The sequence below is a fragment of the Sorex fumeus genome, unplaced genomic scaffold, assembly GCF_029834395.1.
Source record: "Sorex fumeus unplaced genomic scaffold, SorFum_2.1 ptg000128l, whole genome shotgun sequence".
NCBI lineage: Eukaryota > Metazoa > Chordata > Mammalia > Eulipotyphla > Soricidae > Sorex > Sorex fumeus.
This window is the reverse complement of record NW_026606185.1, coordinates 34,188,465-34,253,297: the sequence shown is the minus strand read 5'-3', so window position 1 is coordinate 34,253,297 and position 64,833 is coordinate 34,188,465. Positions and strand designations below refer to the sequence as shown.

The following is a 64,833-nucleotide window of genomic DNA, read 5'->3' as shown; positions in this document are numbered from 1 at the left end:
TCAAGATTTATCTATGGGTCTCTGATATAAGGCCAATATATGGGCTTGTATAGCTAAGCAGGAGGTGGTTTGGGGGCATGGTTCCCACATACCTAACTTTTGGTCATTTAATTTCTTGATAAACTTGGTCCTAAGTTCTTGGAGTCAGGCCAAAGTCACAGCAGGAATTTTGGGCTGTCAAGAAGTCAGAAGGCACCATCAGGTTGCTGATGGACTCACCCTGCATGTACAGGTTGACCTGTTGGCAGCACCATACACCCAGGATGCACGTTTTTCATGTGCCCAACCCCATTTTTATCCCCCACACAAATGACTTCCCAGGAATCTCTGAATGGAGCCGCAGAGGCCTGGAACACAACTGGCCCAAATAGAAGCACATTCTCAATCCCTATATTCAGCCTTTGGCAAGTTTGGCAGAGAATTTCCAGGTTGGACAGTTGACCTTGTGCAATGCTTAAAAACCAGCCCACTCATTTCCCTCCTCCCCGCCCCCGAATGGTCATCCTCTTTTCCCACTACTGGAAAGTGGCTTTAATGGTTCAGCACATACAGGCATATTTGAAGAAGCCCTAAGTTCCATGCATATTACTCAGTGCCCTGAGTACCTCTTGAAACGCTAAGCTATACATGATCCCAGAAGCATTACCATCAGCAATACAGGAAATAGGTCCTGGCCATAGCCTTGATTCTGACAATCCAGTAGTGAACAGAAAGATGGTCACTTCCTGGGAACAGGGCAAACAGAAGCACTTTCAGAAATTGTGTGGGGCTGCAGTGACAAAATTAAAGATTTCATGTGCTTCTGCTTTGACCTTCAAGGAGAAACCAATGAACTAAACTCAAGCTGAGAAGCAAATAAGAATTTCCACAGTTTTATGGACATGAAACAAAGACCCACTAGGAGTTACAGTAAACTCACCAGACTCTTATTTAAGACCTAGAAAATAATCAGAGGTTCGACATTTTAGTGTTTGGTTTGTTTGATTTTTGTTTCTGGTCTCTACTCAGTAATGTTCATGGCTACTCCTTGTTCTATGCTCAGGGATCACTCCTGAGGGGGCTCAGAGGACAGTATGTGGTGCCGAGGGTCAAGCCTGGGTTGACGACATGCAAGGCAAGCACCCTATCCACTGTTCTTTTTTTTTTTATAATTTATTTATTTATTGAATCACTGTGGGAAAAGTTACAGAGCTTTCGGGTTTAGGTCTCAGTCATGTAAATATCAAACACATTTCCCTTTACCAATACTTATTTTTAACCCCGAACCCCAATAGACCCCCACCTCCCACCCCTCCCAATTCTTGTGAGGCAGATGAGTTCTAGTTAATACTCTATCTACTTTGACTAGATAGATTGTTTCGATAGAAGATGCACAATTATTGTTTAGAGTTTACGACCCACCCCCCACAATCAGATATGCTGAAACAGCGTTGTGAAATGATTTGCTTTCTACAACTTGGTTTAAGAATAAAATGATGTCGCGCGGCCGCTATCGCGGCCGCATGGTTTTGAATTTCTGCTATTTTACTTACTGACCCTGGAAGAATTTCTATTAAAAGTTAGATAGTTAAGAGATTGGTTTCTGTGCCCTGGAGTCGTGGCCGTGCCGGAGAGCCGCTCGTGGGGGGCAGCTGGCGACCTCGGTGGGGCATGGGGGACGGCCCACAAAGCCCCCCTTCCCATGAGGTCCCCGCCGCTCCCGCCGAGCCCGGCTCAAACCTGCTGTCCACAAGGCTCCTGTGCGGCCGCCATCTTTCTTTCCAGAGAGGAGCAGGCGGGCCGGTCAACACCCTTTCCCCTCCGGGCAGGCTTGGTGGCGCTGTTTAACACATAGTCCATTTGCTTTTCTGCTCCAAGCGGCTGGTTCTCTGTGCTAAGTCCTTGTGCCTCCGGGGCCGTGGCCGTGCCGGATAGCCGCTCGTGGGGGGCAGCTGGCGACCTCGGTGGGGCGTGGGGGACGGCCCACAAAGCCCCCCTTCCCATGAGGTCCCTGCCGCTCCTGCCGAGCCCGGCTCAAACCTGCTGTCCACAAGGCTCCCGTGCGGCCGCCATCTTTCTTTCCAGAGACCCTACCCACTGTTCTATTGCTTCAGTCTCAGGCTTTGACATTTTAAATAGGTTGATAAGAAAAGGTCTCATGAGCAGGAGATGAAGGAGTCAAAGTCTGAAGGAGTGGAAGGCGCAGGCAGCATGGACCTCTGCAGGTGCTCTCTATGCAGAGCTGTAGGAGGGTATAGGAGGTAGGACAAGTGTCTGATTGTGGAACCTGTGACTGTAAGGAGAAGGGAGCAAGCAGGGAGATTAGAGGGCAACTCAGTAAGGCCCTATGCACCTCTGAAAGTGCTTTGGATTTGGACTCAGAAAGACAAGAATTCTCTGGTTGAATATTTTTAAATCTTTCCTATTTTGCAATCATTCTATCGAACTTTGGATGGAGAAATGTCATGATCCAACATCAACTGCCAGAAATGATCTCACTATATTAAAATACTTAAGTGAGAAAATCAATAAAAGAAATAGCAATTAGCAATCAGCATGTTTGTGCGTGTATGCGTGCATGTGTGTATGTGTGTGTGCGTGCATGCGTGCATGTGTGTGTTTGAATAACAGATATAAGATGAGAATGAGGGGAAGGTTCTTGATAAGTGCTCTCATGGTCCAGATGCTACTTCCATGGATACACTGACAACTGGGATAATGGTTCAGTGCTTGGGCCAGCAGTGCTAGGGGTTCCCAGGGCAGCCTAGAGAGCACTCAAGTACCTCCAGGGCAATTTCCAGCCTCAGGGGGACCCATGCAGTGATGAAGAAGGACTTAAACTCAGGTCTCTACCCAGGCAAAGCAAATGTCTCTGAATACTACCTAACTATCCCTCAACCCAATCTTTGAGTTTCTGATTCAAATTCAGACAGACTGAATTTAGAGTATAAGTGTTGAAGATGAACCAAGGAAGTCTTCCTACACAATGGGAGAATAGAACATACCAATTACCGAAAGGGAAAAGACTATGAAGTAGGAATTTTTAATGGAGAAACTAGGAGCCCAGAAGTGAGAAAAATGATTTTGAACTGCCTTGAAGACATCAAGGTAAAGCTTTAAAATGGTTGGTGAGTAGAGTTCCAGGGCAAGATTGGGGTCATCAACATAGAGCATTCAAAGGTAGAATTCTGATTGAGAGCAACAAAGGAGTAAAGGTGGAATGAACTAGAATAAAGGTCCAACACCTCTGTCCTGTCACCCTCCACTACTAAGATAGTACTGATCATGATCTGAGAGTAAACGTCAACTTGAATAAAAGTTTATCTCTTTCCATTAGGAATGTTCAACCACGAGGATTTAGTAGCTCAGAAGGCAAACACTAGATTTAATCAGGTAGTAACTTTGACAAAAGACAGTTTTCTCATTTTTATATGCCACGCAAATGTAAATGAATATTTTATGACTTTAATATGGACATACCTGATTTCTTAAAATATATATGTTGTGCATTGAGATAATTAGATTGTAAAATGTTTGGTTAAACTCTTTTGTCTATGTACATGTGTGACAAGACTTCTAAAGGGGCGATAATTTGGCGAGGAAGATTTGACCTGATCAGAGGTAATTCGATAAAGAAGGGCAGAGAAAATGAAAGTGGATATCTATTGGAATAGTAGCAGTTAACCAGGCCAGAGAGACAGAAGAATGTTCCGGGCAAAGTAAAGAGCATGCACAAAGCACCTATGGTAGAAGGAGCCTCCCGAGTACAAAGGTCTGAAAAAACACAGATGTGTTTGTGTGCAGCAATATTTAGAAGCCAGGGTAGAGGGTGCCAGCCAATGAGAATGCACTCAGGGCCACTAAGGGAAGAAAGCAGGAGGTGTGGTTGTCAAAGAGCCAGGAGCAAATATGTTCCAGACGAGATTACCTCAGACAACAGTGAGTGTATTGTCTCCAGGTCCATTGAAGACAAGGGCAAATTTTCACAAACCATAAACATATTTAATAAATAATTTTTGGTAATTTTTTTATCTTTATAAAGTTATTTCGTTTCGTCTTTGAGATTAATCTTCTCTTTATTTTACAAAAGCGTCAGCATGGTGTTTAACTTCCTGGTGAAGAGTGCTTCTGTCCTATTCAGTTTTTATTTGCTCATTAGACAGTTTCCTTGAACATTTGCTTCTGTCTTGTTCGCCAAAGTATTCCCATGCCAGAAACAATGTCTGAGACCTAATAAGTGCTCAGTAAATGTTTTTTTAAATTAGCTAATGTGTAAAACAAATAACTGTCCATTTTTGTAGTTTTAATGATATAATTATTCAAAATGCTCTTGGGGGGCATGGTCAGTGGCACCTGTGAACTGTCTCTGGCATGTCCAGTACCATGAACTCAGAATTTATTATTTGGCTTAATGTTTATTTCGAGTCAATTAAGTGAAAAGTACTATATTAAGTAGATTTATACTTTTCCATATGCTACTTTTTACTTATATCAAAAGTTGCATTTAGAGGAAGGAAAGATAGTACAGGGATTGAGGTTCTTTGATGTTTTGCATGCAGCTGACACTAGTTTGATTCCTAGTACCATACAGTCCCTGGGAGCACAGCAAAAAGTACCTTTCAAGTCCAGGGTGACCAGGCTAATATTCCAGGCACGGCCAAGCCTGAGCAGCATTTTATCCTTGCAGCCTTGCATTAAACAACCTACTGGGTTAGCCACGGTACACTGGGAGAGGACCTCAGGCATCATGAACAAGACTTGGGAATCCCCACCAAAATTACATTTAAACATAAGGTTTAAATATAATGGAAATTGAATTTGACTAGTATATTACAGTTCATAAAGGCTAATTTTAAAAGAGAATCTCAAAAATATGCAGGTATCATTGTATTTCATTGAGTAATGTAATGTTTAAAATATTTCATTTAAAATATTTAAAATATTTCATTGAGTAATGTAATGTTTAAAAAAAATTGAGGTGAGCTGAAGGGATTTGCACTAAACTGGAGGGTATTCAGGGATCACTCATGGTGGTGCTTGGGGGACCATATGACGTGCCACAGATTAAACCAATGTTGGCATCATGCAAGGCAAGTACTTAACCCCTGTGTTACACTCAGGCCCCTAAAATTGTTTTCTCCAGTATTAAAGAAATGTTTTAAAGGTTGGTACAGTTTTTTAAAAAATGTATATAATTAAGATCAATTGTGGCATCTCATATTTTTGCTGAGTATTTAGGCATTTGAGTCAGACATGTCTGATATTACTGAGAGCATGAAATTGAAAGATGTGGGGGTAGTGAGTGAACTCACACTAGGGTGAAAGCACTAGATTAGGGCTTGAGAAGAGATACTAGAAAAAAAGGAATAGGAGGGCTGTCACAGGGATGGGGATGGGTGATTTGGTGAATGATAGACTTGTGGTAGCAGGGTGTAGGAGTGAGTAGGTGGGAAGGGAAGAAGGATGCCTAACCCAACATTTAAGGAACATATAAAGTGTTTAGCATTATTCTGAATTTGTTTGTTTTGGAACCACACTCAGCATTGTTCAGGGCTTTTTAACAGGGACCACTCCTGGCTGGCTTCGGGGACCATGTGAGATATTGGGGACCAAATTGTAGTCAGATGCATGCAAGAAAAATACCCTACCGATCGTATTATCTTTATGGCCCCTATTCTGAATTTTTTTTTCATGCATTATATCACTTAATTCTTGCAGTAGCACTGAGAGGTAAATACTCAATGTGTACTCAGTTATTTTACTGTAATTAGCAGATATTCCTCTCACCTGTAAAGTAGGTTGACAGTGTCCTTTCCTCTTAGGCCTTTGTCTTCCATTCCATTCTGTGTGATATGTCATACCAAGACAGTCATCCTGGAGGTGACAGGACCATGTGACTCTCTCCATAGACAGATACCATTCAACTTGAGAGGGTCATTTCTAGGTATTCATAAGTGAGTTTGTGAGATTTCTTTGTTGTTGTTGTCTCTAATATGCTTATTTTCTGAAATTAGAAAATTATAAAGTTAGGCTGCATAGGCTTGCCTATTGGAACCCGAATTGTGTTTTCTGTTCATCAAGAAATGAAACAATCGAATGTCACTCCCACACAAAATCAGCCATAATATAAAAAGTTCAATTTGAGTCTAGGGATGCACTATACGCCTAGACAGCTTCTAATCTCTTTCTTACTTAAGAGTTACTAGTCTTATCTTCCTTACCACATGGCAATTCTCTTTGGTGGTGGTGGTGGTGGTGGATTTTTGGGATCATATCTGCCAAAGCTAAGGGGTTACTCCAGCTCTGCACACAGGAATTACTCCTGGCGGTGCTCAGGGAACCATATGAGATGCTGGTGGTCAAACTTGGCTTGACACACAAAATAAACGCCCTACTCGTTGTACTACTGCAGCTCACTGTCCCCAACATATGGTAATTCTTAACAAAAGGCCTGAGGGGTTATTTGAGCAGCCCAAGCCTAAAGAGAAGTTGCTCATTACTTTTGACCCCTGTACTCTTTCCTGTAGTACAATGGGAAACCAGGTCATGTCAGCCTAATCATCTTCATAACTAAGACATTATTGGAAAGAAGATTCCTCTTACCACATTTCATTGTCTTTCTGGATCTGTGCCTGTCATTTCAAAACTATTTTAAAGAGAAAACAACTTCAGCAACTGTATAGTCTTAAGTAAATCAGGCCACTTATTCAGAGTACATGGTTCCATTTATATTTCATTGTTAAAAATATTTACAATAAACAAAAAAGAAATCATCATTTTAGTAGGCTCCGTCAGTTTCTAAGTATGAAAGATAAAAGTAAATATATAAGATGAATTCTTATCGAATTGTCTTTCCACCCTTTTCTGGAATGAGGAAAGACCTGAGCCACCCTTAAGCCATTCGAAGTGAGAGACAAAACCAGAGTGTGGGAACGCTCTATTGTCAAAGGCTATGATGATAGCCTGAGTGGATTTCTAGACTTGTATGAAACTAGCTTGTTTGGCTGTGCTCTGGAAAGCTACATGCTGCTGATCATGAAGTCATCATTAGTAGGATGAGGCGTGTTCATGAAATCATTGCTAGAAAAACATGAGGGCAAGAAAATATGGAAACAGAAGGATGGCAACTCTAGTCTCATGTTGATGATCCAGGCTTATTTTATGAGCAAAAGTTCAATGATAAATTGTATGGATATGAAGGCAAGAGAACAGCTCATTATGTGTCATTCACTAATAAAATGGAGTACGGGACTACAACATAGGATGTAAGGCATACACTGTCCGATGATACTTTAGGATTCTAGCATGTGCTCAATATTACAGTAACTTGGGCCCTGTCTGGGCATTGGGATGTTACATGTCTTTAAGAATGGAAATGGTGTCAATGTCCCAGGTTGGTTTTCAAACAGGTTTCTCCAAACATTCTGGAGACAAACCAATTGAAATGAAACAGACAAGTTTCTCCTTTGTGGTCAGACTTCCATGGCTTAAGCCAGTAATTGAAAAGAATGGCAGAAGAATGAGTCAGAATGCTCTGTCATTACTTTCTGACATGCTAAAGGCATAGTGCTTTTGTAGTTTAATCTTCCAGGTTAAGTGCTGCAATAACTCATCCAGTTTAAATACATTTCAAATCAAGTAAATTCTTTTCCTTTTCATTTCTCACCACCAACTCTGGTTTTGGCAGTTAGGAAGGAAGAGTGAACGCACCACTAGATACCCAAGCAACTGACTTAGAAAGAAAAAAACGAGAAAGATTTTTTTGAAAAAGTGAGGGAGGGCGGTTAAGAAGGCCAGTTGTTGTTTTGGGTGATGGGTGAGTTTGTTTTAAATCCGTGGCCCACATTTTCCCAAGCTCTAAGACCTCAAACGTTATCTTTCTTTTCAAAGTAACTTTCTCTTGATTTTTACATTTCTGCAATCCTTTGTGATCTTAATTAATCCTGGTCTTTAACCTCTGGTACTTTTTCCCGGAATCACCGTCACATTGGGCAAGAACTGTCTTAAAATAAAACCAAACCCCAACCAGCTTAATACCCCAAGGAACGTGTTGCTATCCTAGAAAGGTCGGTTTGAACAGCACTAGGAATGTGGGTAGTAAATTGGCTCCAGAAGAGCTGTAGAAATCTCTCCCGGGGGGAGTCAGCCCTTCAACAGGTGGGCTTTAGTCTTACAATTCAACTTCTCCAGCTCCCCTGGGGCCTCCGCTGATCAGCCGGTGACCCAGAGGCAGGCAGGCCCTGGAACGCGGGACAGGTCAGCGCGCAGGGCGGAGTCGCGGCCCGGAAACGCGCAGGGGCCCGCGAGCTGCAGGAGTGAGTCTCTGTACAGTCAGGGCTTCTGCTGGGCAGGGCCAGCGGCTAATCCTACAGGCGGACAGCGGGGCGGGGGACAGGGGCCTTATAGGTGGAGTCGACGGCTGCGAAACGCCGTGCGCAGGGGAGAGGGCGGCGGCCCAAGGAGTGCCCCCCTGGAGCGTTCTTAAAGAAACGGAGACCTAAGCGACCGGCGAGGAGGGGCCGCCCGCTGTTGGGGACGCGCCCGGAGCCCCACCCTCGGCCCGAGGAAAAGCCCCTTGGGTGAGAGGCGGAAGCTGCAGAGAAACGCAGAAGAAAAACGCTTCTGCCCGCGCTCCGGCTCCCGCGCGCCGCACTCCCGCAGCCCTTCGCCCCGCGCGCACACCTGCGGCGGCCCTTCGCCCCTCGCCCTTTCGCACCCTCGCCGGCCACCAGCTCCCCAATTCCTCCCATGGACGCCGCGCGCCCCCACTGCGCCCGGAGCCGAGCCCTCTGCTGGCCGCTGCTGCTGACGCTCGCGGTGAGTGACCGGGACCGCCGGGGGGCTGGGGGGGTGGGGGGGTCCGACGATCGGGGTGCAGGGGTGGGTGGGCACGGCTGGAAAGTGAGGGCTAGCGGGCACCGCGGGCAAGTTGGCGGTGGGGAGCGGAGTTGGAGCGGGGCGCGGGGTGGGGAGGGGGGATGGGGAGGGCGCACTGAAGGGGCCTGGCGACCCTGGCGCCGCGCTCCCTGGGCCAGGAGCAGGGCGGCTCTGCTCGACGTTGGCAGATGCCATCTGGCTGGCAGAGGAGACAGACGGAGGCGAGAGCCGCCGACGCCCTTGCAAAACCGTCGCCTCTGGGGAAGAGTGTGCGCGCCCGCGCCTTTCCACTAGCGCCGCTCGGGATTTCTGGGGTGCGTGGACCCCCGTGGGGGTGCGGACCGCTTTGGCAGCGCGAGTCTTTGGGGGTACAGGAAGGCACTTACTTAGGTGCCTTTCCAGGACTTGGGCTTTCTTTGCGTGTGAAGAGGAAGAGGGACCTTTGTATCCTTTCTCCTGTTTATTACTCTGGGTAAAGTCATTACTCTGTGTGTTAACCCTGGATCTTTGAGAAATGACCGTCCGGTTCTGCCTCTGGAGGCATCTGGTTTCTGCTCTCTGCCCTCCGACTCCAGGTCTTACCCTCGTCTTCTTATTTATTTTGGATGTGTGTGTTGAATACTTCATTTGCTTATTAAAATTTATTTGAGGCACCGTTTGCAAAGCCACAAAACCAGCCTTCTTGCCCATCTTTAAGAACCCAGTCGCGTCTCCATTCACTCCTTACAACAACCCAGAGCAGTAGGGGTGGCCTTATTTGGGCCTTGACAGATTTCCTCAGGAGCGAAGTTGGGTCTTCTTGGGAGACTACAGTATCCAGAGTGGGGAGCTGCTCCTGAGTAAATGAATTCTTCTGTGATTCTTAGGAAGGAGAAAAGTTCAGTAGATGTTGTGCAAAAGCACACTCTGACCCAGAGAAGTGACAGCTAGGTGATGTCACCCTGAGGGTCTGGGAACTTGCGAGTTGAAATAGTCAGATAACTACCTCTTCTTTGCTGTTCTAATTTTATAGTGGATTCCTTAACTTTTTAAAAAGGCAAGAGATTATAATTATTGCTATTATGAGAATGCCTTTTTTAAAAGGATTCAATGGACTTCAAGCCCTTAGCCAAATTCCTGGGGCACCTTAATCATAGAGAGTTGCTAAGTGCACAGTAATTAATATTTTACAATTGAGGAAATCAGGTGTATAGTAGGTAACGGTCACCAAGGAATGAGTCTCTGTTGGATATCTAATTATGTAGACCCTTTTGAAAGCCACTAGTTATTACCTTTTGAAGAGACCTTGTTATATGATGGAAATAATAGAAGAGTTCAATAAACATTGTTCCGTTTCCCTGCAAATGCCAATAGACAGACCTGTCTGGGCCATCTTAATGCTTTAGAAGAGAGCAAAATTAATAAATGGAAATTGGTTTGTCCTCATTTGTTCACCTTATATTTAGCTACGGGGCTTGATAGGCTGGAAGTGGGGCTGAGGGAACAGGAGGTCCCTCTCTGCCCTTGTCTCCTGTCACATTCTGGATGGAAGGCTTCCTGTGACTCCCTCCAGCTCTCAGCTCTTTTGCATGTCCCTGCAGAGCTCTGCCAGCCTCAAGTGGCTGCTCTGGTTGTGTGACTCAGTTGGGATAGATTTATAATGACTATTTGATTTGTGGATTTATAAAGATGATCTTAAATAGGAATACTTGGGGAGACAGCCTTTGTGTTTCCTGCTTCCCATAATTCCAAGTAATCCAACATTCCACAGAGCAGTCTTTCCTGACTTCCTGCTATTGCCTCATTTCAGGAGTCTTCAGTACTTTAACTCTGATTTCTTCCTCAGCCCCAGATAAAACACCCTCTCTGAGATGATCACGCTTCCCACTGTTAAATCTAATCACTCTTACACACTTTTATAGAATTCTGTCATATTGATTGTGCCCTTTTTTGTTTGTTTGTTTTGGGGCCATATCTAGTGATGCTCAGGGCTTACTCTTGACTTTGCACTCAGGAATTACTCATTACTCCTGATGGTGCTTGGAAGGCCATAGGGGATGCTGGAGGTCTAATCCAGGTTGGTCCCATGCAAGGCAAATGCACTATCCACAGTGCTAGCACTCCAGTCCCCAGACTGTGCTTTCATTCTCAAAATGTCACTTATTTTAACCTTCCTGACTACTTAGATAATTTTGTCCTCAATTTATATTCTATGTCATTTATATTCTCAAGTTATATTATTGCTCAATTATATTACTATTTGAGATCTATTAAACAAAAAGCTTTTTTGTCTGTCTTCCTATATGATGTGTGATACAGGTTTTCTTTTTTAATCTTCCCCAATAACATTACTTTTCTTTTAGTGTCCAATATGTCCTTTGTGACACTACATCTTATTCCTCAAGAAATCTGGGAGCTATTTTTCCTTCTTTACAGATGTCCTCTTATAATCTGTTAAATTCCATAAAATCCACACGTGGAAAAAACTCCTGGAGTCTTTGCTTCTGTCCTGCAACTGTGCTATTTCTTTTTGATATTACAAATAATATCACAGAGGTTGGAGCAGTAGTATAGGTGGTAAGGTGTTTACTTTGTGAGCAGCTGACCAGATTCACCGGATTTGATCCTAGGAACCCCAAACCATCCCTGAGTAAGGCTAGGAGTGACCCCTTAGTGTAGAACCAGGAGTAAGTCCCGAGTACTGCCAGGTGTGGCTGACAGACAAAAACAAGAAGTGCAAATAACATAACAATGAAAAATGGTGTGTGTCGTTTAATGTATGGACATGTATCAATAGAGTAGATGAGTAAATTGCTAGAAATAAGATTGTAATTTAAATATATCATGATCTTATAATTTTGGTACATATTGCCAGCCTCATCTCTTTTCCATGGAGAATGTATATGATTAGTCTCAAAGCTCTATTTTTGACTGCTTGATGTAGGCAATCATGAGACAAAAGACAAAAATGAATCTATATTTTATACAGAGCACTTAACTATAAATAAAAGATTTAAATTGACATATGATGCATGCCATTAATAAAAGAAAAGATGTTAAATTCCTATTTAAACTTGAACTTAAGACTTACTGATAGTTTAAATTTTAAAAAAATTTAACATTGAGAAAATTAATTATATAGAATTCACACACATATACTTCTCCATGACAAACAAAGAAAACAGCTGCTGGAGAGATAGTACAGTGGGGAAGGAACTTGTCTTACATGAAGCCAACCTGCTGACTCTAGCACCACATATGGCTTCCTGAGCACTACCAGGAGTGATCCCTGAGCATAGAGCCAAGAATAAGCCCTGAGCAACACCAGATGTGGCCCAAGAAGACATACAAACAAGCAAAGAAAAAACGTAACCAAATCACACTGAACATCATAAGCAAAGTAAAGACATAACTGATTTGCTGGAAAAATATTTGCATATGATATTTTAAAAGTTTAATATACTGAAATATAAAACGTTTATAAATCATGATAAAATCTAAATTGGAGATGAGTATGAAAAATTGTTATTGTTATAATTTATGACCTATAAAATATAAAAGCTAATATAAAATGTAACAGATTGGTTTAAAAACTATATTAAAGTGTCATTTTACATTTGGAAACATCCAAGTTTCAACAATATGCTGCTAAACAAGAACAGACAAATAGAAAATTTCGAAGTCTGTGCTTGTAAATAAAATCACAACCTTTACTGTGTTCAATTATATTAAGTGCATGTGAAAATTTTTTTTCTTCTTTTTCAATACACATGCATATGTTCCTTAATATGTCAACACTGCATGACTTTAATTATTGAGATTCCATAAAATGTCAATATTGTATGACTTTAATTATTGAGATTCCATAAAATCCTTCAATATCTTCTAGCATAATATCCCATATTGCATTTATATTTCATAATTTTCATCTTTTTCTTAATTATTTATTTTTCCTAGTGATTTGTTAAGTAAACTTGTCTAATTACATATTAAACACTGCTGAGATTTTTATTGAGTCATAAAATTAATAATATAACTTTGTAACAATGGTGGATTTAGGCTGTTGATTTTCTAGATAATGCTTTTCTTTGTGCAATTACTTTTGTATCATTCAAAATTGTTTTCAGCTTTTCCTTTACATGTGTTTTATTAAATTTACTTCTTGGCATTATAACTTTTTCTTTCTAAAATGATTTATTTCTTGACATTATGTTATTTCAATTTCATGAATGTTTATGAAGATTAAATGATTTCTCTGCTACTTTGCTAAAATTCTCTTACTACCTTGTAGTTGTTTGTTGCTTTATTAATTTATCTTAGTACTGAAATAAAATAATTTCAATTGCAAGTATTTTTTTTACCTCTGCCTCGCAATTTGCATTTCACCTAATAGCTTCCTTTTTTCTAACTCAGTTTACTGCAACGTTTGCTGAAAATGACTGATGACCTTGGAAAGTCTATCTTGATTCTGAATTAGTGAGGCTATACCTAGTGCTTTCCCAATGATGTAATTTTAGTATAATATAAAAATCATATTGAAGAGGTACTTCAATTCCTATTTTCAGGCTTATTAAAATATTAGAATAATTATTAAATTCTGTCAACTGCCTTTCAGCGTCTAAGGTAGTGAACATACTAGGGTTTCCTAAACAAATAATGGCTTGATGTGCCAAGAAAAGCAAGTATTGTGACAATGGATCTCAAGTCCATGTAGAGTCAGTTAATTCTTGCATACCCTTACATGGGATTTTGCTTTTGGGAGAATTACTCAGAAAGCTAATCTCTCAGCTTTTAAGAGTGCCATGATCTGATTTTACATTCCATCATAAGTTAAAACTTTTTAGCTCAACAATTATTTCTCGGTTCTCTTGCCATGAAGTGTTCTAGCTTTAACCTGAGTTTGTTTTATTTTATTTTATTTTATTTGCTTAGGACTCTCTGACCATCTGCTTTAGGTTGGTTAAAATAGATACAGCTGTTATTTTTAATTTTGACTTGGGATTTTGAATGAACTTACTGTGAATAACAGAATTAATAGTTGTTCCCCTTGGTCTATTCTCTACACTGGTCAGACTTAACCTCAGTCAAATTTAATATAAAGCAGCATATATAACTTACCTGTCCCAAACAAATCTTTGGGTTTTCATTATCTTTAGGAAAATAGTTTTATATACTTTTTTAAAATAATTTTTTATGTTCTCTGAATTCATATATATACTTCTGTTCCTCTTACGCTATATGCGTCACCTGTTCCAGATTCTATATTTAGATCTGTGTTGTCTCTAGGCATTTGCTGTGCTGTTCCTATGTTTGGGTATAAGCTCTACGTCCTTCTAAACATGCTAACTTGTAGTTATTCTTATGTGACTTCACCTGGTTTTAAGATGAGATTCATTGCCAGCACTCTCTCATAGTTTCAGTAGGATTATGTTTGTTTCCCTATCTGCTTCACAGTAGCGATTAAACAAATATTTGTTGAATTCCTTCATGAAGGGATGTCTAGAATACTATTGTCAAAAGTTCTGTCTGGGGGCTGGAGCAATAGCACAGTGGGTAGGGCGTTCGCCTTGCATGTGGCCAACCCAGGTTCGATTCCCAGCATCCCACATGGCCCCCTGAGCACCACCAGAAGTAATTCCTGAAATTCCTGAGTGCAAAACCAGGAGTAACCCCTGAGCATCATCACTGGGTGTGATCCAAAAGGCAAAAAAAAAAAAAAATTAAAAGTGCGGTCTGGGCTGGAGCAATAGCACAGCAGGTAAGGCATTTGCCTTGCACGTGGCCAACCCGGGTTTGATTCCCAGCATCCCACATGGCCCCCTGAGCACTGCCAGGAGTAATTCCTGAGTGCAAAACCAGGAGTAACCCCTGAGCATCACTGGGTGTGACCCAAAAGGAAAAAAAAATTAAAAGTGCTGTCTGTGGGGCTGGAGTGACAGTACAGCAGGTAGGGTGTTTGACTGGCATGCAGCCAACCCAGGTTCAATTCCCAGCATCCCATATGGTTCCTCGAGCACCTCCAGGAATAATTTCTGAGTGCAGAGCCAGGAGTAAACCCTGTGCATCGCCGGGTGTGACCCAAAAAGAAAAAAAAAAAGAAAAAGAAGTGCTGTCTGAATGCAGCCTTTCTCACCTCCACTGCTAGTATCTTAATTCAGTTCCATTTTCCCTCCCTCAGATTTTTACTGTAGCCTTCTGGAGTGCTTTCACACTTGTACATCTAGTGTCTAGTCTCACTGACTCCTGGAATGATTTTAATTTCTCACTGGCTTATACTTCAGAGCTTCTCATTCAGCTGTTGCCTCTCTTTGCATCTTGAAAAGCTATTACACTCCTTAGGTATACACTCCTACACTCCTTGTAGGCTTTAATTGATTTGCTCCTGAGTGTTCTTTTGATACTGTCTCTTATTCTTCCCTCACTGTGTCTACTACTATGCATCCTCTCCTCTCCCTCCTCTCCCCTTCCCTTCCCCTCTTTTCCCCTCCCCTCCCCTCCCCTCCCCTCCCCTCCCCTCCCCTCTCCTCTCCTCTCCTCTCCTCTCCTCTCCTCTCCTCTCCTCTCCTCTCCTCTCCTCTCCTCTCCTCTCCTCTCCTATTTTTTTTGTCCTTTCTGCCTTGCCACAGGGAGGTTAGGTTTATTGAGTTACTCCCATCACAGTAACTTCTTTTTTTTTCTTTTTTTTTTTTATTAGTGAGACATATGAGGTACAGTTGTAGACTTACAAATTTTTGTGCTTGGGTTTCAATTACACAATGATCAAATGCCCATCCCTCCACCAGTGCCCACTTCCCACCACCACAGATCCCAGCATCCCTCCCACCCTCCATCCCCCCCATCCCACCCTGCCTCTGTGGCAGGGCATTTCCTTTTGTTCTCTCTTATTGGGTGTTGTGGTTTGCAAAAGAGGCAATTGGGTGACAATAATGTTTGGTCTGTAGTCTACTTTCAGCATGCTTCTCCCATCCTGGGAGGATCCTTCCAACACCTTTATTTGGTGTTTCCTTCTCTATCTGAGCTCCCTTTTCCCCTGGCATTTATGGTTGGCCTCCAAGCCATGGAGTAAAATTCCTGTACTAATCTCGGCCATTCTTGAGTGTTAGTCTCCTATTTTGTTACTTAATGTTCCCCTGATGAATGCAATCTTTCTATGTCTATCCTTTTCTTTCTGAGTCATTTCGCTTAACATGATACTTTCCATGTAGTACCACTTGTATGTAAATTTCATGATTTCCTCTTTTCTAACAGCTACATAGTACTCCATTGTGTAGATGTACCAAGTTTCTTTAACCAGTCGTCTGTTCTCGGGTACTCAGGACTCCTTTTTTTTTTTTTAAAGCAAGGGACAAGTGTCACCAGAACTACTGATACTTGAGGCTACTGAACCGAACCCATGGGTGAACTTGAGTCTCATACAGGGCTCTATCCTTTTGAGCTATCTTTTTCCTTTTTGTTTCTGTAACTTCACAAGTGAAGTTCCCTGCTAGCTCTTTTGGTTTGGCTTTTGTTTTCCCTAGAAAACACTTTCCTGATTAGAGAGCTGTTTGTCCTCTCATTTCATCTACTTCAGTTCTTCCCTTTATCACTCTTCTTCTTTTATTTTTTCTCATAACCTTTGTATATCTCTTGCCTTATGTGGCCTTTGGGTAGTTGTACATTTTGTCAGTCTTTTATTAAGTAACTTCATGAGTCCCTCCTTTGTTCAATGCTCAGACCTTTTTATATCGACTAGCATATTGTAAATAACCAATAAATGTTGGTTATGAATTAGTGATGTAAGATTTTAATCACCTTGAGAGAATCCTCACTTATCTGATTCTACTCCTTTTCACCATCCATCCAGTGAAAATTTTTTTAATCTTTTAGTTTCCAATTGTAATATAATCTCTATTGTGTTCATCTTTAATTTCCAAAAGAAATATAATCTCTGTATCCAATCCTTGATATATAATTTAACTTGTATAACTAAAGAGCCTTTACATGGATCGGAAATACAAACTTTAACCCAGATTTTGAATATGAAAATATATGTGTATAGGTTTTATAAATAAGCATGCAAATTATAGTTAGCTATCCTGCTTTTGGTCAAACCATAGGATGATATTTATAAATTTTTTAGAAAATCAATTGTAAAGAACTGAGCTGAATTTCAGTGTGTTGAAATGTATGTTTATTGCATTAGAATTGGTTCACTCTAAATCACTCATTTATTTAAAATTTAAGTAAAATATATCTTAAAATGACCTTAACTCTCATTAATGAGGATATGCGCTTCAAGATTAGTACATACTACAAAATTGCATGCTTATTTTTGTGGACTCATGAATAAATACTCTCCTTAGCTGTGCATTAGTTTTTTCTTGGGTTTACATTGAGTCTGCTTTGCATTGGATTTAGGGTCTATTGAATTTGCACTGTTGCTGATAGGTAATTGAATTAGTTGAAAAATATTAGCAGTCACAAATTTGTTTTTGTCTTTCTTACATACATACATATACTTAGTTTTTCACTGGTTCCTCAGTTTATCCACTAACATAGTGGTGCTACTGTCTACTCCATTTTATAATTGTTAAAAAGAAACAAGACAATAGGGTAAGGAATTCCAAATTGACATGCTCTGTGAAGAAGAGAGTTTATTATTTACTTTGTTTATAATTTTTAATTTTTTATTCTTTCAATACAATTTTTATTTTTATTAAAATGCATATGTTTAATTTTATTTTTGAATTATAAAAACTCATATCAAGTTATACAAATTTATAATTTTTATAAGCTAACTTTTGCTTTTTACTTATAATGTTGACTTTCTTTTTCTTTTATTAGCTCTTAACATTTGCCTGTGATGCCTGTAAACAGGTGACTCTACATATTCCATATGAACTAGATGCTGAAAAACTTGTTGGTAGAGGTAAGAAACTACTGAGATGTATAATAAATAGCATTGGGCATAATATTTTAAAATTAATGCACTTTTATAAAGACAGATATATTATTACAGTTTTAACCTACATTATCATTTGTAATCCATATGTCATTCCAATGAAAGGAATATTGTTCTTTATGTAAACATGATTGTATCAAGGTGATACTTATTTGAAATGTGTTAATAAATAGTAGTGGTTATTTTTATTATCTTAGATCTAAGATATAGGATTTTTTCTCCTGAAATAGAGAAATAGTTTTGTATCTCTTTCTTGATTTTTGATTTTGTTTGGGACCATACCCAATGGTGCTCAGGGCTGACACCTTGCTCTGTGCCCACAGGTCATTTCTGGTGGTGCTCAGGGAACCTTATATTCAAGACTGAATCTCTGTCAGCTACAGGCGAAGCAGCTGTATTAGCTCTGTGGTCCCTTTTTCTTTCTTTTAAAGTTATTACTTTCAAAGTTTTATACTAAAACTTTTGGCATCTTCCAAAGATTTATTTCTATTTTTAAATCATTTTTTCACATTATTTATTTATTTATTTGCTTATTTTTGGTTTTTGGATCACACCCAGTGATGCTCAGGGGTTGCTCTTGGCTCTGCACTCAGGAGTCATTCCTGGTGGTGCTTGGGGAATCATATGGGATGCCGGGGATCGAACCAGGGTAGGCTGTGTGCAGGACAAATGCCCTACCCTCTGCACTATCGCCCTGGCTACCTTTTCACATAATTTAAACATGTAAGAAAAGGTCATACCAATGAGAACACAGAGTATAACTGTCTTAGCAAAGATATAGAGTTCATTAATATTTCAATTTAATAACTATCCATATTATTCCTCTATCTTTTGTTTTTGTTTTTGTTTTTGGCCTACACCAAGTAGTGCTTGGGGGTTATTCCTGCCTCATTCAAAAATCACTCCTGGTGGCACTCAGGAGACCATATGGGATGCTAGGGACTGAACCTGGCTTGACCATAGGAAGGCAAGTGCCCTACACACTGTACTATCGCTCTGGCCCCTACTCCTCTATTTTCTAACTTCAAGCATTCTCATGTTTTATTCTATAGCAAATTTCAGTTATAAAGAAAAATATTTTTGGTGAAAGTATAGGCATTGATTCACAGGCCTTATTTGAGGGCAAATAACTACTTTATAAGGATATAAAGTACATATTAGAAGCTGTATACTTATTTCTCTTCAACTTACTAAACTGTACCATTTCATAAATCTTTCTTTAAATGGAAAATTTGTAAATGTGAGTGTAATTAATTTTAGGTTTTTGGTTCTTCTCCCAAATTGAAAAGTTTACCTTTAAGATTATATAGTTTTATACTTTATATTACTAACATTTGTATGTGTGTATGTATATATATATGTAAATAATTGCTATACATGTATTTTTTTATACAGTTAACCTGAAGGACTGTTTTACATCTGCAAATCTAATTCAATCAAGTGATCCAGATTTCCAAATCCTGGAAGATGGCTCTGTCTATACAACACATGCTGTTCTTTCATCCTCAGACAAGAGAAATTTTACCATATTACTCTCCAACACTGAGAACCATGAGCAGAAGCAAATACTCGTCCTTTTAGAGATCAAAACAATGGTATATACTAAAACATAAAACTTACGTATAATGACCTATGTTCTTCACTTATCATTACCATAGACTAGATTTCCAACAAGAAGCTTTGAAGCTCTCGTATATGGGAGGTGGCATGTTTTGGTGTCTTAGAAAATGACCGACTCTTTCCAGCAGCAGTTAGAACTGGTCACACTGAAATAGAAATGACTTCTGGGTGAGCCATGGCTCACTGCAGCAGTTTTGGGATTGTCATCTTGTTTCTTTCCTTGTTCTGACACAGATCTCTCTATGGGTCCCCCTGGCTCTTCCTAGTTACTGGTGAGTGGAGGGAGTGGAAGGTGCTGAACCCCAATTTTCAAAAGCATAGACTCTCCTTTCTTTGTTTATTTCAACTCCCATGGTTTTGCATGACAATGTGGCAATTGCCTTTTTATTTTTCTAATGGTCTTTGTAGGATTCCAGTTTCCTTTTCCTTTCTCCCATATTCCTGCCATATCATTTTCTTAAGAGGATTGCTCTGCTTAGAGTGAAGTTCTTTCTTTTTGTTTTCCTTTCTTTTTTTTTATTGTTGATGTGTTACTAGATTGTCAAGCATTATTGCAATCTTGCACGTTCCCAGTCCTACATAAAAGGAAAAGCAATTCATTCAATTTGTAATGTTTCTTTTTTTTCTTTCTTTCTTCCAAATGGAGGTACTGAAGCAAAGTCATCCTACAGAAAAAGTTCTGAAACGTGCCAAGAGGAGATGGGCTCCTATTCCTTGTTCAATGCTAGAGAATTCCTTGGGTCCTTTCCCACTCTTTCTTCAGCAGGTGCGTTTTATGTTCCTTTCCCCATGAAGTCTATAGCTTCTACTCTTTTTATTTGGACACAGAACAAGCAATTATTTGAAAAATAGTTGTGTACTAATAAGTGAGTAGATAAGTATGCATCTTAGGTTTCAATAATGGGTATAAATAAATATCTTATGATTGTGTATAATTTTTTTTTTCAGTTTTAGTGTTGTAAAGGCCATTTGTAAAACCCATTTGGCATTCTCGAACTCTTGGTTCCTTTATGAGTTTTTATGTAAGCTCATGTTTTATAAAGCTGGGTGTGCTCTCAAAATCCCCAAAACATCTTCCAGTAAAAGGGATGAAATTGCTAAATCAGACTAAATGCAATGATGCAGGACATGTACATTTAGCCTCCATCTCTGCTGCTTAAGTCACACAGGATTATATTTTCTCTTGTTTTTAACATTTAGTGGAAACACCAACCAATTGGCTTCTCTTCCTCACTGTCAATGGCCACTACCATGTAGTCGATGGCTTGGCTTTCTTTTCCGTCAGTTTTTGAAGTGATGAGCTGTATGAGTGATGAGCTTTCCTATTATCCCATCAAATGCAATGTTGCCAAAAGAACATAAAAAATAGCATATGAAAACTGGATAAATTATTAGAAAATAATTGTGTTTAGTCATCCTGATATACGGATGGAGTTGGAATAAACAACTTTTGGGGAAAATGCATCTTTAATCAAGTGCCAGAAATTTATACTTATCAAGATATTTACTCAAGTACCAGGAATTCATACTTGCCATTAATTCTATCACATATTTTTATCCTATTCATCTCCTGTAATAAGAGAGATGATGAAAAAAAGCAAAACTAATTGTGGAAAGCATTTTTTTGAGTTTTTTTGTGTGTATAGTGCACTTTTAACGTATTGTCTCAAATATTGTTTCATAAAATTTTTGTTATTTCATAGGTTATTTTTGTTTTCTAAGATGGAAAATAATCATAAATATTTGTTCTATATTTTATAGCTTTTAAAATATCTCTTGATCTGGAAATCTAAGACTTTATCACATTGTTTTCCTCATGCATTGCTCTTTAAACTATTTTTTGTTATGGCTCATACTGTGTTACTGTGTTAATATTTTTTATATATAAATGTCAACTAAAGAGTTATGTACATATCAGTAAAAATGACAGTGTGATCACATAAGTGCACAAATCAAAGTTTTTCTAAAATAAACATTTGTCTCTTATGTATTTCATAATCTGCTTTCTAGGTTCAATCTGACACAGCACAAAACTACACCATATACTACTCTATAAGTGGACCAGGAGTTGACATAGAACCTAAAAATTTGTTTTATGTAGAAAGAGACACTGGAAATCTGTATTGTACTCGTTCTGTAGATCGTGAGCAGTATGAGTCTTTTAAGGTAAAGTCTAAAGTTCTTATGTTCTCTTGAAAATCACTAAAATTGGCTGTTTTGTCTCTAATTTCAGTTTAACATTTTCTTTTGCCCAAACTTTTCATAAATTCTTTGTCTCCTATCATTGGTTTGACTTGAAAGAAAAATAATTTTTGAAGACTAAATAACATTAGATTCTATTTTGTTATTATTGGAATTATACATTTGCTATATTTTTTGTAAAAGAAAAGAATTACCCTTTGAAGATTGGCAGAAAATTTCTACAAACCTCTGCATGGTACTGAGAAAGATAGGAGAGACGTTAAGTGAAATTCCGAAGTTAGGTGTTGCTGTCTTTGCAATAGGAGATAGTTAGCTTGTGATGGCAAGAGTGTAGAGTGTTTAGCTAAGAAGATGTTGTCTTAATGCTGGGGGGGACCATATTGTGTGGTGCCAGGCTTTGGACTCAGGTTGGCTGCATGCAAAGCCAGAGAGTGGTATACTGGCACTTCTCTCTCTTTGGACCCTTAATGTTGTTTTAGTTTTTCAATTCGACTTTCTTTTTTTTTTCCTTAACTCTGTTTTAATTATTTTACATCTATTTGTGTGTATTTAATTATGCATCAGTATATTAAATTAGCTGAATAGATGTGTAAACTTGAAATTAAATATTTAGCATAGATTTTCTCTGACATAGCCTTGTATCCATGTTAATATTTTTCTGCTATAGCTCTTACTAGGAAACTTAGAGCCGAGATGTATATTATGAAATCAGCAGAGGTTGGAGAAATAGTATAGTGGGCAGGGGGCCAGAATTGCACATGGTCTACCCAGTTTTAGTCCCGGGCACTGCATACAGCTTTCTGAGCATTGCCGGGAGTGAGCATCTAGTCAGGAGTAGGCCCTGAGCGCAACTGGGTGTGCCTCAAACAGCAAAAATTCAACAGAGCTGGGTAGATAGTCCAAAGGGCTAGTACATATGTGTTGCATGTGAGAAGCCTAAGTTTAATTTCTGCCCAGTCTGGTCCCAGGGCACTCTCAGTTATGACCCCTAAGCAACATGACACTAAGCACCACTGGGTGAGGCCTTCAAACCAAAATAAAGAAAGAAATAAAATCAACAGCAATAAATTCTGCACAATTTTTTTATGGGCAGTGGGGTTTTAGACAGTACTCAGGGCTTACTCTTAGCAGTGCTCAAGGGACCATATGAGATGCTGGGAATGGATCCTGGGTCAGCTCTATGCAAGCCACTAAGTGCCCTGCCTGCTGGACTATCCCTCCTTGCCCTCTGTTGCACACATTTTATAGCCATCTCATTGTGTATCCCTTTTAAATAAAGAAAAAAATTATAAGAAAACAATTACCTAAATGATACCATCAATATGCCTATATTGTTAATTAGGTCAAAGTTATATCTTAGGTAACTGCAACTAAGGAACTTAAAATTCTAGGGATTAAGGTTTAAAAGATTAGGTTAGGAGTCCAGAGCCATAGTACAGTGAATAGGGTGTTTGCCTTACACACACATGACCCTGGTTCCATCCCTGGCATCCCATGTGGTCCCCAAGCACCACTAAGACTTAAATCCTGAGTATAAATACAAGGAGTAACCTCTGTCAACAGATGTGTCCCAAGCACCAAAATGAATAAATAAATAATTGACTATGGGTGCTTTCTCGACATTTACCGATACCCAAATTGACAGTTTTTAACACTTTTTAATTGCATGATATCAGTAGAATTGGAAAACTCAGTTCTGCTGTATTTCTCATGTACTGAGTTTTAGCTAAATAAATGTAAACACAATATGTATCACATCATAAAATTAGCCAATCTTTTTGGCCTTAAGGTTGTGTCTATATCCACAACATTAATTGTCAAATGGTGAAATTCACATTGTGGTGCTGAACAGTGTCCAAGGTAATATTGAAGCAAATTTGAACCATACTTTTTACTTTATTTTATTTTTATTTTTTACTTTTTGAGTCACACCTGGCAATGCACAGGGGTTAGTCCTGGTTCTGCAATCAGAATTTACTCCTGGAGGTACTCAGGGGACCATATGAGATGCTGGGAATCCAAGCATGCATGGCCGCATGCAAGGCTAACACCCTACACACTGTGCTATTGCTCCAGCCCCTTGAACCATACTTTAATAGATTATTTTACTTTTCTGACTTTGTCCTCTTTCTAGCTCACTGCCTTTGCAACAACTCCAGATGGATATACTCCAGAGGCACCACTCACCCTACTAATCAAAATTGAGGATGAAAATGATAACTACCCAATATTTACAGAAGAAATATTTACTTTTAAAGTTCATGAAAATTGCAGAGTTGGTATGTATCTATCTTAATAATATAGAGAATGCTAATGCCTCAATTACTGTATTAAATTTTCTCCTTTTCTTCTTGTTGGGGGGTAATATATCTAACTGACAAAAAGCAAGGATTTGTTAATCAGGGTACTCTGATGTAATTTTACTCTGCCTTTTTCTCTGTGCTCTTTTCCTGGGAAATTTTCTTAATTTCGACAAGCCTTAGTTTCTTATGTATAAAATGGTATGTCTATGTAAGACTATTATGAAGATTCAGGCAACAGAGTTCACATGGGATTGACGGTACACAATACCTGAATAGTACTTTGTCTTCCTATATGAGATAAAATAAATATTTTAAGAGAATATATTTTTCAAAGATTAAGCATTTCGCAACTGAATTGAAGAGATGCTGAAGTGCTATCATAATTGAACTATTAGTCGTACTCCTGGCATGTTCATTAAGATATTCAGAATAATGCAGATATTTTCTCAGTCTTATAAAAATGGAACTTTAGAGCTAGAAAAATTTTTGAGTCTTCTAGGGAGCTCTAACTAATCATTTAATCACTATGAGCTATATAAATGTAGAATTTAAATGGACAAAGGTTCAAGAATACGTTAGAATTTTTCTGTCTTGAAATACAAAGTTCATAAAGCAGCATTATGTGCATTTATAAAATTATGCAGTAAATACAGATAAATTCACCAGATTATAAAATGTTAGAGTATCGGGATTACTTAAAAGGATATGGTAATTGATATGAATGTTCACAAAACAAATAGCCTGCTGTAAAGTTAGTAATTCAAAAAAATTTTTTTTCTGAGATAGATGGGAAGGGATGAAATAAAAGGAAGTTTGAGAATATAAAAATTCTGAAAATTAAAGAGGCTGTTTCAATATTTAGGTACTACCGTGGGACAGGTGTGTGCCACTGACAAAGACGAACCGGATACATTGCACACACGCCTGAAATACAGCATCGTTGAACAGATCCCAGCGGCGCCCAGGCTGTTCACAATGCATCCAGTAACTGGAGTGATCACCACCATGTCATCTCAGTTAGACAGAGAGGTAAGAGAAGTATTAACTAAGAAAGTTGATTGGCCCCTGGTTATTTTAGAATACCTCTATTTCAGTATTGCACCAGTAGATGTATTTTGAAATAAAAAAAATTTTATGAATCTATGAATCTATTTGTAGACAAATTATTATTTATAAATTATTAGCAGAGGTCATTAATCTTTTAGGGTACTAATTTTGAATTGTTAATTTATTCTCTTGCATAGTGTATTTTACAAAATACAAAAGAGTTTGTCGTATAACCATATTATTATATTAAAAGTAAGAACTGTATTAAAAGTAAAAATTTTATTAAAGAATCAAATATGAGAAGGGAAGAATTTTTTTTAATGTGCAGAAATTTATTATCTACAGAGCACAAAGTTTCTTTTTGTGTCCCATTTCTTCTCAAATTATCTTATGCACATTGTTCTTTTATAGGTTTAAATATAGTTTCTATCTCTCTAATCTTGAGTTTACCATTTTTAGTTTATAAAATTTATAAATCTTTCTTTGGAAAATTTCAGAGGTACCTAAGGTGAATATCTCAAAATTGAACTAGTTTTTCTTTCTAATCATGTTTCCCTTTCCATGTTTTCTATTAGAAGTTAACCAGTTTCTTACTAATAACTTTTCTGTTGTCACTGTGAAGTCAGCTTCTTAAAATCATTTTTATTTCCTTTGTGATCAAATCACTATCCAAAGCTTGTTGATACTATCTCCAAAATTTGATTACCTGTATATTTGGTCCATTTCCACTGTAACAATCCTAGCTTAAATAATTCATTTATTTGGTCATTTAAATATTATATTTTTTACCGAGCATTTTTTCCATCAGAATTCTCATAGTTTATCTGGATTAACTACTATGTCTGTAATCTCTAATCTTTCAATTCAGTAATATCAGGTTTAATGTATTACTTTGATTCTTAAACATTCTACCTGATTCTTTTCTTCTTCGTCTCCTTATTTCTCATGGACAGTGATATTCACGTATTCCTTTATGCACAAATATTTTTGAGGAATCTATTTTATGTGGGTTATATTTATTAATATCCATTTTTTACATTACTACTTAAAACTAATAAAATTTCAATATTTGCCATTTGAAACAATAAATGCTGTGCTATATGTTAACAAAAATAACATGATTAACCATTTTTTCAAATAATTTTTTAGGAAATAGTTTAATGAGAACAGTGATTTGCATTTCCCATTGTCCTTTAGTAGTTGATTGAATTACAACCAAACGGTTTTTTTGGTTTTGGTTTTTGGGCTACACCTGGCTGTGTAATCTCTGGGCAGCTAGGGAAAGCCCTGAAGACTCTCTCTCTCTCCGTCCCTCCCTCCCTCCCTCCCTCCCTCCCTCCCTCCCTCCCTTCCTTCATCTATCTGTCCAGGTTTGGTCGTCTCAGGCTGCTTCACAACCCGGGGCTACCCGTGCCATGGGTGGATGAATGAGGAAACAAGGGCCACAAGGCTGGTTGGTGATCAGTGCCATTTATTCCATTGTCCCCACGAGGCTGTTCCAGTCTCACTTAAGTTTCCCATTCTAGTCTCACTCTGTCCCTCATTCCCATTTCTTCCTCTCTTTCCTGCACATCTCTCTGCACCTCCTCTTGCAACCTGATCTCTCTCTCTGCACACTCCTGCTCCTGTATTCTTCCTCTACATTCTCTCCCTCTGTCCCCCTTGCTAGTTTCTCTGAGCTCCATGTTGCTGCCCTGCTTTCTCTCTAGTCTCTCTCCAACTCCCTCACATTGAGGGTAGCCACACACCCTGTCTGGAACCAAAATGAACATATGAGTACCCTTCCTTTGCTCAGGGGCAAAATACCACTTAAGGTGTTTTTCCTCTCCTTAGTCCAATAACTTAATTAACATCTTAATTCTACTTCTTAATATTATTTTGTATGAACACAGTAAGAGATACATTGAGTTTTTAGGGTTGCTCTCCTGGGGACATCTTGACACAGACTCAGATTACAGTGCACAGGCTGGATTAATCATTCCTAATCCTAGCAGGGTCCGAATCTACTTATTACTTTTTGGATCATGGCAAAATTTGTCCATGACCATGCTCTTAACTTTTAGTTAAGTATTATAGCACTTTGGCCAGGCCTATTTCGACACCAGCGTAGCTCACTCCATCCAGTCCTTTGTCAGTACGATGCTTTTGGGGGGCTAGGAAGTAAGGGCAACTAAGGCTTAAATTGAGAGAACAGATGTCCCAAATTTACCTTCATTCAGAGTCAGTTAACTTCCAAATTACAAAAGCATAGCATTAACTGTCTTCCTGTGTCTATACAAAAAGGACATTGCTCGGAATTAACTACGCAAAGGACTTAAGGAGAAGAGAAAAGCAATATTTAAAAGCTAGCAGAGCACAAAGAAAGCAGTTACAAATAAACACAGAGGAATGGGAGCACTGTTATGGGAGTAACCCAATAAACCTAAGCTCACTGTAGCAAGGCAGAAAGGACAAACTGATGTTATCCTACACCTGACAATGCTCAGGGGTCACTCTAGTAATGCTCAAAGGACTATGTGGGTTGCTGTGGGCGATAAGATGTTCTCCAAACTTTTTAATTGGCTTAAAGCTCCAATATATCATTGTCAACAAGTAAATTATCCCCCATTTGAAGCGACAGTTTCACTTTTTGCTTGATAAAAGTATCTTCCAGGTAAGTTAGTCTGAATAGTCATGTGCAAATAATATCTTTGAAACCAACAACAATTGCTAGTGCAGCTCTTAATCCAAGCAGCCACAGAAGTACTTTTCTTTGAACAAATACACTTTTTGCACAGAGTGCTTTATGCTTGCCTCCTATTCCTTCACATGGACTGTAGGGTGAAATTTAACAAACTTGAACAAAAGTAATCATATTTCTGCATCTGCAAGGACATCCTTAAATGAAATTGGTATTTGTTTACTTTTTATAATTTTGTTAATTTTTATAATATGTGCTGATGAAGAATATATTATTTGCTGCATTGCTGAGTGAAATGCTATTAGTTCTACATATTTTACCAGATAGTCATGGAATTTATGTATGTAGGAAAAGCAAATTGTAAGACAAGTATTCTTTTATTATCAAGTCATAGATAGATCACTTTGATGGAATCGGTTCATTAAAAACTTGCCTGGCATGAGCAGGTGGGCTGGAGAATGACTCAGTGACTGAAGTGGCTGATTTCTCTTTAATAATTGAACTCTTATTTTCATTTCAGGTGATTGATAAATACCATTTAAAGATAAAAGTACAAGACATGGATGGCCAGTATTTTGGATTGCAGACCACTTCAGCTTGTGTTATTCATATCGAAGATGTTAATGATAACTTGCCAACATTCACACAATCTTCTGTAAGTACATGATATTAATTTAAGAACAATGTGCTACCAATGCAACCAGTGCAACCAATGTTACTTGCTAAGTATGCTCATCTTCATCTATGCCTCACAATTCCTGATGAAGTATTCCCAATCATATGAAAGCAGTTTGAAATTAGGGTGTAAGCTCATAAGCTCATGTAACCATAACACTCTCATAATTAGAAGAATTGAACTTATTTCTTAGGATGTTCTGTTTGTGAGTTTCTAATGGAATATTTTGTTGTTTTTATTATTTTAGTATGTGACATCAGTGGACGAAAATACAGTTAATATTGAAATCTTACGTGTTTCTGTTGAAGATAAGGATTTAATCAATACTCCTAATTGGAGAGCTAATTATACCATTTTAAAGGGCAATGAAAATGGAAATTTTAAAATTGTAACAGATCCCCAAACCAATGAGGGAATTCTATGTGTGATTAAGGTAAGAATAAATGAGTAGTTATTTGTAGTTTAGAATGCATAAAGTAGCATAATAAATAAAAGAGAATAAATAAAAGAAAGAAATTCTAGAAAATATAGGTATATATAAATATATATAGCTCAGTAAAATACATAGGTAAATGTAAATTCTGTTTTATGTAAATGATGATATAATGTATTTGGGGTAGTCATTTATTAATCGAAAACTTAAAATATTATATTTGTGCTCAGTAATATGTATAGCATCCACTTTAGAATTGCCATATCAAAACTAACACAACTTTGGTGCCAAAGTTCTATAGTTGAGTCAAAGCCACTGCTTGATTATTGAATTTGCTGAAGGATGAGTTATTCTTAGTTAGACTCAGAGGGAGACAGTTTATACATATGTTTATCAGTACCCATTATATCCTTAGATTTCTGGCAGAGAATGGGAATTTCCAGCTATTCATATATATCAACATATATATACATACATATGTGTATATATAGAGAGAGACATATATATCTAGGAGAAGCTGGTTCTCCTTCTTGGAGAACTCGAGAAGCTTCCGAGAGTATCCTGTCTGCACGGCAAGCGTATTCAATATGCCAAAACTCAGTAACAATGATGGGTCTCATTCCCTGACCCTGATAGAGCCTCCAATGTGGCACTTGCTAAAATCTCAGGGCTAGGGGGAATGGAGATGTTACTGGTGCCTGCTCAAGAAAATCAATGAACAACAGGACGACAGTGATATATATGCACACACAAAAAAATATGTATCTGTTACATTCAGTAAAATCTCAGAATTGCTCCTATTTCAGGAGCCAGTTATCCCACAGTTATCTGAGTTATCTGAGAAGTTTTGTTGTAAATAAAGACATAAGTTTACATCTGCTCTCTCTTACACTGGAATATGATTCTGTTGTGTCTCTATAGACTTTCCCTTTTGTACATAGTCACAAAGAACAGGATCAAAAATGATAACTTTTTTATTCCTATGTTGTTGAAAATTAACTGCAGTTTTTGTGAATTTTTTTTCCACCAAAATAGCTAGATTTTTGTCTCTTTCTTTTTCAACTCGTACTCTAAAACTTGTTATGTTCTAAGAAGGAAATTTATTACTCACATCCAAAACCTGATAAAATTTCTTTTAGTAAATGACACCAGCTCCATTTACAACTATAATCAGGCAAAAACAAAATAAAACCCTTTCATAACACTTGCTTATATTACATTATTATATTAGAAAATACATGAGTTAGAAGAGCTTAAAAAGACAAGTGTAATATCTGCAAGTTCTATATTCACTCCCCCTTTATTTATTTATTTATTTTTCTTTTTGGGTCACATCTGGCGTTACACAGGGGTTACTCCTGCCTCATATACTCAGGAATTACTCCTGGTAGTGCTCAGGGGACCATATGGGATGCTGGGAATCGAACCCGGGTTGGATGCGTGCAAGGCAAATGCCTTACCTGCTGTACTATCGCTCCAGCCCCCGGTCCTTTTAAAACATGTTGTAAAACTTAACTCAGGCTTTATACCAGGTACAGTTCATCTCAGGAGGGTCAGACAAACTGTCCTTAAGTCAAAGGAATGGATAGTAATTGCTGGTTGGGGTGTGAAATCCCTAAAGTAGTGTCCTAAGTGTTACCCTCCCAGCAGTCTTATTAAACACTTCCTGAAATTGTCATTAAATTTTGACAGTGGCCAGAGAGACAGTATGGCAGGGATTAGACACTTCCACACAGCTGACCTGGGTTTGATCCCTGGCACTGCATATAGTCTCCACCCCCACTGCCAGCTCTGCCAGGAGTAATTCCTGAGCACAGAGCAGGAGTAAGCCCTGAGCACAGATAGGTATGGCTGTAATTGGCAGGAAAAAAAAAAACCCTGTGATATTGTTTTTTAAGGAACAGTTGGTTTCTGTTTCTCATTTTTTATTTACTGACTCCATCCAAATATGTAGTAATTGAAGAATTTCCCTCCTCCCATTATCACTTTTTTTTTGTTTTTATTTTGCTTTTTGGGTCACACCCAGCGGTATACAGGGGTTACTCCTGGTTCATGCATTCAGAAATTACTTCTGGCGGTGCTCAGGGGACCATATGGGATGCTGGGAATCGAATCCAGGTCGGCCAGCTGCAAGGCAAATGCCCTACACGCTGTGCTATCACTCCAGCCCCCAGCCCATTATCACATTTGGGAAATATAGTTATTATTCTCATGACTGCTCACAACACAACACTTAGATATAATGAAATTTAACTAGCACTACTTATTAGTGGACTTGTCTGATTATTAAAAGTCTTGATCTGATTTTAACACATTTGTTTTTATAGCCACTGAATTATGAAGAGAGACAGCAGGTGAGCCTGCAAATTGGTGTAGTTAATGAAGCTCCATATTCGAAAGAGACTGGATCGAGACCACCCATGAATACAGCAACGGTTACCATTAATGTTAGAGACCAGGATGAGGGTCCTGAGTGCGTTCCCCCCCTGCAAACCACTCGAATCAAAGAAAATTCCCCAGCAGGAACAAGAAGCAATGGATATAGAGCATATGATCCAGAAACAAAAAGTAGCAATGACATAAGGTATTTTATATTTTTCCAAATTTACTATTCTAAAAATGTATTACTTGTTTTGCTTTTGATGCCAGTATTTTAATTTGGCTTATGATCTGTTTCGCTATCATTAATAGGTATAAGAAATTAACTGATCCTAAAGGGTGGGTCACTGTGGAAGAAAATTCAGGATTAATTACAGTTTTCAGAACTCTGGATAGGGAGGCTGAGAATATAAGAAATGGTATATATAATATTACAATCCTGGCATCAGATAAAGGTAAGAACTTTGTTTCCAAGTTGCTAAATAATTCTGGACTACGTGCATATTCTCTTTGTAAATGAACAGTGTACAGTTTTGTCAGCTACATACGTTCTCAACTTGCATATCTCCTCACATGACGTACAAGAAAACTAAGTTTTATTAGTGTTTAACTATAATTTTTAAAATGATATCTACTTTTTAATAGTGTCATAGATAGTTTAATTCTAAGATAGTTTAATTATAGAAAAATAGAACTAGAAAACAGTATTTTCTTTTTTTAGGAAACTGACAATATATTTGGGGTTTGTAATTCTCATTAAGGATGTTGTATAAAAATGCATTATATTTATGATTCACTATGACTATCACTATCCTCCCGTTGTTCATCGATTTGCTCGAGCGGACCCAGTAACATTGTGAAACTTGTTACTGTGTTTGGAATATAGAATGCGTCATGGGGAGCTTGCCAGGCTTTGCCCTGTGGGCGAGATACTCTCAGTAGCTTGCCGGGCTCTCTGAGGGGATGTGGGGGAATTGAATTCGGGTCAGCCATGTTGGCTGCGTGCAAAGCGAACGCCCTACCTGCTGTGCTATCGCTCCAGCCCCATATTTATGATTAAATATTTTATTTATATGCAGTATCCTTGATCAGGATATCAAAATAATTTGTGCATGAAAATAATTTAGTGCCTAAGATATAATTTTATCATAACATATATTTAAACTTTGTATCACAGAAAAATAAATATGCTACTTATAATAAATAGAATTTACAAGCGATTTTAGAAGGATACTTCACATCCAGTTAAAGACTGCCCTTTAAATCCTCAGCTTCTCATGGCCTTCATCAAAGACAATTGTATTAGGTCAAAGAAAATTAAAGAAGGAAACTAATGAGAAAAGTACAGAAGTTTCAAATATTTAATAACACTTGGCAATTTCTTGAGACAAAAATGAAAAATTATTGTCTGAAATTAGATGACTTGGGTTATAATTTTATATCACACCTTCTCTGTGGCAGTGAATAAAATAATCAAGAGATTAGATATTTTATGAAGTTTCATTGTTAATCATCATTGTGCTCTAGAGGTGTTTGTGAAGGTGGCTGATGCCCCCCACTGGGGCCCTGGACCAGTGGAGGGTAACAGCTTGCCCTGAAGGGAGGGAAGAAGGTTGCATTGGTTGTTTTCTGTTTGGTTCCTCAAAGAAGGTAGATTTCCAGGGGGCATTGGATGATTTTTTTTTTTCCAGTAAAGGGAACAGTAGGCCAAATAAATTTGGGAACTACTGGGTTAGAAAATATGTGCAATGGGACTTTCCCATTCACTTCTTTTTCAGATAAGTAATTCTGTTTCTTTAATTTCATAAACACATCATTCCACAGGATTTTCGTTTGTTTCTGCCTTTGCTTTTTCTGAAATCTGTACTACTTTCCTCTGGGACCTCCCTACTGCTTCCTAGTGGAAATTCTCTCTCCTCTTGAACATAGACCATGGGCCTCACGCTGGCTTCTCACTCTCCACTTTGCTACAACACTTACTTGCTCTTTTTGAAGTGCTCGCTTCTTTATCTCTCATGGTTATATTTGTCACGCATTCTTCTATCTGTTTTCTGAGTTTTCTAATTTCCCTTACCTATGTTAAGAAGCATGGCCATTTCTTTTCCTCTTTTCTTTTTTTTTCCTTCTTTTTGGGTCACACCCAGCAATGCACAGGGGTTACTCCTGACTCATGCACTCAGGAATTACTCCTGGCGGTGCTCAGGGGACCATATGGGATGCTGGGAATCGAACCCAGATCAACCGCGTGCAAGGAAAACACCCTACCTATTGTGCTATTGCTCCAGTCCCATGGCATCAAGGTCAATTTTGTTTTTCTTTTTTGCCTCTTTGTTTTTGTCATTGTTGCATATCCAGCGGTCAAACTATTGCTTGCAGTGTTGTGCTTGTGGTGAGAACCAGGGACTTCACATGTTCTGTGGAGCTGGGAATCACAGCAGCAGCCCCACCACGATCTCACTGAACCATATGGGATCACACTTATAGCCTCAAACCCACAGGGCAAGCGCTCTACCACAGAGGCACATCTGCAGAGCCTTCTAAATCCAAACTCTTGTGTATATATGGGCTCCAGCGATAGCACAGCAGGTAGGGCGTTTGCCTTGCATGCAGCTGACCCGAGTTCAAATTGTCCGCCCCTCTCAGAAAGCCTGGCAAGCTGCCAAGAGTATCTCGCCGGCGCGGCAAAGCCTGGCAAGGTACCCGTGATGTATTAGATATGCCAAACACAGTAACAAGTCTCACAATGTTACTGGGTCCACTGGAGCAACTTGATGAACAAACAGGAGGACAGTGACAGTGACAGTGTATTCTCCAGTGAATAAAGGAAACAAGTTTTTTTCATCAATTGTTGGAAAACAGAGCTGTTAGATGATTAAGGTTTTTGGTTGGGGTATTTGGCTTCATACTAGTATTGATCGTAAAGGGCAAAGAAAAGGAGTTTACTACACAATTCTAGATGTTAATGAAAGGGAATTTTAACCATTTAGCATGGTAGTTGGTGAGTTAACACTGTTTAGGTCACTTTTAATGAGAAGGCAGTTAACCATATTCAGTTGGTGAGACACATGCATACAGATGGTGAGTTAGTCTTCTGATTGGTCATTACTATTTTTATCTACTTCTTATCATCAGTCTTTCTCATTTCAGAATTTAAACATTCAGTCTCATATTAAATACATAGTAGTTTATTTATTTTCTGATTTTGTATTTTTCCTTTCTATCCCTTGACCCCAATTTAACCAACAGTTTTATAGTTACCTCTCCATACTATTCTGTAGCCCAATTTTTAGAATTAGTTCTTAATTTTAGGGCTTTGACTCCTGACCAGTGATCATAGTAGAAATTTTAAAAATCCTTTTGTATTGGTGAAGAGTGTGAGTGCAGGACTTTCCTCTGTTTTCCCTAGGTCAGAGGCTTCCTGTAAGGCATAGCCCCAGCTAGAGACTTGCACATTTATGTATTTTTTTTAAAAAAAAATTCTCATTCCTTTCCAAGTCTCCTTTAAAAAAATGTTGTTGTTTGTTTTGTGGACTGTCCTGGCTGTGCTCAGGGTTTACTCCTGGCTCTGCACTCAGGAATCACTTCTGACAGAGTTTGGGGGACTATTAGCAGTGCCCAGCGTCAAACCCAGTCAGCCACATGCAGAGCAATGATCTTACCTGCTGGACCATCTCTCCAGCCTAACCATTTTTTCTAATAAGCAGAAACAGTAAATGGATTTGAGATAGCACTTCTGGGTGTCTGTTCAGCTTTGAATCTCCACAGCCGTATATCAAGTAGTGCCTTTACCTATGACTGCTTCATCTGTGGATCCCATATTTTCTAGTATAATACTTTGGAAAAGTATTTACTATTTATTGCATACTTATAGAGATAAATTATGTAGACTATCCACTTTTGCATGTTTCCCTTTCTTGGTTTCTTTGCCCTTTGTACACTTTTATGTACTATTCTGATCTAGTCTTCCAAATACATCGGGTTTTCTATCTAAAGCCTTAAGTGTTTCCTCTCTGTATGTTAATATCTCACCTCCCTAGTGTGGCTCTTAGGAACCCTGATACTTCTTTCCAGAGGCAGCTTCCTTCAGCCTGCCTTCTCCTTCAGTGTAGTTGAGGTAGAGCAATTGCATTGTGATTTCTCATTTCCATGAATTTCCTTGTGCTTCTAATTGTAATAGGAATGTCTTTGCCTCCTCCTTCCTTATCTCCTTCTTTCCTTCCTTCCTTCCTTCCTTCCTTCCTTCCTTCCTTCCTTCCTTCCTTCCTCCCTCCCTCCCTCCCTCCCTCCCTGCTCCCTCCCTCCCTTACTTCCTCTCTTTTTTTAATAAGTAAAACAATTTTCTTTAGACTGTGAGGAAGGAGATAGATTCAGGAGGAGAGTGCTGAGTGTACACAGACCTAGATAAGGGTCACCTTCCAGAAGGGGGAAGCACCTCTGTTTTTTATTTTCCTTTAAAAAACAGTCAGAACTCAACTTTGAAAAAGTTCTCATGTCCATTGCAGCTATTTTGTAGTGAATGATGAATCTAAAAAGCAGTTGTATTCTGTACACTTGAAAGTGCTGATAATTTTCTTTTAACATTTCCTTAGGATGTATAGATTGTGACTGTTGTAGGTACTGTTCATAAGTGTTTGTATATATATCTAAGAGATGTTCTAATATGTTCTTGTATAATTTCCCAGTGGAAATGCAAAACCTAAAAAAAATTGTACTTTTAAATCTGATTTTCCTAGATGGACGGTCATGTACTGGGACATTGGGAATTATACTTGAAGATGTGAATGATAATGGCCCATTCATACCTAAACAGACGGTGATAATCTGCAAACCTGTGATGTCAAGTGCAGAGATTGTAGCTGTCGATCCAGATGATATCTCAAATGGTCCACCCTTTGATTTTAGCTTGGAGGGTATTTCTAATACTGAAACAGCAAGAATGTGGAGACTGACAAGAATTAATGGTATGTATTTCTTATTGTTTCTTTGTTCTCTTCAGTATTGGAATGGCTAAATACTTCTTTTTCTCTGATTATAGGTACTGTGTTGGAACTGTCAATGAAAGAAAACCGCTTTCTTCATTTTTGTTGTAGCAGAAATGGACATCTCTAGTACTTATTTAGAATCAAAGCTGTGTTGCTTACATTCTTGCTCCATTACCCACACAGGGGTGTGGTTAAGGTGTATGGAATGTGTGTGAGTGTGAGCAAGTGAGTGAGGGAGAGACAGAGACAGACAGAGACAGACAGAGTCATGGAAACAGGGTGGATCAGGTCTAATCCATTTCCTTCATTAGATACCTCCTACTACATCAGTGTTTCATGTATTAGTAGTATTTTAGATCCCCAGTAACACAGTTCTTCCTTCAGTTTATCTGGAAGTAGACTTTCTCAGGCAGAACGTTTAAGGGCTTTGTTTGGCATGAGTAGTTGTGGTAGCACATTAGGGTTCTACTTTCCAAATTCTGCTCTGTGAGAGATTTGTCTAGGCAAAAATAGGATAGCTGCAACCCAGGCCAAAGAACAGCCCAGGAACCCTGTAGAGGTTCAAGCTAACCTCCCTTCAGAGTGACCCCACAAGGTCTCCGTGCTCCCCTGGTTTAGCCAGTGAATCAGGAGATGACCTTTGGTCCTAAGGCATAATCACTGTTACCTTTCCACACTAGTGGACAAAAGACCTTGATTGCCTCAGAATCTGAGTCTCCTTTCCATCCCTTCCCTTTGTGCCTGCACTGGCTTCTGACCATTTCTTGTCCATTGTTCTCTTGAAATTCTCTGCATTCTGAGTCCTGCACTGATTTTCTGATTTTACCCTGAGAAGCACCAAAGGTTGATAACGAATAACAAAAGGGAAGGAAAATGGAGTCTTAACTATTCAGCACATCTGCAATCTACTGACTGCAAAACTCAGGGATATTAGATCTCAGGGTCCTAGTCTCTGTATGCTCTGTGACATGACTCAGACATTGTGTTTTGCCTTTAAAATGCCCCTGGATATTCTTCATCTTCATTGGTTGGAAATATTCTTCATTTCCAACTCTGACAAGTTGAAAAACAAAAGTTGGGAGAGAAAGGAAAGGGAAACTAGGATGGGGGCAAAAAATTAGGACACTACAGAAGTTGTGGTAGCACATAAGCTTCTACTTTCCAAATTCTGCTCTGTGAACTGACTGTATTTTGAGTCTCATTTAACAACAACATTCTGGGATTTGTGTATGTAGTTTATAAACTTTTTTTTTTCTTGGGAAGAACTAATCTTATTTTCAGATTTTGTTCTTTCTGCTTATTTGGTGTTTTGTGTCTTTCTTTTCAAATAGTATTGAAGGTTGTGGTAATTTTTTAAGAAGTATTTATATTTAGCAAATAAGGTGATTAAGTATATTTTGGATCAAACTTTTATTATTTTGAAGTTTGATGAGTCTGTTAAGCAAAAAAAGCTGGGAAATATAAACTTAATAACAAACCCTATGGGCCGGACTGATTGTACAATGGGTAGTGCATTTGTCTTGCTCATGGCTCACAGTTTGATAACACAAGCTTGTCCTTTCTTTTCCTGCAGGGAACTTAGGTTTATTGAGTTACTCCTACAACAGTGCCCCTGAGTCATATCCAATTCCATCAGGCACACTTGGTGATGCTCAGGAGTTACTCCTGGCTCTGCACTCAGGAATCACTCCTGATGATGCTCAGGGAACCACATGGGATGTCGGGGATCGAACCCAGGTTGGCTGTTACAAGGCAAATTCCCTTTCCACTGTGCTATCACTCTGGCACCGCCAATGTATTTTAAGCCATAATGGTTTAAATGGTCACAATTGTCTCTGATAAAAAGTTTAAGTGTGTTTGGCTCACTATATGAAAATAAAGTAAGGGGAAGTATCTAGAAGTTCAGTGATATTATTGAAGATAAATGATGTATGAAAGAAAATATTACACTGAATAGTTCTATTAAAATTCAGAAGTTGTGGGGCCATAGATATAGTGCAGTGGGCAGGGTGCTTGCCTCACATGTAGCCTACGTGGGCTCAAAATCTCAGCACCTTATATGTTCCCCAAGCCCTGCCAGGAATGCTCCCTGAGCACATAGGTTGGTGTAAATCCGGAGCAGTAGCAGATGTGGTCCAACCCCTTCCCCACATATTCTAAAGTTGTGTTCAAAATCAATCTCTTAACAAGTCTTTCAGTTTGAGAGCAAAAATTTGTTTGAACGCTGATAATTACAAGAGCTGAAAGGTTTTTTGTTGTTGCTGAGGATCAGAACTGTTCAATCCATTCACCTTTCCAGTCTTGTAGCATCAAGAATATTAATTCAGGGGCTAGGGTGATAGCACAGCAGGTTGGCGTTTGCCTTGCATGTTCTCGACCTGAGTTTGATTCCCAGCATCCCATATGGTCCCCTGAGCACTGTCAGGAGTAATTCCTGAGTGCATGGGCCAGGAGTAACCCCTGTGCAATGCTGGGTGTGACCCAAAAAGAAAAAAAAGAAAAAAGAACATTAATTCATAATAGAACCTGTTGACTACCCTATCAGTAGTTATGTATCTCAGGAGAAATCAATGACATTTTTTAATGCTTGGCTTCACTTTTTATTATTTTTCCAGATACAGCAGCACGCCTTTCCTTAGAAAGAAGAGATGCCCCATTTGGATCATATCGAGTACCTATCAGAGTAACAGATAGACATGGCCAGTCACGGGTGACTGCAGTAAACGTGTTATTGTGTGACTGTGTGACCGAAAATGACTGCACTATTCGCTCAGATGCAAGGACAGGCAGTGGAGAAATACGACTTGGAAAGTGGGCCATCCTTGCAATACTGTTGGGCATAGCGTTGCTATTTTGTAAGTCCTATCACAGATGTCAGCAATAGCCTTTAGACTAACTTTAGAGTTAACATTAGTAGATTCAGTATTGTCAATAATAACTATTCATTTATATATACCTACAGATTTTTAAATATTACAACCATTTTATATTTATGCAAAGGAAGACAAAGTTGACATTCATGTGGTAATTCAGAATTAAAGCTTTTTTTTTTTTGAAGTGGGGTTGCATCCAGTGATGCTCAGGGCTTACTCCTGGAACTGTGCTCAGGAATCACTCCTGGGGAAGCTCTGGGGACCTTACAGGGTGCCTGGCATTGAGTCCTGTAAGCCGTGTGCAGTTTAAGTGCCCTGCCCCCCATACTGTCACTCTGGCCTCCAAATTTAAGCATTCTTGTGACATCTCCCTTTTAGCGAACTTCTTCAGGGTTCATATAAACAGGAGTAAGTATGGAGAAACATAATTCTAAATTGTGATTAAGTTAGATTTAGTTCAATTTATTTTAGTCACTGAAACATGATATTTTTACTTCATTCAACAGATAATCTTCTATACATACAATGATAAAATATCCGAATTATTGACAATCACCAGTAATATTTACTGGATACTAAATTTGAATTTTACCAATTTATCTGTCTCTCCTATCTACATATCTTAGCCATCCATTATGACAGTACATTAGAATCAATTTGAGAAGGTTTCTAACCAAATGTCAGTGTATGACTCATGCCCAGATAATTGGGTTTGTTTATTTATTTATTTTGGAGTTTGGATCATACTGGGTGATGCTCAGGATTTATTCTTAGCTTTGTGCTCAGGGGAACCACATATGGTGCCAGTGATGAAACCTAGTACAGCAGAACACAAGGCAAGCCTCCTGTACAATCTCTCTTGTGCCTTGTTTTAAGTTTTGTTTTTATTTTTAATCCAGAGTTACTCGGGACTGAAGAGATAGTATAGCATAGAAACTATCGTGCTTGCCTTGCATGCAGCCAACCCATATTCTATCCCAGTGCTGCGTAAGATCTATCAAGTCTGCCAGGAGTAATCCATGAATGCAAGGCCAGGAGCAAGCCCTGAGCACTGCTAGGTGTGGCTTGAAAACCAAGTAAATCAATACACAATCCCTTGACTGGAAATTATTTTTCAGAGAATACTTTTGAGTTTTGTTTTTATGGGTGAACACTAACAGTGTTCATAGCATGATCCCAGTCATTCAGTGTATAGTGAGAGTATCTTCCCTATGTATTACATGTGACATGTTAATAGCAGTTATTCAAAGAAATGATAATGGAACAATTGTATGCCCGTAAAAACCACTAATTATAAGAGAGGGTTTTCTTCCTTTTCCATATTCTTTTCAACACATTTAATTATGTACTGGAAGTGGATCTCTTTCTAGCTTTAGTATTTCATCATGGGTGTGAAGTTCAGTGTGGAAATCCAGTATTGAACCAGTCTTTGCGGCAGATCCAGTTCTTTTGTATATTGTTTTGATACAGGCCACTGTGTGTGTGTGTGTGTGTGTGTGTGTGTGTCGAAAACTGTCTTAGTGTTAGTTATCCTAAACTCATAACTTCTCCTTATTTTATGATAAAGCAAGCTCATTGCTCTTCCACTCCAGGTATCCTATTTACCTTAGTCTGTGGCGCTACTCGGACAGCTGAAAAGCCAAAAGTATTTCCAGATGACGTAGCCCAGCAGAACCTCATTGTTTCTAATACTGAAGCTCCTGGTGATGACAAAGTGGTAAGTACTATCTTATTTCAAAAGAAGAAAGGGCAACTTGGTCTGGCCAACTCTAAGTTTTCTTCGGAGATATTTCTGATACCACTTAACTTAGACTTGTAAGATGTCATCAATCCCATGGAACACACAAAATGCCATTGGCTTGCATTTTGATATATGTATGGCATTTTAATTTAGTCATCTAGTGTCACATAATGGTTAAAGTCCTGGTTATTATTATTATTTAATACTTCAAATGTTTCATGGTTTCAACTTAAGGTCTTCTCTTTTTTATATGCTAAAAGTGCTGTTTGTGCTATAAAAATGTTCCATTTAATTACTCATAGATCATCAACATAATTATTTTTTTTTCCCCTGGCAGCGGTAATAAAATGACTGCAAGCTTTGATGAGTGTGGGAAAAACTTTAATGGAGACTTTCTGGTTCATATATAGAGTAGGCAGAAGCTTGAGGTCAAATGTATGAAACTACAATAACAAGTGAAGGTGTTACTCTAACTTTGAGTTCTCTAGTCTAGTGTATAGCTTCTTTCATGAGGAAGAACTAAATTCTTCTAAGAAGCATGATCAAGCGGCCTTGACGGCATAGTGGTGAGAATAACTGCCTTCCAAGAAGCATAATCATAATCAGTGATTAGGCAGTGATGATTTAGAATATAGCAAGATGTTGGAATTTAGGGAGGTATTAATAAAAATGAAACAAGGTTTATTTAAAATATAAAATTGGCTGGAGTGATAACACAGTGGGTGGGGACAGCAGATGGGGCATTTGCCTTGCATATGGCAGACCCGGGTTCTATTCCCAGAATCCCATATGGTTTCCTGAGCACCACCAGGGGTAATTCCTGGGTGCAGAACCAGGAGTGACCCTTGAGCGTCACCAGGTGTGACCCAAAGGGCAGGAAAAAAATTAAAATTAAAATAAAATTTAAAAAAATTAAAAAATGAGTGGTCAAACCTCTGGTGCTCTTATTTTCCTTGCTTGATATATTTATAGTTATTTACATTTTAATGATGTTTTATAGCAGGTAATTATTTTTAATTTAGTTGAAAGAAAACCAGATTAGACACTATAAAATTACTGAGATATTTCTTTTTCCACTCTAGACAAGTGAAGGAAATAAATTTTAAGCAGAGCAAATAATGTGAGACAAATGTCCTATATCAGAGTATGAGAGGGCTAGAAAGTTTTAACAAATAAAGTTGGACGGTTTTCCTTTTTTTGTGTTTTGTTTTTCAACCAAACCCAGATTTATTTAGGACTCATTTGCTGGCAGGGCTTTAGGGACCATATGGGGTGCTGGGGATCAAACTTGGGTTGGCGCATGCAAGGCAAAGGCCCACACTCTTTCCAGTGCCTAGTTTTCCAAGATTTTAAAGAAGAAATGTGTATTAAATGTTAACTTTTCTGATTTGTCTCAAGATATGAATCATTTGACTTCTACGATAGTCTCTTAATATTGAGCACTGCATGAAGTACCGGGGTTACATAGTTAGGTATGCAGGATTACTAAGAGTGATTTAGTTTCTACTTAGAAAAAACTTAACTTCTACCTCAAAAATTCTTGGCATTATCTGCATGGCACTGGCCTTTGATTATTGTATTGATGGCTTTCCTTTTTGTATTTCCCTTACTCACCTCTCTCATTTCAGTTTTCAGCAAATGGCTTCACATGTACAACCCATACTTCTGGCAGTTCAGCTCATGGAATGGGTGGCACCTCGGGAGGAGGAGTGAAAAATGGACAGGAGATCATTGAAATGGTGAAAGGAGGACATCAGACCCTTGAATCCTGCCAGGGGGCTGGGCATCATCACACCCTGGATTCCTGCAGGGTAGGGGGGCAGCACACCCTGGATTCCTGCAGGGGTGGACACGTGGAGATTGACAACTGCAGATACAATTACTCCGAGTGGCACAATTTCACTCAGCCTCGTCTTGGTGAAGTAAGTTTCCTAAATTGTCTAGAAATGTTTTGATTTCATTTCAACTTTCAAAATGATTGCACTTCAGTGATCTGATATTTATTTCAAATTAATGATTAATATTCTGATTAGAACATTGTCTTCCTTAATTTTGGTATCATTCTGTTTAGATGCTAATTGGATATTTACTCTTCCTCATATTTTGTGTGGTTTTTAATTCTTACTGAAACACGATGGTAAACAAATTTTTATTTTTATTTTTATATCTCTTTGTGTTAATATTTCTTACATGACAAATCCTGTCATATTGAAACCCAGTGTGGGTGTGGGCAGTTCCAGCCCACATAGTCATGGTGCCTTTTTTTGGAAAGATGAATCCACTTTAATTTGGCTTCATTTCACTTCAGCCATCATTTTGAAAGTTTAAGTAATGACTACTTGTATACTTGCTGCCACATATGGGACTTTTGGAAACATGGTGTATAATGAATTTATAGTGTGATTTATGATCAGACCAATCATGTGCATTTTTTATATGTAGGAATCCATTAGAGGACACACTCTGATTAAAAATTAAACAATGAAAGGTAAATCAAAGCTATTACTTTTATGTTACTAAGTCTTGGTGTTAAAATAATAAAAATAAAATATGTTGTGTTTTTCCCCCTGGCAGAAGGTGCAGTTCTGTGATCAGGATGACAGTCATCAGCTTGCTCAAGATTATGTGCTCAAGTACAGCTACGAAGGAGGAGGGTCTGTCGCAGGTTCTGTAGGTTGTTGCAGTGAACGACAAGAAGAAGAGGGACTTGAGTTTTTGGATCATTTGGAACCCAAATTTAGGACACTAGCACAAGTATGCATGAACAGATGAGTGCGTACTAGGATAAGTCTACAAAAACAAGTGGCATTATTGCCTTCTCTTTTTCTTAAATAACAAACTGGTGTTTTTTGTTTTGTTTTTTAAAGAAGATATTATATATATAGAGATCTCCCCACTGTAAATTTCATAAAATCTCTTTACTCAATGTGGACTTACAGAGAGATTCTGTAATGAGTACACAACTTACTCAATGTTTACCTAGTTTTTAACAACTTGCCTTTCACTAAAGGAAATCTACAAATAGAAAATTAGGGAAGTCTGCATTATTGTTTACACCAAGCATGATGACAAATGGCATTTATAATGCAATGAAATGCATTCATTTGAGCCTATCTTACAGATAACTTAAAGTGCAACCCATTAGAAAATTTTAGATTTTTAACATGCTTCCACATTATTGCCAGTTACCTAATCAATTGAAGTGGTGCTTGAAAACTGTTATTCTTATAAACATTCTAAGGTATTCAAATTGAATTATTGCTATTGCCATGTTCTTATAACATGAATTTTATTCATAATACAAAAACCAATATTGTCAATCTTAATTATATTGCCTATTTTTACTGTTCCATTTGAGCAAGTTTAGTTTCTAGGTTGTATTCTGTATTAAGTCCTGCACTGAATCTGTATTTCCTCTGTTAACTCTCTTGACAGTGAAATTTAGTATTAAATAATACCTTAAGGTAGTGTTATTCCTGCAAAGCTTTAGGTTTTAGTATCTCCCTTTCTTTCTTCCATCCCCATTTTCTTTTCCCTTCTTCGTCATATCTCTCCCTTTCATTTTCACCATCAACTCCCTCCTTTTTCTTTTCTTTTTCTTTTAACATTCCTGTTTAGATTTGGGACTCTAAATAATTTTTATACAGAAATGTTCTGATTCTTCCTTAAAGTGAGTTATTCTTTTTTTTTTTGCACAGGTATTCCTAGCTGTCCATAAGATCATTGTAATGTTGACATTTTATTTCAAATATTGTGGTAATTCCTTTCTATCCTCAGTATAAGCTTGCCTTTGTAACGTAGAAATACGTTATGATTTTTATTAGACAAAACACTTCATTAGAAAAAGGAATAGTGAACTGAAGTTGAGGTCAAGATATTTACTACATAGCATATTCATAGATAATGTCTTTAATGTAGGTGTAAGGTTTATAGGTGCAAAATTATAGTGGTCTTTTAAAAATTAGCTTGGAAATACAGGGAATTAGAAGTGTTTTAGAAGTAACTATTGTGTGACTTTTAATATGAAATATGACTAGTCATGTATGTGTATCACTGTAGCACTGACTGACCTCCCATTGTTCATCAATTTGCTCGAGCAGTCCCAGTAAGTCATAGTTACTTTTTAAGATTATATATTTAACAGATACATAAGTGAGCCTAACTTAAATTTTTGAAATAATAGACACAATTTATGCAAACCAAATTCAATCCCTTATAGTTAAATTCAGTCAATGAATTTTATTTTCTATGCGTACAAATACACTAATATTTATTGTTAATAATGTGCCTATGTTAAATTCACAGGTTGACTTGTAACAATTATCAAGAATTAGAATTGGGAAATTAATGAAGTTTATATTTTCATAGTGTCATTACTGTTCAAAAATACTATTTAAAAGTTATTTGTAATACATTTTGTACAGAATTCTTGTATATTACTAGTTGTGATAAAGGAAATTAGTAGTTTTAAAGGTCTGTTTATTGAAAATGCGCCTAATATCAGTTAATGGGATTATGTTTTTTAACTCAAAGGATTGAGTCTCATCTTTAGAATCTTGTCCTAAATATTTTAGAATTTTCAAATTTGACTTGGAGAGTTTATTTAACCATTGCTATCACTACATTTATATTCTAAAGACTGCAAAGCTGTGGGTTGGGATATTAGTTAAGTTACATACTCTCTCTGTGTTTTATTTTGCTTTGGTTTTTTCATCATAAAATGGTTAATAACAGCAATTTTCAAGGTGGCTGTAAGACTTTTGAATAAAAATGGCTTAAGCTTGAAAGTTATACAGTCATATACTCAAAAGATACTTTTAGTAAGAATAAATAATTTGGGGGACTGGAACAATAGCACAGTGGGTAGGGCATTTGCCTTCACGCAGCTGACCCGGGTTCGATTCCCAGCATCCCATATCATTCCCTGAGTACCGCCAGGGGTAATTCCTTGTGCAGAGCCAGGAGTTAACCCTGTGCATTGCCGGGTGTGACCCCAAAAAAGCAAAAAAATAAATAAATGAATAAGTAAATAATTTGAACTAACCACACCTACAATGCATTTCCTATTAGCAAAAATCAATTATGGAAACAGGGTAATGGAAATGTGTTGCTATAAAGTTGTCAATTGACAGAAATATCTCTTCATAAAACTTACCTGACAATAGCCAATCCATTCGGGACTTATATCACAAAGATTATTAGAAGTGTTTATTTAAAATTTCCATGATTAAAACACTATTACTTAAAACTTCATTTAAAATGGATGGAAAGTAGAATATCTTAAAAAGGACACAAATTCTAGGGTTGTTTAGGCTGATATATGCTTCTGGTTTCTCCTGACAAATCTTTTCTTACTGTTTTTCTCAACCGTTCTCTAGAGAAATTTGTTTTAGACGGAAGCTATCACCTACTTGGAAATTTAAGGCTCTTTGATAGTAGCTGTGGTAACCCTAAATGCAGGTGCCAAAGAGTGTCTTGATTCAAATACCAATTCCACACCTACTAGCTAAGTTATTAAGAAAATCACTTAAGCTGTGAATCTGGTTTCCTCACTTGTGTTTTGTACAGAGGATGGGAGGAAATTGCTTTATAATTTTGTTGCCATGATCAAGAAAATTAATTCATAAGCCCTGGCACAGAGTTGGCACTCAGTACACATTAGCTACTACTATTATCTAATGAGAAAAGAATGTTTTAGTTGGGAAAAATCACATCTTTCCTCGACATTCTCCTTTATAGCTGGCAACTTGTTGTCATGTTGCCATTCATTTTCCCAGAAGCCTGGCATGCCTGTTGTTTTCTAGTACTTTACTCTTATTATACAAAAGACAAATATGTATCACATTGAATCAGAGGCACCTGCAGTAGTGAAGATGCAAAAAAGTTATTGTTACATTTCAGTGTGTAGAGCATTTTAATTAATCACTTAATCACTTAACTTCCCGTTAGTCGTCGATTTGCTCGAGCGGGCGCCAGTAACGTCTCCATTTGTCCCTGTTGCGTGCTAGTGTAGCCCAATGGCATCTCTTCGCTCCGGGAACATGGAGGGCCTCAAACCGATCGTTCATGATCTTGACAAAGAAGTCTGACCATCTGGTAGGTGGGCGGCCACGCGGTCTCTTGACATCCCGTGGAATCCAATCAGTAACAGCTCTAGTCCAACGGTCGTCTTTAAATCTCATTACGTGACCAGCCCATCTGATTTTCGACACCTTGGCATATGAGACAGCGTCCCTGATCCTTGATCGTCGACGGATGTCAGAACTCCGGATTCGTTCTCTCATTTGAGTGAAACGTGATATTCCAAGCATAGCTCTTTCTATTCTAGAGCATTTTAATTACCGAAACTTAAAACTGAGGATCCTCAGTTGCAATCCCTTTGTTTATATAATATATCCTATTTATTATCTCAAATTGCCAAACTTTCTGAAAAGTTTGAGCACAGTTTTATTCATGAATTTATATTTTGTAGAGGTTTCTACTCTTCACACTGCACTCATGTAAGGTTTTCCTGATACAGGCTGTGCTGTTAGGAGAATGTACAAGATGAATGCATTCATTTTTGCTGCCCACACAGTGCAGGTGTAGATGTAAGAATAGGATCACCAAGTCATACAGAACTTTTCACATGGTACTACGTGGTAAATACTCAAAACCCACTGAAAAAATTCCAAACCCTGTTACATTTAACTGGACTGTTCTAGTGAGAAAAACTGTGCATCCACTGTTCTAAGCCCACTGCTTATGAGCATGAGGTATAGCCTGTTTCTGCTAATGTCCATGTCTCTCTTGATACATTCTTCTCATCAGTGTCCTAGTTCAAACCTTTGTTCTCATGTAGCCACACTGTTTCATGAATCTAGTTCCTTTCATTTCTTCCAGTTGCCATCAAAGGACAGATACAATCCTGGCATTCTCCTAAGGACCATAGATGGTTTCAGAGTGTACATTTGAAATACAGAAGCCACATTCACATACTTATGTCCAAGACCCTACACATTCTTTATTTATGATTTTATCATAGTGAAGATTCTTTTCCAATGTCTAATCTCTTCTTATCCATTTCTTCATTTACAAAAAATGTGATTTTTTGAAGGATCAAGTTAAAATACTATCTTCTTTAACCATAAGAGAACTGTGTTTCTAAATCACATTGTAAATTCTTTTCCTTATGTTTGTGCATGTATATGAGTGAGTATATGTGCATGTGTTTTTCCTCCCTTATACAGTGGTACTAAATACAAATTAAAATGCTTACACTTGTATGCATAGGAAATTATGACCGTCAACATATTTTGATGCACCAAGTTGTATTGCCAAGGTCACAATGGAAGAAAAGTTACTACAAACTAAGTTATTTGATCCCTAGCATGCTGTATTACTTTTCCTTGACATATTTTTATTGTAGAGCTGATTTATTTAGATTATACATTGGGTTTTATCAGCATAAATAAATTGAATAAATTGAATACATAGGATATCAAACATTTTCACTCACCACTTAGTTCCAATTGGTTAGATTTTGCGTTGTTTTTTCTCTCTGAGGATCTGGGGTGGCTGATCCTTTTTGATACTGTGGCTCATAGCAACTAAATTCTTCCCATCTTCAGTGATTTTATGCCCATTTGCCACCACACTGAAATGTAACAATAACTTTTTTGCATCTTCACTACTGCAGGTACCTAGAAAACTCTCAATGTTGGTTATATGAATAAGTAAATAAATTCACTTATGCATTCGTTATCTGATTGATATTAGACTGAAGTTCTTACCCAAAGAATTTTTTTCTTCAATATAAATGAAACTCATTGATCCATGTGAATTTCATTTATGACATCATCTCATAATCAGCATGTTGCAAGATTGTAGTGAACCTAATTTTTGCTAAAGAGAAAAGCTATAGGGAAAGCAACTAAGAATCACATTTTGGGAATTCAGTAAATTACTTTTCTGAATTTGCCAAAGTCAGTTTATAAACTGGTCAAAGTAAAACCATTCTTGACTCCAGAGGTATTTTAAGAGTCCTGAAGGCATGAAAGTGGCAACAAACCTACTCTAAGTTAAACTAGGAGAATGTTCTGCAACAGGACACCATAAGAAGACCATCAAATGAAAACCAGAAGAAAATGAAAGGTTCATTGTGAGCTCAAGAACAAATGACCCTATTCCTCTGTGAGCCTGACATGTCTCGAGAAGATAACACACAACCTGTGAGACTCTGCTTTTCTCTGACCTTCTAAGGAATAGAACTTTCAGCTATTACGACAGTAAATAGCATGTCATTTTGTTTCTGATTTCTTTTGGGGGGGGGGAGGCAGTTCTGTACTTTTCTCTGTAATTTTTATTTCCACTGGGCTTAGATTTCAGTTGAAGGATCCAAATCTAAAACTATGAGATTATGCTAAGATTCTAGTAAGATTCTCTCTGCCTTCTATTAAGATTCTCTCTGCTTTCCCCCTACTTCTTATTCCAGAGGGACTTAAGTCACCTTTTTATAATATTTATTTTAAAGAAATAAGAATATTACTCATTTGTATTTTAAATTAAACATGCGGCTGACCAGGGTTCACTCTACAGTACTCCATATAACTTCTGGGAGAGCCCTACCAGGAATTATTCCTGAGCATAGAACCAGGAGTAAGCCCTGATCGCAGCTGAATATGGCCCCTAAATAAAAAAATTGAAATAAAATAAAGATAATTGGTATAAACTAACTATTCAAGGATATCCCAGTAACTCAATGATTTATAATGTTATTGTGAACTATGATTGAGGACAGTGGATGTAATGATTTTGAGCACTAGCTTGGTAATTCAAAAGACACATATTCAAATTGCAGCTTTGTTTTCACTGCCCTGATGACTGAATAACCTTGCTAAATCACAGAAGCCTCAGATTTCACGCATACAAAATAGGGTCATGGCCAGGGACTTTATTCAAAGGGATAGAGTGTGAGACCCTCATTCTTTCCCTGGTACTGTATGTCACCTGCCCCCAGTTCTATTTATAACCTTGGTAGCATATCTAGGCAGCATATCTCAAATGGGGTTTCTGGGATATTCCAAGGGAATAATGTGAAAATCATAAATAGGTTGGTAAGGGCAGGGCGTGAGACTGGAGGGTGAATTTGCAGGAACGTGGGGCAGTGTAGCATGGAAGCAAGGTATGAAGAGAGTCATGATCAGCAAAGTTTGAGAAACATGGTTCTAGAACACTCAGGTAGAGCAATACAACAAGAGTGGGGCTACAATATAATGCCCACCGTGCTGGGCAGAGGACCGTGGAGAATAACTCCCAGGTATTGATCCCCACCCTGGGGAAGGCATGTATAAAAAAATAGACACAAGTAATAATGAGATAATGAAAATTAAGGTCTCAATTTAGTGCCTTACTCATAAATATGTCAACAGTGGCAGCTATTATTGTGCTAATGATCACGGAATATCGTGCATAATCTTGACTTTGAAGATTAATTAAATTTTTAAAAATAAACAATATAGGATCAATGAAAAAGAAGAATAATGTTCCTAATCAGAATAAACTCAAAATTATGTAAATGTAAGTGTCTGTTAAATAAGGGCCGGAGCAATAGTACAGTAGGCAAGGTGCTTCCCTTGCATGCAGCCAATCTGGGGTTTTATCTGTGGTCTCTTATATGGTCCCCAAGCACTGTCAGGAGTAATTCCTGAGTACACAGCCACGAGTAACCCCTGAGTGTCACCAGGTGTGTGGCACAAAACAAAACAAAAGCTTATGTTATACAATAAAATATGGGTGGCAATCTCTAATGATGAAACTATTTCATATTTAGATGTTTTAATGGCTTCATTTTTACAATGAAATCTGATTTAAAAATCAGAGGAAATTTAAAAAGTCAAATAAAGACCAAGAAAGACTTTTAGATGTCAGGGTTTGAGATCTAAAAGTTTATATTAGTGTGTGTATGTGTGTGTGTGTGTGTGTGTGTGTGTGTGTGTATTTGTAGGGCTGGAGATAGTACAGTGGATAAGGTGCTTATTTTGCATGCTGCTCACCAGGATTCAAACCTCAAATCTCATTTGGTTCCCAGAGCCTGCCAGGAGTGATCCCTAAGTGCATAGCCAGGAGGAAGCTCTGAGCACCACTGGGTGTAGCCCCCAAACAGAAAACAGATTTGTGGGGGGGGGGGGAAACCCTGAATTTTATGTATGCCAGCCTCACAAGTAATATATGATGTTCACAGTAAATGATTATCTTGAAGTAAGAGGAAAATAGTTTATGTAAATGTAAGAATTGCAAGTATTACTTTTGGTCTTAGAATTTTTTTCTTTTAACACAGAATTTGTCATCAGCAAAGGTTTATGTTAGTCTAGATAAAGAAAAAAAATCAACTTACTAGAAACACTAAATAAAAATAAAACATTTCAAATTATCCAGATGATTTCAATGATAAGCCAAGTGAATTGGTCATTTTGCAGAAAGCCAAATTACTTCTTATTTCTCCTGTCATAGTCCTTCCTCCATGATAATGTGCCCAGTCTCCATTGGCTTATATTTTAAATACAACATTTAAAATATAAAATATAACATTGCAGTTTTGTCTGAGTCCTGAACTTTTGATTGTTTATATGTTTTGAACCATACTCAGTGGTGCTCAGGGCTTGCTCCTTTTAGGGATCACTCTTGGTGCTCAGGGGATCATATAGGATGCCAGGTATTGAACATGGATCAACCACATTCAAGAAAATCACTTCACTTGCTATAATATTTCTACAAACTCTGAACCCTGAACTTTCTGAGGGAAACAGGATGGACGGGAGCACATCTGGTGATGCTCAGTGTGTATTCCTGGCTCTGCACTTAGGAATAAATCCTGGGGTTGCCTGGAGACCATATGGGATATCAGGGATTGAACCCAAATTGACCTCATGCAAGGGAAATGCTTTACATGCTATACTATCTCTCTAAATGCCTGAACCCTGAACTTAAAAAAGATTAAAAATAGAAATCATTTTCTAATTTGTTAAAGGATACTGGATCCTTTATCTAACAAAGGTTTTATATAAACATTGTTAATATCAGTTCTCCTTTCATGCATAATAAATATGAAAACATTAAAAAAATTTATACATAATAAAAATATTTATAAAACTTTCTGTATAGTTCGTTGAGTCCTTAAAATAATTTGGGCAAGATGATGAGAGAATTTGAATACTTTTCTAGAAACCAGAATGGGATTAATTAACCTGTAGGCACAGTTTTGTTCAATAGGACTATTACTGTGTGTGATATTTCTTCAAAGAAGAATGTAAATCTTCCCGTTACAACTTAGATTTTAGTGGGGAAGAAAATCTCCAACACTAGTTACTTGAAACATTTTGATTTTAGTATACTAATATACCTCATAAATTTTTAAGAGAAGGGTTCTGAAAGTTTGAGGTTTATCTCAACTTCCTTAGAACTCAGTGCTGCATCTTTAATGAATCATATTCCTCATATGTTTGTAAGTTTTTCATTTCTATTATAAAGAAGGAGTTATACCAGATTGTATATAAAGTCAATTTCTGTTATAAGTGTCCATATACTTTATATATTTATTAAATGTGAGTGAAGTGAAATTTACTTTTAGTAAAACTTACTTAACTAATCAGTAAAACTGATTTCCAAACTTTCTCTAAGTCAAAGATATGTGCCTGTGATGCATGAGATTGCATGTCACACTAGGACAAAGGTTAGTTTAGAGTCAGTATCACACCTACAGGAAAATGGTAAATGGCCTTGAAGACATGACTTCAAGGAATAAGTGCACACCTATCTTGTCACAGGGAAGACTTTCACAATGCATTCATTTGTATATTTTTTAATCCAGATATGCATCTAAACCTTAATTGCCTACATATTCTCTTTTTTATAAGCCTTGGGTCTTTTTCAGAGAGTGGAGACTGGGTGGCTTTGGTTGGGCCACACCCAGCAGTACTTAGTGCTTCTTACTGGGGCTGTGCTTAAGGAATCTTCCTGGTGGTGCTTGCTGGATCCTCTGTGGTGACACAACCTGATGTTAAGGGGTGGTCCTTCCGAATTCTGTGTGAGGAGAAGGCTGATGGGTTGGTGAATCAGACTGACGCTGGACTAAATGACATGGAATCTGGAAATCAGCCCACTCACACCTGTAACGTTCATCTTGAGCAACGCCTCTTGAACAGGCAGATGCACACAATGAGTTCCGGGGACATGAGAACATCCAAAAGAAACTACTGTTTCACCCAGTGGGAGGAAATTCTACTGTGAAGGAAACCATGTGAAGGATCATGGGATAATTTCAAAATGAGAGGGATTAAAAGTTCATCTTGTATTAGGGCTTTGTTATATTTCTTTTGTCCAGTTATTATAAGACATTATTACTCACACAATGGCTTTTTGTTTTCTGTGTGGAAATTATTATTCCTCTATCCTTTTAGAAGTCCCTGTGTTTATAATCTTTCTTGCTTTAGTGGTATATGTGCAAAAGAGGATATTTGTAAGAGCAGCTGAAGATTTTAGTGGGGAAAGAATACAACTATTTTAATAGTCCTTGCTGTATAATTAGTAAGAAAAAATTAAAGGTGCTGATTCTGAGCTTAGCTTATCCAGTCTGGGAGGGGATTTTGTCATGGATCTGTTTTAAATAGATCATTCTGGCTGGAGCAATAGCACAGCGGTAGGGCGTTTGCCTTGCAAGCTGCTGGCTCAGCTGAGTCAGGTTCGATTCCTCCTCCCCACTCAGAGAGCCCGGCAAGCTACCAAGAATATTTAGCCTGCACAGCAAAAGCCTGGCAAACTACCCGTGACGTATTGGATATGCCAAACACAGTAACAACAAGTCTCACAATGGAGACGTTACTGGGCCCGCTTGAGCAAACTGATGCACAATGGGAGGACAGTGCTACATTCTGGACTTGTGGAAAGGACACAGGTAGCATTTTGCATGGTCATTGCCACAGTTATACACAAAGTTCCCACCTCTGTGGATGAGAGTGAGTTTTCTCCTGAAGAGATTGGATGGTCCTCCTGCCAATCATTCTGGGTAGAAATTAATGCAGGGTGAGAATGAAGGAACAGGTCCAGCACAGAAGAGGGCAAGAAATTTCTGTTCACTGGAGGTCAGAGGTCTTCTTGATCCAGACTTGTGTTTTTGTTGTTGTTGTTGTTGTTGTTGTTGTTGTATAGTGTTTCAGTGGAGGTGGAAGTAAAACAGATAGGGAAACTTGCCCAAGAAAGACAGCAAAAGAGGGAAATAAAGATTGTTGTGTGGTTCTTGCTCTGGGCAGCTATACAATGCATAAGACTATTCTTCAACTATCTGTAATACACAGATTACAAGTCATTATTTTAAATAACAAAAAATGTAGCATATTCTCAGGGTTACTCTGGGAAATTAGTAGTTTCACTTATGGTTTCGGAAGGGTGTTTAAGAAAAGCAGTGTCCTTCAGGCCAGAGTGGCGCTGGCAGAGATGGCTGAGGGAGAAAATTGGTGTTTGGTGTGAGAGAATCTGCCCATCTGATTCCCAGGCCTGAGAAAACATCTCTCTCAAAAGTCCAAGTGGATACATTAAAATGAGCAACTACCATCAAAAACTCAGGTCTGTGAGAACTCCTGGTATGTTAGGACATGTTTGCATGATATTCTTCTTTCATTGTCACATCAACAATAATTTGTTCCTTTACTATTTATGGCTACATTTTTTTTAGTAACACTCTGAAATGGTAGAATTCATTCTGTGAAACTAGGATGAACTCTTCAGAACCAATATTTTCCTTGGTTTTAATTTAAACTTTTGTTTCTAAGTTTCTCTTTTATAGTTATTTAGGTTGTGTAGAAAGGCTTGTGTGAGGAGCCCAAATTTGCCAGGCCACCGCCAGAGAAGCCTCTGAGGCGTGTAGGTGTGTGAGACCAGCACCTGCTGGGCCTGCCTTGTGAAGGAAACCATCTCCGTGGGCGGGGAGTCAGCATCTGCCTCCTCAGGCCATTTATGACACTCCACTCTCCATGACCAGCCAGTCTTGTCAGCTTACCGGATTTTTCCTAATGATCTTACATTTCTTTTCCTCTATAAATCATACAAGTCTTTCAAGGACACACCCATGTTCTTGAAAGATGCACAGTAACTTAAAATCACTTCCCATTTTTGATCCTTTATTATTGCTTCCAGTACCATTCAAGAAAATGAGCAATTTTTGCACATTATACTCTTTCCCTCCTCCGCCCCGCTCAGAGAGCCCGGCAAGCTACCGAGAGTATGTTCCCTGCACGGCAAAGCCTGGCAAGCTACCCATGACGTATTCAATATGCCAAACACAGTAACAACAAAAGTCTCACACTGAAGACGTTACTGGGCCCTCTCGAGAAAATCGATGAACAATGGGAGGACAGTAACAATGACATACTCTTTCCCACTTTTGTATGTTATAAGTTTAAGTAGTGACTTTTCAGTTTGAAGGATCTGATATTCAAATAAAAATACTTTTTATACATGTATATTTTCATTTTCCAAGAAGACATAGCTATTTAAAATTTTATAATAAAAGACATCTGGTTTTCACTATAATCAAACAGAACCTTGTAATTTAAAATTTCATCACTTTACTATTGTTGTAGTTAACATACTTACAATAGTGTTGAAATTTATGGTGTTTTGTTTTGTTTGGGATTTTTTTGTTTGTTTTTTGAGCCACACATACATTACTGAGGGGTTGCTTCTGGCTCTGTGTTCAGGAATTATTCCTGACAGTGCTTGGGCAACCATATGGGATGCTGGGGATCAAACCCCAGTTGACTTCCTGCAAGGCAAACACCATACCCACTGTACTATTTCTCCAGCCCCAAAATGTATAGTTTTGATGTACAGTTGCCATATCTCACCACCATCAGCATGCCTAGACTGTCTACCAATGTTATTATAGCCTGTCTCTTCATTGGCCCCCTTGTCCCACCCTGCTTGCTAATCACAGTTATGTAATTTAAGACCAACTGTTTGTCATCATTGGATATTATCTATCCCTTATTTACAACAAACACATTAAAATGATTATTAAAGAAAAAATAAAGTAATTTTAAATGATCTCCAGTCGTGTTATTATTATAACTGTTGATGAATATACTTTAAAATTTTAAAGCACAGTCCTTTTCACTATAGCATAGACTAGGATACTCTTGATGGATAAGAACATGTTACAGCAAAACAGGAAATTCCAAGATAGTTACTACATCCAGTTATTATTCAGTATTCATACTGCATCTAGAATTTTGCAATGCAAATAAAATATGCTTTCTAAAATGCATTCCGATACCTTTTAATTGTAGATGCCAAGAGTGGAAACTCAAAATAATTGTCATGTCATATAATCCTAATCTTCTTAATTTCTCAGCATAGTTGAAACTACAGGATGATAGCTAACTTATAGTTTCAGGCTTTTTGGAACCATAGCAACCACGTTATACTAAGGAAGACAAAGTTGAAAACGTTGGATGACCTAGAAAGTGAGGATTAGCATAGTCAACAGCAAAAACACCAGAGATTTTTATTTCTCAAGTAATATAGGAAAACCATGTTGTCACACAAGGAATTAATTAGTGATGTTAATAAGTTCATTAACTAACCAAAAGTGATCATTATAAAATATCAGTGAGTAGACCCAAGTTTGACTCCTCCGCCCCGTCAGAGAGTACGGCAAGCTACCGAAAGTATCTTGCCTGCACAGTAAAGCCTGGCAAGCTACCCGTGATGTATTAGATATGCCAAACAAAGTAACAACAAGTCTCAAAATGGAGATGTTACTGGGCCCACTCGAGAAAATTGATGAACAACGGGAGGACAGTGCTACAGTGCAGTCTGAATGGTGCTAAGTCTCCTCTAGGATGAAATTTAACTCGCATATATTTCTATGCCCAGAGACTTTCAGTCCAGTAGTTTTGAAGGAATGCCTTTCAGTTCCCTGGACATGGGAAACCTGCAGTAAATAGATGGTTTCCGAGAGCATCACTTGTCTGCTTTACTCCGTTGGCTTTTTCCTGAAGCTTCAGAAGTTGAGGGTCCAAAAGGATGGTCAATCGATTTTACAGACTTTTTTTCTTTAAGTTTTTGCTATGTCTGCACATGCGTACAGGAAGGTTGCAAGGCAGGAAAGAGCGGGGAGGGATAAAGCTTTAGGGGCTTCTCTTAAGGTCACCAACTCAGTAGATCTAAGTCCAACTATTATGATCTTTAATTACATCCTTATAGACCCAGTGACGGCATAGTCATTGAGAGTTTGGGTTTCAACTGTTGGGAAGCCAACACAATGTCGTCCTTAGCATCATCGATGTTAAGGAAAAGCCAAGATCTTTTGTGCTTTCAAGACTAACTAGAGTTAAAGAAGAATGAGATGTCTTCTTAGATGGCCTGGGTGAGGGTGAACATTTAGAAAAAGCAGGTGCGACCAGTTGGAATGCCCTGAATTTAGGAGAGCTTTTTCTGTAGCAGAAGATCTCTCTTAGGCAGAGGCTTCAGAGCTGAGACAGCGTCTCTGACAGGTGCTCTGGGAAGTCTCAGAGATGGGACCGGGAAGCTAAAATTAGTGCTTAAGCCCTGAGTGATAAGGTCTGTGGGTTTCTGTGAAGCCCCAGACTGCCTGGAAACACCTGGCTCTGGCTCTGACTGAGTTGGTGGGTGGGATAATTGAAGGCCACAGAGTTGTCCCTCATTGATCTGGATTGTCTTTTCTTTTTTCTTTTTTTGCTTTTTGGGCCACACCCAGCGATGCACAGGGGTTCCTTTTGGCTCTGCACTCAGGAATTACTACTGGCTTTGCTCAAAGGACCATAAGGGATACTGGGAATCGAACCCGGGTCGGCCAGGTGCAAGGCAGACTCCCTACCCACTTTGCTATCACTCCATCCCCCTCAGCAACACTTTTCCATAAGGTATTCTTTCTGGATGTAGCAGGTGAAGGCTTAGAGGATACAAAGCCCAACTGAGACACCCATATACTTCTAGTATTGTAAAGCGCCTATCAAAATATTGTAAAGCAGATTCTATAGGATGACTGTCATTATTTCCTCCTAGACTTTGAATGATTTAGGGAGAGAACTGGATTTGATTCTAGTCTTTTTCTTTTGCCCCTCACACAATGCCCATCCAGCTCTGGGCCTGCTGCTGCTTTCTTGAATGAGACTGAATTTTCAAACCTTCTAAAGGTCTCATTCAACGAAAACCATCATAGAGGGCTTTGTGTGTTAGATTTAGTTTTCAACATCAACTAAAAAAAATTGCATCTCAGCACTGACAATTTCCAAATCAATAATTCACACATAAGAATAACAAAACTTTCTTAGAAATTTTAGTATAAGGCTACAAAGTTGACAGTAAAGACAGCTCCCAGTTACCAGTCTTAGGGTAAGGATTAAAAACGGTCAAGGTATTAGTTTCTGGTGTACCAAATGCCAGTTTAGGGGTGTTTTTCGCACGTTCCTTCATCTTCTTATGCTAATCACTCTCTAAGAGAATAAATGCCTCTTGTATTAACGAGGAGAATTTGATCAGGAGTCAAAGGGAGGGTCCGCTTTGATTTGATCCAATACAAGAGTGTTCCTGGCACCCGGTGAGCCCAAGTCGGGGCAGGCAGCCCTGCAGGCGGAGTTGGGCTCTCCGGTGTTTGATAAAAGTCAGGGGGACGCCTGGGGACCCTCTGGGTGTCTGGCGCTCTGCTCAGGGCTCTGCTGAGCCGCAGCGCCCCAGGGTGATGGAGGGGCGTGGGAGAGCGGGCAGAGGGTGGAGACCTGGGACCGCTTTCTCGGGAACGAGCGCAGGGCGGGCGGGGACGCCCCAGAGCAGGGGTGCAGGCTCAGGCAGCTCCCCAGCGGCTCCCGCGGTGATAAAACTTGAGAAATAACTAGGAGGGGCCGGCCAGCGTCTTCTGGGCCCAATCCGGTTTCAGCAAAGAACACTGCCTGCTGGGGCAGGCAAGCGTGAGAAGGGCCGAGGCCGCCTCCGACGAGAGCTCCGACCCGAATCGCACCTCCAGTGCTGCGGGCGCCCCAGCGGCTCCTGAGTCTCTGCAGCCCCGATGGCCACCGCCGGGCCCCTCGGCTTCCCGCACCCCGCACTCCGCAAGCCGCTGCTGCTGACCCTCGTGGTGAGAGGGAGCAGGGATCTGGAAGGGGAGGATCCGCTTTGGGTCGGAGACTGGGGCTGGCCTTATCCAAGGAGCCGATGGAGGCGCGGCTCAGCCGCGCGGGCCCGGGTCAAGCCCAAATTCGGGCCTGGAGGGTGAGGCCAGACGGGGATGGAGGAGAGACTCGACGGAGCACGTTTGGGTGTTGCAGTTCGATGTGTGCTCCTCCTAGGGCTTCTTCCCCGTCTGAGTTAGAGGTTGGAGCGCTTTGGGGGAAGAGAGGGAGGGAGGAAAGACATTCGGACAAGCATTTCGGGGTTCCTGGAATGAGCAGAACTCCCGAAATGAGACGGGGCCCAGATGAGACCCCCGCGCTCCCATCCCTACTCTTGGGTCAGGGTTGATTTGCAAGGGGACGTCAGCGGCTGCATACATGCCCCGATCCCGAGCCCAGTTACTTCAGGAATATGCTTTTTTGTCTCTCCTAAAGGTTCTTTCTTCCCAGAGCCTCCGGGCCGGGGCTGGGCAGGGCGTGCGCGGGCGTGGGAAGGCCGGACGCGGGATGGGATGGGAGCTGTAGCTGCGGGACTGTGGGCGAGGCCAGGTGCGTTCCAGGGAGGACAGCGCCCGCCTATGCTCCTGCTCCTGTCCGGTTCTGGGCCAGGGGACCAGACCCAACCTGAAAGTTAAGTCAGGGACAGTTGTTGAAGAATATGGGCGTCTGTCCATTCATCCTACGCGAGGCTAAGAGCGGACCCGGCTTCCGTGCTGCGGCGGGGTGGGTGGCATCCTTGGTTTGCACTGACCGGGATGCACTGACCCACGTTTGACAGTAAGGAAAGGCTACCCAGCGAGCCGCTGTTTTCAGATATTTAAGGCCCTTTCCAACTTCCGTATTTCAAAGAATGAATTTAAGGACATAAATTTTCTCTGCGAACGGGATTTGAAAAAGGGGAGAAGAAAATGCGGAGGTTCTCAGTTAAGAAAAATGCCCTCTTTGATTCCAGCAAGGGCGTGGAAAGCACTTGCAGTTCCTGGCATTAGGCATTGGCATTAGGCATAAGGCAGGAAGGGGTGAGAGTTGGGGTGTGGCAAGACAGGAAGGTGCATGCATGTATTGTATGTCGAAATAAAGATAGCATCAGCTCATTGACTACATAGTCACTTAGATATTATGGGGGGGGGGCTGTGCAGGGACTCCTCATCAGCAATTCTCATCCACCAGGCCTGGGCCTTCTGTTCAGAATAAAGACCAGGGCGGTATGATTTTGATCTAGCCCAGGGTGCCACGGTTACCGGGGCCACAGTGGTGATGCTGGGTACCTCTAGGGCAACACCCAGGGGTACTCTGGAGGGTGGAGAGGAGAGAGAGACCTTTTCCCGAAACTGCAACTTGGAGGTTGATGGCTAGGCATGAGCCTTAATTGCTGATCCTAGGATATCTTCAGGCTGAGAATTATTAAAAAATGTAATTTCCTAAAGGCTGACCAAAAGACGTATCTGAAGACTTGTATATTGGAAATAGTATTTAGGAAGTTATTTTGTTCCACACCGCTAATTACCACGCTGTTCTATTTCTGTAGAAATAGGTAAATTAAGACTTCCATTGACATTCCTACATCTGCATTTCCTACTACTCATAAGACTCTTTTCTGTGGAATATTAATGCCAAAACATTCTACACAGCCTCCATTTTCTAAAAAAATATTTGTATTAAGGAGAGAGCTTTTTAGGCAAGTCTTTAATCTGTTAGCTTTCCACTGAGTCTTTTCATTTGAACTTTTCTCCTGCTGCTTTCCTGTTCCCACCCCTCTATCCCTAGGACATCTTCCAACTAATATCAGATAGTCTTAATGATTGTTCTTCCACCAACACACAAAGATCAAAAAGACCTAAATGCACATCAGCAGATGAAAGGATAAGGCAGTTGTGCTTCAGATACTCAGTGGAAGCCTATATTTGAAATCTTACCTTCTGCAGCTATGTGGATGAACTTGGAGTGCTGCTGCTAAGTGAAAAAAAAGACAGAAAATGAGACAAATTCAAGATGGTATACACAGAATATAAATAACCAAACAAATGAATGAAAAATATAACAATAATAACTCAAACTCTGCAGTAGGTATGATGATGACGGTTATAACCATAGAAAAGGAGGAGAAGAATGTGTACAGTGTAAAGGAGATGGTTCTAGAACCTTGTTACAGTGAGATTCATAGATCTATGGAATTGTGAAGTTGTAGTCTGAAAATTACATGGTATTAGCAATCTAGGAAGAATCAAATTCTAAGTTAAAATAAAATGAGAGGAGGAAACTAACAAAAGTAACATAACAGAAATATTTCTCTTCTAGATATAATTATTGCAAATTAATTTACATATTGTTTTCTCATAGCATAACATTTTCTCTCTTGGAGCATATGACTTCTCTTTGAAATCTATATTGACAAAAGTCATTTTTATTTCTTTAGATTTTTTGACATTAATTATTGAATGCATTGTTATTAGTAAAAAGATGATTTTGTTTGTTCATCAGGACATTTAAAATATTCATATTTATCTCTTTAATAATAAGTACAGGGACTGGAGAGATAGTACAGCAGATCCCTGGAACTCCATATAGTCCTTGGCATCCCATTCAGTCCCTGAATCTTGCCAGGAGTGTATTGAGCTATACAGATGTGGCTCAAAATCCAAAAATCACCAATCAGTGATAAGAAGTAGAATAATTTTATTATTTTTGTCATTTGTGATTAGAAAAAGTAACAACAAATAAAGAGAGAATTATTTTATTTTAAAATGATGATTTTAAGGAAGTATGTTTTAATATATATATATATTTAGATCTGTGAATTATCGAATACCTTTGTAAAATGATACTGTTGAAGGGATGAAACAAGAGTACAGCAGGCAGGGTACTTTGCAAGCAGCTTGCATGAGGCTGATCTGGATTCAGTCCCCAGCACTACATATGGTCCTTTGTGCATCACCAGGACTAATTCACTAAGTGTAGAGCCAGGAGCACACAGCACACCCTGAACACAGTCAGATGTGGCCTAAAGCAGCAAAAAAGTAAAAAAAAATAAAAAATAAAAATAAAAAATAATTAATTAAAAAAATAGTACTGTAGTATGAGATCCAGCTAGATCCTAAGGACCTCTTCATTAGAAAATATAAGTAAACCTGAGCACTTTTATTTTCCTTTTTAGTAAAAAGTGAAAATTAATTGTGCACACCACCAAAAATCCAGTTTGCATACTGGGAGCACACAAGCCAAAGCATGAGGCTCCGACTGTATGCCTTGAAGTAACTATCAGTGAGACAGGAATGCCCATTTATTCGTCACAATGAACGATGATAACATTAGAATTTTCTAATTGATACGGTCAGTGGTTATTAACCTAGAAAAACAGTGTAAGTTCACTTATAATTTTTAGAGACATAATCAAGAAATGATCCTTGTCTAGATAGTTTCAAAAATTTTAAGACAAATTAAGTTGTTTTTATGACTAGATTGTTTTTCTGTATTCATGGAGTTTTCAAATATGATTTTTATTTAAAAATGTTTTAAAGATATTTTATTAACATAATTGATTTTAAATATTATGTAATTACTGCGATTTAGCTACATACTTCTGTGCTTGTAATCGTCACCATTCCACCATCAAAATTCCAATGCGGGCACATTTTTTTGGTGCTGTTGTAATCCCTATGACAGTTGTCATTCCATATATGGCATTTTAGTGTCCTGTTGTTAATCTTATTTTTCATTCCTTTTTAACTTTCCATTCTCCTTTAGGAATACATACAGGAATGCATTCTATCTTATAAACTTGATTAAAATAAAATTTAGTAATCTCATCAAAATACAACGATTACAGAAATAAGTTTTAAAATTTACTTTTGAGTGGTAAGAATTTGAAAGGTAAGTATATTTCCATTTTGAAGGAGGCACAATTTATAGCAGACATCACGATCACGATCATCCTGTTGTTCATCGATTGCCTCGATCAGGCCCCAGTAACGTCTCCTTCATCCTAGCCCTAAGATTTTTAAAAAGTGCCGTATTTAAGGCTCTTTCAGGGTTAGTAGAATGAGACCCATCATTGTTATTGGTATTTGGTATATTGGGTACGCCACGGGGAGTTTGCCAGACTCTGCCGTGTGGGCAGGTTACATTCGGTAGCCTGCCAATTATAGCAGAAATAACATCAAAAAAGTTTTTAGCTATTATGTTTAGTCAAGAAAAGTCCCTCGTTTTTTCAGACATTCCAAAGTTCTGTTCTCAGCTTCTGAAAAATATTGGCATTTTGAAAAGCCTATCTTTTGTATTCACTCTAAAACTGAACAACAGCACAAAGAAAAACAATTCCAGATAATGTCTTCAGATTCCCTCCTTCATTAAGACCTAGATTTTTAATAGTCTTTAGTGGTTTATATGATAAGCTTTTGATCATATGATTCACAAAATTAGAATATTACTATAAAATAAAACAAATATAGTTGATAATACTTTATATTTTTTAACTTTATTTTGCAATATTTTAAAGTCCCATGCTACTCTAGGTTCTATAAGTCAGATATTTAAAGAAGTCCTAATTATAAAGACTATCCTTTTTAATTAATATAGTCAATCCTTGGTTCATCAATCTTTAAAACTGATTTTGTATGCAGCACCCTTTTATGCAAAAGAATAAAGTTATTTTGAATACTCTTAATTCAAAGGACACTATATAAAAAGGACATTTAATGGTCATTGATATTAATTTTATATTTTGAATTATTTTATTTTGAAAAATAAAAATTTCAAATATAGTACCATTGTTCTATAGTTTCAAAAGAATAACATTAATAAATCTATGTATGATAATTTCCATTTCAAAATTCACTGTATCACTGTCATCCTGTTGTTCAAAGTTTGCTCAAGTGGGTGCCAGTAACGTCTCTATTCATCCCAGTATTGGAGGCCCTTTCAGGGTCAGGGGAATGAGGCCTGTTATTGTTACTGTTTTTGGCGTATTGACTATGCAACTTGCATAGAGCTTGCAGGCTCTACCTGCTCAGTGCGGGCAGGATATTCTTGATAGCTTTCCAAGAGGAAATTTCAAAATAATATAACTTAAATAATTCTTTCCAGTGACTGTATTATACACAATGAAAATGAACTTTAAGTATAGACTTAGATGTATTTCACAAACATAATTTCAATATAGAAGTCAAGTTGAATACAACGAACATCTGACCCCAGATATTCAAAATACTGAGATTAGAAAATTAAACACCCATATTATTTAGGGTTATGTATCCATGAGAAAAATTAAGTAGATATAGGAAAGTAAATGATTAATAAAGACCAGTCACCCATTAATGGTGCTTGTGCTTTTTAGAGGTTAAGGAGGGAAGGAAATGCTATTGGGTAGAGGAATCTAGAGACTTTAATAGGTAATATTTTATTTCTAAATATTGAGGTACATTCCCTGGCATATGATTCATTAATTTTTGAAACACATAAATCCAAAATATTGTGTTTTATATATGTATTATATTTTATGAAGGATAGATTTTAAAAAAACAATAGAGAAAAGTAGAAAGTCAAAAGCTATTCTTTGGAAATCTAGACAAACTCTTTTTTGAGCAATTAAAAGTTAGAGAAGCCACAAATAAAAGATATTAGGAATGATAGGAGCCTCTGTTCTAGAATGTGTGTTTTGAAAATAGACAATATTAATGCTTATTTTAGTTAATTTGAATATGTAAATAAAGCAGGAGATTTTCTAGGAAATGCAAATTTTCATCCTTGACTGCAAAGAAGCATACAAAATCTAAGTAGACTTGTAACCCTTAAAAGCTTCTATTTGGAAAGCAATTATTTCCAAATACACACTTTCACATCAAGTTCAGACCTGTGACAGTTGAATTCATCCACATTTATAGGAATAGGTCATCTCTACCTAATATAAAATGCTTCAAAGGATAGAAAAAATGTGGAAATCTTACCTCATTTTGTGATAA

At 38.4% G+C, this 64,833-nt stretch overlaps 1 protein-coding gene across 3 annotated transcripts; it reads left to right on the top strand.

Moving 5' to 3' along the window:
• The first annotated feature begins 8,310 nt into the window (after positions 1–8,310).
• Positions 8,311–49,719, top strand: DSC2 (desmocollin 2). Of its 3 annotated transcripts, XM_056138200.1 has the most exons (17): positions 8,311–8,796; positions 17,659–17,743; positions 19,172–19,371; positions 20,043–20,162; positions 21,407–21,562; positions 23,733–23,877; positions 24,764–24,930; positions 28,149–28,283; positions 28,552–28,737; positions 31,065–31,321; positions 31,429–31,571; positions 35,850–36,077; positions 38,714–38,953; positions 40,564–40,688; positions 42,341–42,634; positions 43,155–43,200; positions 43,287–43,420. In XM_056138200.1, exons 1-16 carry the CDS (start codon positions 8,728–8,730, stop codon positions 43,188–43,190), a joined length of 2,586 nt encoding a protein of 861 aa, XP_055994175.1. In that variant the 5' UTR covers positions 8,311–8,727; the 3' UTR covers positions 43,191–43,200; positions 43,287–43,420. The 3 variants fall into 3 exon arrangements, with proteins under 3 accessions (XP_055994175.1, XP_055994173.1, XP_055994176.1); XM_056138198.1 differs by lacking the exon at positions 43,155–43,200 and having other exon boundaries at positions 43,287–49,719; XM_056138201.1 differs by lacking the exons at positions 8,311–8,796; positions 43,155–43,200 and adding an exon at positions 9,153–9,170 and having other exon boundaries at positions 43,287–49,718.
• The last annotated feature ends 15,114 nt before the right edge of the window (positions 49,720–64,833 follow it).

Excerpts from the sequence above, each read along its gene's own strand:
- DSC2 (XM_056138198.1), top strand. The coding sequence starts at position 8,728 with ATGGACGCCGCGCGCCCCCACTGCGCCCGGAGCCGAGCCCTCTGCTGG. Across the intron at positions 8,797-17,658 it reads CGCTGCTGCTGACGCTCGCG|CTCTTAACATTTGCCTGTGA; the intron begins GTGAGTGACCGG and ends TTCTTTTATTAG. Across the intron at positions 38,954-40,563 it reads GGGCATAGCGTTGCTATTTT|GTATCCTATTTACCTTAGTC; the intron begins GTAAGTCCTATC and ends CTTCCACTCCAG.